This window comes from Globicephala melas, chromosome 6 (genome assembly GCF_963455315.2).
Source record: "Globicephala melas chromosome 6, mGloMel1.2, whole genome shotgun sequence".
Lineage (NCBI taxonomy): Eukaryota > Metazoa > Chordata > Mammalia > Artiodactyla > Delphinidae > Globicephala > Globicephala melas.
Window position 1 is genome coordinate 81,281,613 of NC_083319.1, and position 66,622 is coordinate 81,348,234.

The 66,622-nt window shown below is 56.7% G+C and overlaps 3 protein-coding genes across 7 annotated transcripts in view; all 3 read right to left on the minus strand.

The window, feature by feature from the left end:
• Positions 1–5,056: 5,056 nt before the first annotated feature.
• Positions 5,057–43,149, minus strand: CNTFR (ciliary neurotrophic factor receptor). Of its 2 annotated transcripts, XM_030832737.2 has the most exons (10): positions 42,979–43,149; positions 35,174–35,284; positions 23,148–23,232; positions 18,799–19,032; positions 11,417–11,534; positions 11,077–11,243; positions 9,877–10,040; positions 6,313–6,493; positions 5,797–5,965; positions 5,058–5,705 (listed from the first exon to the last, which is right to left on the minus strand). In XM_030832737.2, coding segments are annotated over exons 3-10 (1,119 nt in total). In that variant the 5' UTR covers positions 35,174–35,284; positions 42,979–43,149; the 3' UTR covers positions 5,058–5,704. The 2 variants fall into 2 exon arrangements, with proteins under 2 accessions (XP_030688600.1, XP_030688597.1); XM_030832740.2 differs by lacking the exons at positions 35,174–35,284; positions 42,979–43,149 and adding an exon at positions 32,187–32,288 and having other exon boundaries at positions 5,057–5,705.
• A 17,857-nt stretch (positions 43,150–61,006) lies between these two features.
• On the minus strand, positions 61,007–63,203 carry RPP25L (ribonuclease P/MRP subunit p25 like). Of its 3 annotated transcripts, none has more exons than XM_030832748.2 (2): positions 63,142–63,203; positions 61,007–62,352 (listed from the first exon to the last, which is right to left on the minus strand). In XM_030832748.2, exon 2 carries the CDS (start codon positions 62,317–62,319, stop codon positions 61,828–61,830), a length of 492 nt encoding a protein of 163 aa, XP_030688608.1. In that variant the 5' UTR covers positions 62,320–62,352; positions 63,142–63,203; the 3' UTR covers positions 61,007–61,827. The 3 variants fall into 3 exon arrangements, with proteins under 3 accessions (XP_030688608.1, XP_060155992.1, XP_030688609.1); XM_060300009.1 differs by having other exon boundaries at positions 63,104–63,182; XM_030832749.2 differs by lacking the exon at positions 63,142–63,203 and adding an exon at positions 62,731–63,097.
• Positions 63,204–63,811: 608 nt separating this feature from the next.
• Positions 63,812–66,622, minus strand: part of DCTN3 (dynactin subunit 3) — a 7,249-nt gene continuing 4,438 nt past the window's right edge. Inside the window, exons 5-7 of one of the 2 annotated variants that reach the window (XM_030832745.2) lie at positions 65,892–65,950; positions 65,220–65,279; positions 63,812–65,028 (exon numbers count right to left, since the gene is read on the minus strand). In XM_030832745.2, the coding sequence (XP_030688605.1) occupies positions 64,939–65,028; positions 65,220–65,279; positions 65,892–65,950 (209 nt within the window). In that variant the 3' untranslated portion in view covers positions 63,812–64,938. Of the gene's footprint in view, positions 65,029–65,075; positions 65,280–65,891; positions 65,951–66,622 lie in introns of those variants that run through there. The other variant, XM_030832744.3, reaches the window with a different exon arrangement.

A 66,622-nucleotide genomic window follows, 5' to 3' on the forward strand; every position in this document is an offset into this window, starting at 1 on the left:
GCAGGCGACACAGGTTCGAATCCTGGTCCGGGAAGATCCCACGTGCCGTGGAGAAACTAAGCCCGTGCGCCACAACTACTGAGCCCGCGTGCCTAGAGCCCGTGTTCCGCAGCAGGAGAAGCCACCGCAGTGAGGGGCAGGCGCACCGCAGCGAAGAGTGGCCCCCGCTCGCTGCAACTAGAGAAGGCCTGCGTGCAGCAACGAAGACCTAACGCAGTCAAAAATAAATAAATGAAATAAATACATTAAAAAAAAAGAAGAATTATTTCCTTGTTTGGTTGGACTTGAGCTGGTAACAGCATTTTTGTTTTGGTTTGTTTTGGCTTTTGTTCAGTTGTTAGTGGGTGGGTAGGATGGAGTGGAGTGATTCTGTGACTGTGGCGTCACTTTGCCGTCCTGTCTCCGAGATTCCCAGACTTGCTCAGTCCATACCTCCGCCCCTCAGAGCCCTCCTCTGGGCAAGATCCTAGCAGCACCGCCCCCATCACTTTCAGGTCCCAGAGGTGAGACAGGGGCCCGCCGGACTAGGCCTCAGCACACAGTGGGTGCCCAGCCCACGGTAAAGCGGAATGAGCAGGGAGTGTCTCATGCGGGCAGCATCAGAGGGACCTCAAATGCTTCACAGGAGCACATCGGGCAGGGAACAGCATGAACCAGGACACGGTGATAGGAGAGGTAGAAACAATGATCGGGGATCGGGGTAGGGTGGGGTGAGGGTGAGGTGTCCAGCTGAAGGAGTGCCAGCTGAAGGGAGCAGAAGGAGAGAAGCTGGAGAGGAGGGCAGGCAGGGCCTAGGCGTGCAGACCGGCCTGGGGGCTGCCCCTGTGTGTGACCAAAGCCCTTAGTGTCTGGACTCTCAGGGATACTCTAGTGGGCAGGGGCGGGCACAGGTAGGGGAAGCCTGGTCCCACCTCTTCTCCCCATCTCAGCCCCTGCCAGGGAAACTTCTCTGACTGAGCCACTCCCATGGCCTCCCTGTCCTGGTGTCCCAAGAGGCTCCTGCTCTCTCCGCCACAGCCACCGGCAAGGCCTCCGCCCAGCCACACTGGGCACACACGGACACATCACAGACATGCCCCCTGCTCACCCAGTCACACAAAAGCGTAACCGCACGGCCGTGCACCATCACACAAACTTGCCCGTGATGGCGCAGTGACACACGCTATTGCCAGCACACTTTGCACACAGCCCCGCACTGTCTGGCTCCCTCTGGGGCCTTTGGCTCTGATTCTCCTGAGAGCTTGCCCTGCCCCCTGGTGGCCACTCCCCAAGCCACTGACCTTCTGGAAGGACCCAAACGGTCCACCCCCTCCAGGGCCTGGTTCCTGTGCAGAGAAGCTTCTAGCCTTAACAACCTCTCCCCTCAGATTGGTGCCGTCTGACAAGCCGTCTCGGACCCACTTGCTCCCAGGTAGGCCTCTCCTATCAGGCCAGCGCTGTTAGGTGAGGCCTTTTCAAACAGGCTGACCAACTCTCTCAGTCTCCTGGGGCTGAGGGGTATTCGGTGCTAAAACTGGGCAAGTCCCAGGCAAACTACGACGAGTTGGTGAGCCTATTCTGGGACCTGTCTGCCTCCAGAGTAGCTTCTCCTGAGACTGGACCCTTCAGATGCTCTCTGGATCAGCCTATCCCCTCAGACTGGCCCTCCCAAACACGATCTCTTCAGCAGTGTGTCCCGCACCAGTCTCCCCTCAAACTAACCCTGTCACGCAGGCCCTCTCAGACCCGCTCAACTTCAGGTTAGCCTTCCCCATCATAGTGGCTCTGTCAGATAAAGCCCCTTCCAGCCTCTCTCCTCAGACTGGCTCCATCCGACTCCTCTCCTCAGACCTCCTTCCCCTCCACGCTCCTCTGAGGAGAGGAGAGGGGTGTGAGGACTACACTCCAGCCCTTCTTGCCCCCAGGTCTTTAGCCTTACATCCACAGGCAGGTGCTACCACCTGAAGGTCCTTTCTCTACCTGTCCACATCCAGTAGCTCTGGCCTGTGGGCACAGTGAACACGTGGGCCCCAAGACATAGAGACACACAGGTGCAGGACACGGGGCTGGGTTTGCAGCCAAGCATTCCGTTCTCACCATGTGACAATGAACTTTCTCAGAGTCCCAGCCTAGGGAGTTGAGTGAGCTCACCGGCTCTGGGGGGTTCTCAAAGCCAGAGGCTGCACGGAGGTATTCCTGCCTGCTGTCTCCCGACCACCTTCCCTCTCCTGGCTGGCTGCTGGGAGGCAGACGTGGGATGCATGTGCTGACAGCTGCCTGCCCGGGAGACTGAAGGGCAGGCAGGCGGCCGAGAGGGGGCAGCAGAAGCCAGGACAGCCCCCGGCTCAGGCCAGAGAGGCACAGCAGTCACAGGCTGGGGTCTGGACCAGGGCAGGAACACACAGAGGGAGGCAGAGAGGGAAGGACTGCCAGACTCAAGGAAGAGGAACAGAGACACAGAGCTGGTGATGGAGATACACACACAGAGAGACAGAAACACAGAGAGAGACAGAGAGACTCCGAGATGGAGATAGACCCGGAGAGACCGAGGGAGGAAGGCAGAAAAAGAGAAGACTGAGAAATAGGAAGGAGGGACAGAGGCAAAGACAGGGATGGCGACAGAGAAAGAGACGGCTAGAGAGACAAAGAGGGCAGCAGAGAGGAGACATAGAGAGAGAGAGATGGGAGAGGGACATGCAGAAACACAAGGACAGGGACCAGGACAAAGACATGTTCAGCGATAGGCATGGGACGGAGACAGAGACAGGAATGGGTTCAGAGAGAAGAGGATGGGGCAGAGACAAGTTAGTGTTATAGGAATGGGGCAGAGAGGAGGGTTCCCATCCCCAGTGCCCCTTGAAGGAGGAAGGAGAACTGTAGTGAGCTGAAAGGCTGGGCTGCTGTGCACCTTGGGCCTGGGATCCAAGTCTCCCCCTGCAGTGCCCCCAACCCCCAACAGCAGTGTTTTCATTCTCCACGTTCTGATCTAGCTCCAAGAACTGATGCCTATAGTTGTCCCCAGCTCCCCAGAACCGCGGTGAGCTACAACGGATGTGGAAAGGACAGCAGGCAGAGGCGGCAACAGACAGACGGCAGCCAAGACCCTCCAAGGCGAGCAGCCCCTGTGAGCTCGAGGGCCAGGACCCCCAAGGAGGGATGACCACCTCCGGGCTGAGGTCCAGTCTGGTCAGAGGCAATGACACTGCCCCTCCGGCCACCTCAGGGCTTAGGATGGGGCTGGGTCTCTCCCTTGGGGTTGGGGGCAGGGAGACAGCCCAGTCCTCCTCTCCATCGGCCTCTGAGGCTCCAGCAGTCCCCCTCCCCTCCATCTCCTCCCCAGGCCCCACGTAATTGCTTTCCCATGTTGCTAATGATGCCCGAGCCCTGGGTGGGCGGCGGGTGGGTCAGGGCTGACCAGGGTTCTCAAGGCAGGAAGGCAGCACAGGCCAGAGACTCCTTAATTCAGCCCTCCTACCACAAGGACGGGGAAGGGGGAGGTTCAGACCCACCCCGGGAATACAATGTCCTTCGTGAGAGTCGGGGACCCACTACTCCCTCCACCCCTGCTGGACCTGGAGTGCAGGTTTCAGGCCCGAGCCACACCTCAGAGACCAGACAGACAGAACTGGGGGTCCAGGACACAGAGACAGGTCCACAGCCACTGCTCAGGACGTCCATCCCGGGAGCCTCTTCCTGTGGATGAGCCGTGTGCTCCCACAGCTGGGGCCAGGCTATTCGGCTCGAAACGCCACAGGCCTCTCTCCCCTGACACCGGCCTTTGCTTTCCATGGCCTCTCCCGCCTGGAACACCCGTCTCGTCCTCTAGTGCCCGGCCTGGAGGAGAGCCAGCCACCTTCGCTCTCAGCCCCTCACCCGCCCGGAGTCCTGTCCAGGCCTGACTCATCAGTACTCCTGGAACTGTGAACCCCTCCTCCCAGGGCATCATCCCAGGCTGGCAGCGCGACCAGCAAAGGAATGCTCATTTCCTGACCCTGGTCTGAGGAGGAGGGTTTGAACCGGGGTGCACGTGTGACTCGGGGGCAGCAGCTCAGTGGCGGTGCGCGGCTCCGTGCCTGCCTGGGCGGTGGGGGCTTGGCTGTGCGTGGACCAGCGTGTTCTGGCTTCGACTCCACTTCTCTTGTTGCTCCAGCCGCCTGGAGCGTGGCCAAGCCCGGCTCCCGGGTTGGGGCTGTGGCCTAACCCTTTGCCCCCACCCCCAGGCCAGAGGTGCCGGCCAACTTGGCCCCAGCCCCGGGTATTCTCAGCCAAGGAGCTGCAGGGAGGCGGCTCTGACAAGGGGGGGTGGACCTGAGGCAGCCGGGGGCCTCTCCTCCGAGGGGAAATCAAAGGGATCCTGGAGTCCTGGTTTGGGGACCGGAAGGGTGTGGGCAGAGGGTGTGGCGCTGGCCCAGAGCCTGAGTACCCTGTAAAGCCGAAGCCCGCTCCCCTCCCACTCACACTGAGTCCTCATTGCAGTCTAACCCTGGGGTAAACCTCGCACTCCGCGCCTCCTGTCCTGAAGCACGAGGCCAATGCCTGGTCACGTGCCAAGTGGCCTCCTTCGGGCAACCTCCCTGCCTGCCCAGGCTACTCTGCACTCTCAGCCCTGGCTGAGCTCCAGGCCTGACCTGCTGGAACCCCGGCCTGTGTCTCCTGAATGGCAGGGATGACAACCCCTCCACCCTGAGGATGAAATCCGGCCTCCTCCCCTTCTTGCACCTCTGCCCCGTGGGTAAAGCCAGGCCTGGGCACCCGTGGAAGGCAGCTCCGGAGATGACCCCTGACAGACCTTGGCCCTGCCAGGATTCAGTAGCCCCCGGCGATGACTGGATGCCCCCGGCGTGGGACCTGCCTCACTGGCACCCCTCGTTCCCCAAAACTCTGCCCGTGGCCTCCAGGGAGCTCTACCCTCCAAAGAGGCGGGAAGCCCCGTCCACGGACACACCTGCCTGAGAGCTGAGCTGCCTCTCCCCACCTGTCTGGAGAGGGCTGTCTCTCTCCAGCTCTAACTGCTTCCCTTCTCCAGGCCTGGAAGGGGAGAGGTCCTTGGACAAGGGCTACCCTCCCAAAGTGGGTCCGGTCCAAGGACTCATGAAATGGTGACGTTTAATGAGAACCCCCCACCCCCGTATATACATCTGTAAAAAATTCAAATACAGCAAGTTACCACTGAGTCAGACTACAGGGGACTGACAGGGCATTAAATACTGCGGGGCAGGAGCAGGAAAAGGGGAGGGTCGTACAAAACAGGGGCGGAGGCGGGGCACTGAAAAGTGTGGGTGCCGGGGGAAGGGGATGGCCGGGCCCCCCCAGCGCCAGGAGCTTATAATCTGATGGTGGCAACAGAGACCCTGGAACAGACAGGAGGCTGGGACAGGAGGCGAGACTGTGATGTGAGGGGCTCCCCTCAGGCCCCCCAAGGGCTCCTGGGAGTCGCTGGCGTTGGAGGGCCCAGCCCCAGGGCTTAGGACGGAGGTGTGGGTGCTCTTTGGTGGGTGGGTTAGCTGCATGGCCCCCTGCCCTGAGCAGGGAGGGGGGCCGGCGTGGTGTGGCGGGGCTGGGGGGCGGCAGGCCCGGGCCTGCCGGGGTCTCTACAAATTGTGTCTCGAGAGAATGCCGAAGGTCCTCCTGCCCGTGTGCAAAATAGAAACCAGGGTCTTCAGGCTCAGCTCCGGCCTCCTGCTCCTCTGCAGGTGCACTGGCATGTCCTCACGGGATGCCGGGCTCTGGGGGGACAGGGCAGGAGGCTGTGAGGGAAGAGGGTGGGGTCGGGGTCCCCTCGGGCTCCCCTCCACCACCCAGCCTCACTCCACTTACCAGATCAGGAGACTGCCGGCAGCGGCGGCAGCGGCAGCCAGGGCCAGGGTGACAAGGACACTGATGAAGAAGGGCGCCGAGGGTCCTCCGCCGCTGCCCAGCTCCCCGGGGTCACAGATCTTCGTGGTAGGCGGGGGTGCCAGGGAGCTGGTGGTGCTGGCCGTGGTCTCTGGGGAACACGGGGGAAACTCAGAGCCGGGCCGGGCCGGGGCTGGAGTCCCACCTCCATCTGGGGTCCACAGGCACACTGCTCCTGCTTCTCCTGTCAGACCAGGGCTGCCTCTCCTGTCAGACAGCCCCTGCCTCACCCATCAGGCAGGTCTTTGCTTCCCCAAGGCACCCAGAGGCCCCCTCCATCAGAGGCCCCTACCGAGAATGTGCAGACAGCAAGGACGAGTGACAGCAGGGGCTGGACAGACCGACGGGAGTGCGCCAGCCCCACAGACTGTGGAGACCCCTGGGGCAGGTGCTCCAAGTCCCGGGAGGAGAAGGAGGGAGGCCAGGGGGCGGGCTCACCGGGGGCCTGGGCCTCGGTGGTGAGGTGTCGTGGCTCCTCGGTCCAGGGTGTGGCGTGGGCGGCCACACTCCAGTCACTCCACGTCCCAATCTCATTGTCCTTGGCGGCCACCTGGATGATGTACTCCTTTCCAGCGTAGGCGTCCGTGATGGTGTGCGCCGTGCCATCCGACAGCTCCACCTGCAGCCAAATCACGGGGTGGGAGTGTATAGGGACGGCGGACCCTGGGGGGAGGACACTGAGAATATCCCTGGGAGAGTGAAGACTTCTCCGGGAGGAGACCGCACCCCCCCCACCCCGCCCACCAACAGGGAGCAAAGACAGTCCTGGGGGAGGAGATCTTTAAGGAGATGAGAAATGCCCCGAGGGGAGAGTGAGGAGGACTTTAATCAGTGTCTTCACTCTGCTGTCACCCCAGCTCTCTCACTAGCCCCAGCCCAGCCCCGACTTCAGTTCCAGCTGGAGGCGACAAGAGGAATGGGGTGAGACAGGCGTGATGTTGTGCTGCCCTCTCCCACTCCATCAAGGAGCTGTTTAAAGGGAAGGTTACAAACGCAGGCATGGAGCTAGGCTGCCCGAGTCCAAATTTTAGCTCCATCCCCTACTAACTAGGTGACTAAGTTACCTAACTTCCACATGCCCTGCGGTCCTCATCTGTAAAATGGCGTTAATGATCGCTCTCACAGGGTTGTAACGAGGACTCAGGCACATGGTGAGCACCAGAGAGACTTCAGCCAGCTCTGTCGTTACCACGGGTTCCAGCTCAGAGCCTGGGCTCCCAGATGCCCGGTGCACCCACCAGCCTGGCCCCGGCGGGGTTTCCCCCTCAGGGTGGCCTCACTTACAGTCATCGCCCTGCCTGAGGTGGAAAAGGGGTGGGGGGGGCAGCTCCTGGCGCGGCAGGACAGCAGGACAGCTGCTCCATTTCCTCCTGGAGGCATGGCCACCCCACCCCTGCCCTGGCCGGCCCCATCCTGAGGGTCTCCCCGCACCCTCCAGGCTGGCCTGCCTGTCCGGCGCCCCTCCCAGGCCCAGGCTGGGCTCTGGTTCATCTCAGCGGCACCCGCCGCCTCATTAAGGCGCCTCGTAAACAGGGGCAGCCGGCAGGGGCGGAGGAGGGCCCCCCCCCGCCCCTGCTCTGGGCCACGTCTGGCTTCAGGGCATTTTTGGTCCCTGTTACACTCTTCCCCCAAGAAAACCAGGGTCTAGGCTACCTGACCTGACAGTCTGTGAGCCCATGTGCGTGTGTGTATGTGGATTCGTGTGTGGGCAGCTGGGTCCAAGTGGGGCAGGAAAGCCTCCCAGTTCCTCCAGGGGTTGTGAGCCTGAGATAGGAGGTACTGGAAAAGGCCAGAGTCGGTATGAGAGCCATTTTGGGCCCAGATCTGGGCTCAGTTAAGTTCTACTCCCAGCCCTGGAAGATCGGTGGGCCCCAGAGACCCCCCTCTCCTGGAGTTGGGACCCAGTTCCACCTCTGGTTCCCCAGGCCCCTTCTGCTCTGCAAAAACCCCCTCTGGCTAAGTAGCCCTAGCTCATTCCGCTCCTTCTCCCTCTTCCCAGGATTTGACCCTCGGGCCCCCTCCTTTGATTCTGTCCCCCGGATCTCCACATCTGTCTTTCCCCAAAGGGAGAGGGCCATGGGGAGCAGATCAAATTACCACCTCATTGGTGGGCTTACGGTGGGCAACCAACCATACCTCTAGGAATGTAGCCTAGAAGCACAGTGCCCTCCTGGAAGCCACATCTCCTAGGCCTGGGCCCTTCTTGTTAGGTTGTCACTGATCCCTTAATCCACCCCCTTAAGAGAATGGCTCCACAACTGTCAGGAATTCCCTAGTTGCTGGCATCCGCCTTTCCTAGGAGTCCTCCATCCAGTCTGTGGCAGCAGACATCAAACATGCCCTCCCAGCCTTCCTGCTGAGTTAGGCCCAGAGCAGAAGATGCAGGGAATCCATGCTGGGTCCCAGTACTCACCTCCCCCTTGTCCATGCTGAGACAGCCCCTGCCAGACCTCACGGTGCCCATTCTTGTGTAATTCCTGACCTGTATCTCTCACATCCTCCTGAAAATCCAAGTGATGTTTTTCTCTGCTCTCCCCTCCACTGCCCCTCCCAATCATACACCTGCCTCTCTCCAAGCTTAAGGACTAGGGAGAGTCCATTCTGTTCAGAGCAAAACTCAAGTTCAAAAGAGCCATAAATCTAGCCAACCACAATACCAATGTGACATGGAGCAGGGATAACTTGTGCCACAGGCCACTCATGTTCTTGCCACAGAGCCCACATATTTTGCTCTGCCCGCCTCAGCGTTGGGGTCAGCTCTGCCCACGGTGCAGGCCAGTGGGTCGCCTTGGCATGTTAGTCACACGCACGTAGGGAGCATGGTTCCTGCTGGGGGCCACGTGTGTGCGTGCATGTTCCCGTGTGTGTGTGGTAGGCAGTGTGCCAGGTCCACTGCAAGGCGTGTGCACTGCGACGCGCAGGGCTGCTGCCTGTAGCTAGTTAGCAGGAGGGGGGGGCTTGTGAAACTAGACCCTGGTTATTAGCGATGCATTAGTCGCGGGCAGCTGGCCAGGCGGGAGGGACTCCGGACTCTGTCAGGGAACATATGAGCATGTAAGCAGCCTTTGTGGGAGCCAGGCCTGCAACCAGGACAGGCGCCCTGGAATCGAATTACGCGCTTTAAAGGCCAGCTGGGAGAGGCGCAGGAGGAGATGAGGTTGGAACCAGGTGGATGCAGTGGGGGCACAGGTTGACCCTGGGTGCCAGCCTGGGTTGCCCCAGGGCGCACCTTCCCAGCCCCAGACCTAGCCCACAGCCCTATGGGCCACATAGAGCCCACAGCCCTATGGGCCACATAGAGCCCACAGCCCTATGGGCCCAGGGCCCTCAAGGAGAGAGAAACTCAAGTCTGCCCCAAGCCCCTGGCTGCTCCCCAGAGCTCACTCTCGTAGCTTGATCAATATCCCAGACCACAGCCCCCTGTCCACTGCTTCGTTCCCGGTCCAGACCACCTTCTGACCCATAACTTTAAGCTGACCTCTAAGGTGGACTTGACTTTGGGGAGCCATGACACTAATCACGGCCTGAGCTCACACCCTGGATTGAGCTTGACTCTATTGCCTGATTCTGACCCCTTGAGCCCATCTGTGAGTCCTTGAGGACAGGGACTATCGTGCCCCTTGGGTCCAGCACAGGCTCAGAGCCTGGCCCAGAGTGTAAGAGGGAGATGTCTGATCAGGGCTGAAGCCAGAGGTAAGAAAAGGGAAACACTGCCTGCCATCTGCCTCCCAGCATTTCTCTCCACTACCATGCGGCGCCACAACGACAGATGCGTTCCTGTTGCCCTAATGGGGGTCACCAGGAACCCCTAAGGACCTTAGATCAGGACACCTCCCTCAGCTCCATCCATCCTTCCAGGCCCACCTGGTCCCTTCTTTCCCCCGGAAAGCCTCTCTGACTGCCCTCAGGCTTCACATGGGAACAGCCGGCAGCAGGGATACAGGGGCCTCCCACACCGTGTGGCTCTGGTTCAGGCTCTCGGGATCTGGGCAGGGTACTCACATGCTGCCACTGGTCCAGGATGAGGGGTCGATAGCGCAGAAAGAACTTGAGAGGAAAGGACTCGGGGTCAGGCCAGGTCGAGGGGGTCTGCCATGTCACCTCTAGCCGGCGAGGGTTGCTGGGCACTGGCCGGGCTACCACGTTTTCTGGAGGGTCAGGCTTCACTGTTGAGGAAACACAGCTTCAGCACCACACTGATCTCTTGGAACAACCCCGTTTCGTCAACCCCAGCCGCCATGTCAACCAATGCACATCAGTAATCATCGCTCTTCTCTGTTGTCCATTTTGGCAACCACCGTTAACAACCATCTCATTACTTCCACCTTTCACATCCCTGTCATCACCAATGACGGTCACTACAGTCACTGTCACCAGCTCATGCTATCAACATCCTAAATTTCATCCCATCATCAACCCCATCCTCATGATGACCAGCACCCCAATTACCAGGCCTATGTCATGCCCTTCCACTACCCTCGTCATCACCTGGATCGCCTCAGCCTGTACCAGCATCATACACTGCCCCAAGCCTGGCTTTTCACCTCAACTTTTCCAGCTCCAAACTGAGACACGGCCTAGCTTGGAAGAGGCTGGGTTTGAAGCTGCTTTGTGGGTCAAAGGTAAAAGACAGTCCACAGGTGTTGCAGATCTGGGTTGGAAGTGGGCTGAGAATCTGATGAGAGCATCTAAGGGCCCAGCTCACATAGCAAGAGACTGGCTGGGGATCCAGCCATGCTGGGGTGGGGGCAGGCGGAGGCACAGGGTCTGGCTGGGATGGGGCAGGGTCTGGCTGGGATGGGGGTGGGGGGAGGGCGGTATCTGTCCCAGTCCTGTCTCCTGTTCTGACACCTCGTTCATCACAGGCCGTAAGGAAGCCATTAACGTGGGGGGGGGGGAGTGGAGGCTGCAGCTGCACAGGGGTCTGGCCCAGCCTGCCCCCCTCCCCCTCCTGCATGCTCTGGGAGCCAGAGAGACGATGGGAAGAGCCGCTGGAGAGGTCTCTTGGCCCCGGCAGGTGAAGGACATCCACTCAGATGTTCACGGGTATATGCATGCCACGCACATGTGTACACATTATACGTTCCACATATACCTGGGCACACAATGTGGACACCCCCACCAATGCTCATATACACGTTGGCAAACATCCACTTACTCCCACTGGAGCATGCAGCGGGGACCCGCCCCCTCCCCACGCACCAATGGTGAACTCATCGAAGGTGATAGCTGTGGTGTTGTGGCCCAGAGCGTTGCTGACACTTATCGAGACCTTGTACTTGACGGTGGAGAACAGGTGCATGTAGCGGATGTGGCAGCGGTTCTTGAGGGCCGGGTCCTTCTCACAGACCATAATCTTGGAGCCATGCCTGGGGAGGGATGAAGCCCAGGCACCGTTACCAACGTCAAGGTCGGGTAGGGCAGAGGCTGGGGGAAGGTCAAGCCCAAGGCTGGGCTAGGGTCTGGACTGAGGGCATGGTGGGGGGCCGGGGGAGAGGTCAGAGGTCAGGGTCGGAACCAGGTCACAGGTGCATCTACTCACAGCACAGTCACATTGAAGGTGTTGGGGATGTAGGTGGGAGAGGGCAGATGCCAGCTGCAGTAGAAGCCCTTGGGATAAGTGTTGGAGCGGCAGCTGAGTACGGGCTCCCGCGGCGGCACTGGGGGTGAGGACAGCACAGTCAGGACATTCTTGGAGCCCCCAGTCCCCTGCGTTAGTGTGGGGACAGGTGGGCCCCAGAACCCCAGCTCTCCCCCTTCAACCCATCAGCAATGCCAGAGATGGCGGGGGGAGAGTGCTGTCAGCGAGGGTCTGAGGCTTCCCAGGCCACAGAGAGCCAGATGTTTAATTAAAGGAAAACAAGGGCTGTATGGAGAGAGCCCCCCCACCTGCTCAATGGAGGCGGGAACGTGGGGAGCAGGGGGCTGCAGGCCTCAGCTCATCGATCACAGGATGGAGGTGATGTCTGGGGGAATCGGCCCCAGCCCCAAATCTCCTGCCACACTGCGTCCATTTCCAGAGGAAGATTGTGCAACAGAGGCCAAGGGGGGTTCTTGACCGGGTCCTCTGGTTGGTGGGGTGATCAGGGTGCACTCCCTGGAGAAGAGACATCCCAGGCTTCCCCTCGGGAGAGAATGAGAAACACGAGGACAGGCCTGGTGGCTCCACATGAACGACAGCACTGGGCGGCTGTTCATATGCATACATGTCACATATGTGTCTGTGTGTGACGTGAATGAGTGACGTGTGATGGAATGTGGGTACGTATGTAGGAATGTCTATGTGTGTGGCTCTCAGAGCACATGTCTATGTGTGACTGCATGTGTGTGCAGAGAGGAAGCTGCTGTTCCCTTGGTGTGTACCTCACCCCAGCCCCAGCCCCCAGCTTCTCCATCACAGACCCCTAAGGAAGCCCTTTAGGAAACTTCCTTGGTGATGCAGTGGTTAAGAATCCACCTGCCAATGCAGGGGACATGGGTTTGAGCCCTGGTCCGGGAAGATCGCACATGCAGCGGAGCAACTAAGCCCGTGCGCCACAACTGAGCCTGCACTCTAGAACCTGCGAGCCACAACTACTGAGCCCGTGTGCCACAAATACTGAAGCCCATGACCCTAGAGCCGGCGCTCCGCAACAAGAGCAGCCACTGCAGTGAGAAGCCCGTGCACTGCAACAAAGAGTAGCCCCCACTCGCCACAACTAGAGAAAGCCCGAGCGCATCAACGAAGACCCAACACAGCCAAATATAAATAAATAAATAAATTTATTTTAAAAAAGAAAAAAGCAGCCCTTTATGTGGTCAGCACCTGCCTTTACTCTGGGGAACGCGGAGGGCCAGAGAGGGATGGGAACCTACCTGTGGTCACACAGCAAGCCAGAGCTGGTACTAAACACCAGGACGGGGATACCCACCAACACGACCACACACACATACTTGGGAAGTTCTCTCTGCTGTCTTACCACTCTTTTTGCTGCTGTGAGCACTTAGACCAGCTGTCCCACCCTCGGGCATTCGGTAAGGCATGAGGACAGCCGGCTCAGGTTCCTGGAAGGAGGCAGCTTCTGTGATCTGACCCAGGCAAGGCATGTCCGTCCACGGCTCCAGGGACACTGACACCTCCCTCCTGTGCCCCCCCACCCCGCCCTCTGCCTGACAGGTGGACAGGAAATGGGAGGGGGGCAGCTCAATAAGCCAGGGACGGTGAGGGGGAGTGCATGTCCACGCTTGCTGAGTGGCCGTGGTGATACTTGGGGAGCCGTGGGCTTCCATCCAGTGTGCACGGGATTGTGAATGGCTGTGTGTGACTGCATGTACACGTCCAGTATATGTGAAGTATGTATGTATTGGGGCCGAACCCCCAGGGCCCAATCTGGCTTTGCAGCAGGAGAGATGAAGGCGTCAGAGAGGCATGAGGGGAGCTTGTATGTGGCAGGTGGCGTGGGCTACGCTGTGGGCAGAGGTGGCTCCAGCCCCTGGCCTGCAAGGGAGAGCTGGAGGCCAGCTGAGCCTGCACGAGGGGCAGCCTGCTTTCTGCCCGCTGCCGCCTGCCTCCCCCGGGAAGCCTTCCTGGCCCCACGTCCATCTTGTGTCTCTTCCATGTTCATTCTGCGCGCCTCACGTACGCCGTGCCTATCTGCCCAGGGACACAGAGGCATGGTGGGGGGGGGGGCAAGGACACAGGAAGCGCCTCGTGGGGGCCTGTGGGCCAGGCCGGAGTTGGCAGCCACCCCAGGAGGAAAGGACATTCCAAGGTTGGCTGAGAAGCCTCCACTGCCCCCTCCTACCACCACCCTCCCTTACCCCCAGCTTCAAAGGAGAAGGGCACTGGGCGGGGGGCGGGGGGGGGGGGGACTGAAGCCTGCAGAGTCAGCTCCCTGCCACCTGGGACTCTTCGGAGGGCAGAGCGGGCCATGGCACTGGACCCGCAGGCCCCCGCCCCCGCCCAGCCTCCCCACTGGCTGGTTTCCTCCATTTCCCTCTGACCGTCCTCTCTCCCCTCGGACCCGTCTCCCCTCAGACATCCCCCCCAAAACCAGTTCCCCTCTCTGACTGGGCAGGTCATGGGGGGCGGGGGGGAGGGCAGGCAGGGCTTTGTCTGTCATCTGGCTACTCTTGCCTGGCCCTGGGCCCTGAGTAGGGAAGGGCTTGGGTTTCCTGACAGGGACCAGGTTTCTCAGAGGGAAAAGGAGGAAAGAAAAACAAAGAAAAGGAAGAAAAGGAGTGACTTGCTGCAGCTGGAGCCCAGCTGAGCGGCCGGGTGGGCGGAGGTGGGGGTGCTGAGAGAGACCAAGTGTGAGGCTGTGGGACAGTATGCAGTGAGGAGGCCTGCTGGGAGCGCGCTGCAAGTCAGGGGAGAAGCTGTTTGTAAGAGACGGCCATTGTGAGGCTGTGTGCGTAACTCCGAGAGGCTTCCTGTGTGTAACTGGGACTCCGCAGCAGCGTCACTGCGATTGGCTGTGCGTGGCCGGGTGACTGCATTTGTGTGGGGCTCGGGGTGAGGCTGTGTGACTTAGGGATTGCCTACACGTGTGAGGCTGTGTGGCTGAGGTCCTCCGTGCAAATGCGTGTAAATGCGCTGTTGTGTGTGAAACAGTGACAGCAGGACTACAAACCTGAGACCCTGAGTATGAGACGGAACTTAGGTCTGAATGCATTTTTCAAATGGTGGGTGTGGGAAGGTGCCCAGAATTCCAAGCGTGTGCACACGTATGAGCTGAACACCGTGTGAGAGCGTGTTAGAGGCTGTGTGTGAGCAAAAGCCCATACGCATACGTGTCATGATATCACATACAGGCATGCTCCTGGATGCCCAGACTTCCTGAGTTGCCCCCATGGGGGCTCCTGAGATGCCCAAGTGACAGCATCAGCCCGTGGCAGGGTGTCCCTGAGTCCCACATGGGGCTGTGTGTGCGTGTGCATGCGTGCGTATACCCCCGCTGGCCCAGGATTTGTTTGTTTTCCTAACTGGCTTGTTTTTCCATGTCCAGCCCACCAAACCGCATGTTTTTCCTCTCATCTCGCCAGCCCGCCTGGGCTGGAGCCCCCGGCATGCACGAGACCTGCCCGCCGGCTCAGAGAGGAGGAGGGGCAGGCTGCCCACACCCCTGGCCAGGCCAGATCAGGCCAGGCGGGGTGGGGTGACCCTTGCAGCTCCAGCCCTCCCCGGGCCGCACCCACACTCCTCCTCCTGCCTGGCATTCAAGGCCCACGGCCTGTGCTAACCTTATCTCGTGACATCCCTCAAGGCACCCCAACTTCTGGACTCCTAAATGCCCGCCTTCTACCCGTCTTTTCTCTCCAATTTCTTCTTCAACCACAGGCTGCTCTCTCCTTCCCCACCAAACAGAGCTGAGGAGGAAGCGATGCTGAACCAGGGGTTCGGGAGTTCCTGTCCTGACCCATCAAATACAAATATTTTAAAACTGGACAAAGAACTGTCTATTTAAAATTAGTCACTTAATCTCTGATTTATTTCAGCTTAAAATCAGAATGACATGGAATTAGCAGTGTCTAAGGAAACAAAAGGATGCTACTAAAAGGAACCTTGCGATCCTGTTTCCTAATGTGGGAGATCCTTTCATCACCCCGGGTAGGGGCCTCCTTGCTGGTTGTGACCATCTGCCTGAGGGCAGGAAGGTGGGTCAGGAGGAAGCAGTTCAGGGATCAGCCTGGTTAAGGGGACTTCCAACGGAATATTTTTATGATCAGGTTCCCTTGGAAATAGAGACATGAAAATCTTACATGTTTAGGATAAATACTGAATAATTTTTAGTTTGAATGGCCCACAAATCAGGGGTAGCTCTGTCCTGTTCTCTGAGCACTGGCGAGAAGGATAATTTGATATTGAGTGTTGCCAAACCCAGTCTCTTGTTACTAATATAAAGTGACTGAAACAATCATGGTTAATGTCCCCTGTTCCTCTGACCAACTCTTTAGAAGGAAACAAGGCAATGAGAGATAAGTATCTGTAACTAATGCTACAGCCAACTCATGGCCAGCTCTCCTCTGACAGGCAGGGCCTGGGGAGTGGTCAGCACTATATATAAAAGGTCTGGGGCTTCCCTGGTGGCGCAGTGGTTGAGAATCTGCCTGCCGATGCAAAGGACATGGGTTCAAGCCCTGGTCTGGGTAGATCCCACATGCCGTGGAGCAGTTAGGCCCGTGAGCCTCAACTACTGAGCCTGTGCGTCTGGAGCCTGTGCTCCGCAACTAAGAGAGGCCGCGATAGTAAGAGGCCCGTGCACCGTGATGAAGAGTGGCCCCTGCTTGCTGCGAAGACCCAACACAGCCAAAAATAAATAAATAAATAAATTAATTAATTAATTTAAAAACTTATTAAAAAAAAGGTCTGGGCTCTGGTCACAAAGGGCAGCTGTGGGTATGGCTGCAGGCATTACATCTAGACCCAATCCCCTTCCAATGACCTCTCAAAGAAAATCGAGTCATCAGGAATGGGGGCCCAGAGCCACCAAGGCCCAGCCATCACATCCAGCCTTGTCCATCCTGAGGACTTCTGGGACTCGAACTGAGAAGACAAGGGTATGGGTGACTTGTACCAAGTTGGCCTCATACTCCTTGCATGCCACTCAATATATGGCCTTTTCCCCATGTAAGGGCCCAGGGCTAGGCTGCGTGGTTCACTTCTAACACACCCTGTGGTGGGCCAGGGAGGACTCTGGTGGGCTGATCCTGCATATCTCAAGCTGGCCGACAGGGGTCACTCCACCCTCGGTTTGCAACTAAGGCGTTTCGTGATGACTGCCATCTCTCCAGTTTAAACACATAAAAAAGCTTTTCTGTGGGGAAAGGAACATCCCTACCAAAACATACGTGTACCTCTCCTCTAGCCCCACTGACGGGTCAGTGTTGTGGCGGACCCCGAGCAACACTTCAGCCTAACATTTCCCACGGTTGTCCACACCAGTCTCCTGATAGTGGGGAAAGGGCCTGCTCCCAGGTCCCTCAAGCATCTCCTCCCCTCAGTATCTCCCAGGAGTAAAGAAACCATCTTCAGACAGTGGGGTGCATCACCCAAGTGGGATGAGGCCGGAGAAGCTTGAATCCTTGGCTCAAGAAGAAAAGAAACTATTTTCAGAGTATTTACTCTGTCAGTTGGTGCCCCTGGCTGAGCTCCAGAGGCCTGCCCAGACGACCGCCAGCAACACTGATAACCTCACCGTCCCGATTCTGCAAATGCCTCCTCGGAATCACACTCACCTGCTCTTCCTTCTACCTTCCTGCTGGCTCCTTGTGATCTTTCATCTCTTTTTGTGGCTCGTTTCTTCCATCAACCCCTTTTACAGTGATGGTCTTCAGGGCTGGGTTCTGGGTCCTCTTCTCTCCTTACCCCACAATCTCACCCTTGGCCATCTCACCCCCTCCCAGAGAGTTAATGCTGACAACCCCCCCCCAAATTCCCATCTCCAGCACAGGCCTCTCTCCCCGAGTCCCAGACCCTTAGATTCACTGGCTACCAGCCATCAACTCCCGGCTGTCCCCCGGGGACCACAACCCAACATGTCTACAGCAGATGGTGGTGCCGCAGATCCCTCACCCGTACCCGCTGACCGCTTCTGCAGTTATTTGCCTCAGAGCTTTCTTTGGCCACCAAAACCTGCATTGCCTGTCAGGGCATCAGGCCAAAAGTGCTGGGGAATTAAAGCAGCCCCACCCCGACCCCTTAGTGTATAAGCATCTGAGGCCCCGCACTCCCCAGGCAGGAGAACTCTGAGGCACACATTCTGCCTCGGCTCCCAGGGCTCCCCCAGCGGGTTAAGCGCCAGTTGCCCAGAAGCAGTGGCTAGATAACTCCCCCTTTAATGGCTAGCTTAACTTCCTTTTCTATCACTTTCCCATTCCCTTGTGATGTTTCTGTCACCTGCCAAATAGACCACCTGTATGCAAACTCTCACCTGATTCTAGGGAAACCAAAACTGAGACACCGTGTAAACGGAACACGCCATCTCCTCCTCCAGCTGACCCTTCCACCTTGTCTCTGTTGCAGCGACTGGTACCACCAGCTGTCTTGACTCCTCCCCCTTTCTATTCTCCTGTCCTCCCTACCTCCAATCCATCACCAACTCCTGGAGGTCCAATCACCCCCTCTCAACTTCCCCAACTCTATGCCCCGGTCCTAGGTCCCCCTCATCTCTCCCGCATCCCAGCAACAGCCTCCTTCCTGGCCCTGCCTTTGCCCATCCACCTGCCTCCCCTCAGCACAGACAGAGGGACCTTTTAACATGACTCTGATCGTGTCACTCCCCAGCTTCTAGGATCATGATCTGCCCCGTCCCCTCCTTCAGCAACCTTCTGCCATTTATACCAACCCAAGTGGCCTTTTCATGCCCTCCCAGCCTCTGAAACCTATGGTCACACTCAGCTCTCTGCCAGAAAGAACTTTTTCAGTGTTTCTTCCAAATCTTCCAAGTCTCCATGTGCTTCACACTCCAGGAAGCCCTCCTTCTTCCCTGGAGCTTCCCAGAGTGCCACACCTCTACCTGCATAACCGTATACCCCATTTTCTTCCCTAAGGTCCTCAGGGCCAGACCCTGTGAGAGGACACAGTGGAGTGAGGCCACTCCAGCTCGGAGCTGTGACTCTAGGATTCTTCCCCACCAGGCCCCAGGTGGGCCATGCCTGCCAGCCCTCCTGTGCCCATCTTGTCATAGGGAACAGGATTTTAGGATCTCAAAGATCTCCAGTGGGGGTGGATACAAGTGCAAAATGCCAGGGGTCCGCACTCGGGGTGAGACTGGGCTCAGAGGTCAGAAGAGCAGGCTCAAATAGGATCAGAGGGCAAGGGTCAGGGCCTCCACCACTACCACCAGGAAGGGGCTTTGAACCGGGCCAAGGGTCTGGGCCTCGTGGACAATGCCCTTGAGTGAAGTGGGAGGTCAAATGAGGGGTGCTGGGAGTAACACTTACAGCCCACATTTAGGAGGACTTGGTGGCGCAGGTGCCAGGAGTCGCGGTGGAAGCAGGCGTAGAGGCCGCTGTGGCCCAGTTCCAGGCCACGGAGCACGAGCTGAGAGCCGTTGAGCAGGTCAGGGGCCAGGTCTGTCCCATTCACCCGCCACGTCACAGCTGCATCCCAGTTCGCCGTCCCACACGGCAGAGTCACGTCTGAGCCCAGGCGTTCGTACTGCACGTGGGGTGTCTCTGTGGGGGCCGGGGAGGGCACAAGGCAAAAGCCACAGGTCACAGCCCCGCCCAGGACCCCCAGGCAAACGTGCACGGATGAGAGCCCGTGAATGTGCGAAAGTGAGGAGTCCAGGCCGAGACGCTATGAGTCTCACGGTGTGAGTGTCCTGGGGAGATGAGGGGTATGCAAAATTCCTGTGCGGCCGTACAAGGGTACAGGCATGTGAGTGCCTCCAAATTCGTACGTGTGTGTGCACGTCTGGGGACTGTGTGTGTGTGTGTATGTGTAGAGAGTTTGTGTAGCATGCTGGGAGAGAAGACCCAGTTCACCTCCAGTCCCCAGGTCCTTTTAAAAGTTTTCCTGACCCCCATGACCCCAACGTCTTGCCACCAACAGGCCCAGCTCCAGTCACTGACATCTGCTACCCAGGCAAGCTGGGGCTGAGGGGCCCCTCTCCTGAACTCCTCCCTCTGTCTCTTCCCATCTCTTCATCTTCCCCATCCTCGTCTTTCTGTCCTGCCTCTCTCCCTCTCCCTGACTCTGAGTCCCTGACAAGTCCCCCGCTCCCAACCACACAGGGCTGGGGCAGCAGCAGGAGAAGGGAGAATGGGCAGGGTCCCGGACAGGAGCCCTAGGGAACTCCTAGCAGCTGTCAACATCATCATGAGGCAGGAACTGCTCAGGGTGTGGGTCGGGGAGTGCTGGGACTGAGGGAGCTCTCTGACCATTCCTCTCTTGCCCCCAGGAGGGGCCTGTCAGAGGCAAAAGCAAACCCCAGCCCCGGCCTCGGCAACCCAGGCGTGATGGACAGAGCCCAGGAGACTGGAGTGGAAGGGCCGGAGGGAGCACCTGTCGAGAGGCAGCGCTAGGTGGGGGGGGCGAGTGGGACAGAGGAAGTCTAAGGCACCGGTTCTACAGACAGCCCCAGAGAAGTGGGCACCAGGAGATGCGAACCTACCCTCGTCATCCTGCCCCCCAAGCCTGGAAGGACAGATGCTTCCCTGGTCCCAGCCAGATCTGTGGAGTGAGGGTGGGAGGGGCAGAGCGAGGGGGAGGGGGGCGGGGTGGTGGTGGCAGCCATATGCCTTGTTAACACTCCTTCACATTTCCCCTCCAGAGAGCCACCCTGCCTAGCTGGGGGATTTTCAGAGGCAATTCCTGTTAACGAGCCAATTAAGTTGGGCCAGTGGCCTCTTAATTAGACTTGTTAACACCACCAGGACTGCAGGGGGTAGGGATACCCCACCCCACCCCGCCCCCGGCCCCATGCCGCCGCCCCCTTCCCTCCTTTATAGACCCCTCCCCAGTTCTGCTTTTCTCTGTGCTGAAACATCTGTCCCTGTTTGCTGCCTCGGTCACCCTCCCTGGGCCGGGGATCTCTCTGTATCTCCAGCTCTCTCCCCCGCTGCCTGTCTCTGTCTCACCCCTCTCTGAGCCTCTCTGTCCCTGTCAAAGGAGAGGGAAGCAGGAAACCCAGCCAGACCTGACCACTCGTCTGTGGGGCCTGGGACCAGCCGAACAGAGGATGAACAGGCGGAAGGGTGGTGGCCAGGGGGCCTTGGAGGCCACAGCTGTGAGGCTGGACCAGAGACTGACTGGGGGCCTCCCTCTGACCAGAGGCCCAGTGTCCACGGCTCAAGCCATAGAGCCCCCCCAGTCCACCAGCCCTAGCCACGGAGCCCCCCTCCAGCCTCCCTCCCAAAAACCTGGAGCTTCCAGGAAACACGCCAAGCCCCTCTCTCTGCACACACACCGCCCGCCCCCCCCCACCCCCGCCCCAGCAGAGAGACTGCATCCAGCGGCCTGAGGAGGAGGCTGAAAACTGACCGCCATGGAGGGGGCGTGGCCAACACGGTCCCAGCAGCAACACATCGACACTGACCAACAGCAGCTCAGAACTAACACGGCCCCAGTATGGGCCTTTAATACTGGGGGGCAGGTACAAGCCGCAAGATGAGGAAACCAACCCAACAGCACAACGAATGCAATGGCAGTGGGGTAACACGTGGGGAACCCTGTCTGCCTCACAAAGGAAACGGAAACACAACCTGACAACAGTGACAAACCAACCATGTAAGGGCAGGGCTGGAATGAAAAAATGACAACACAATGACAGATGACAACTACAGGCCACAACGCAGAGGCAGAGGGGGTAATGTGACATGACAATCACACAGTGCCACAACTGCTACAATACACACAGCCATGCAACAGCTCCAAAGATGGCAGTGATTTAATCCTTTGTCTCTGGACAGCTTTCTTCCCACCCCGTGGGTGCCCCTACTGATGTGCTGTCCATTTCAGAAATTAAATCAAGCAGCAGGGGGAGGATGGGGTTCTTGGCCCTGACGCGGTGACAAATGCTCCAAAGGAATCAGCTGTGAAAAGGTTGTTAGAAGCCAGGATAAGAGACAGAGACAGGATGAGGTCATGGACATCGAAAACACACAGGGATAGAGCTGACAGCTCCCTCACACCTGTGCACATGGGCTCACATGGGGACCACACGCCGGAAACAGTCCCCCCAGGCGTCCTAAGCAACTTCACATCACCACACACAGGATGAAGACAGTCACCACAAAGAAGAAAAAGCACACCCAAGACAACCATCCACAAGGTCACAGCTACGCAGGGACACTGTCCCACTTCAGGGACGGTAACACCTGATAAAAGGTCATGTGCATGCACAGGAAGGGCACTGTCACATGGGGACATGGTCTCACACACAGAGAGACAGTTTAACAGGGACACGAACACACGAAGAGACAGAAACAAAGAGAAACTAACAAACTTTCACACATGGGGTACAGTCTAAACCACAAGGACACAACCCCACAAAGGCCACGGTCACACATCAACTATGTCACACACAGGGCACAGCCCACAAGGATATAACTACACAGAGAAACACACCCAAACAGGGACAGTCTCGCTCACACAAGAACACAGTCTAACGCACAAGGACAGTCTCACACTCTCAGAGATGCTGCCTACGCCCACACACAGGGCAGGGGCGAGGCCAACGCGAAAGACCGCTGGCGGGCCTAGGCTGGTCTGGTCAGCACAGAAGCCCCAGGCAGGCCGACTGCAGGTGGGGGTCGATGGGCTGGCCTGGTGGTCCCTTCAGTCCCTGCCCACTGCGGAGCAGCCCTGGGGCAGGCCAGGCTCTCTCTGGGCCTCGGTGCTGGGCTCATGAGGAAGAGGCCACAGGAGCCTCGACCTACTGCCCTCCTTGAACCCACAGCCTTGAGGGTCATGGAGCTCAGCCATTAGGGTCTGTTCTGCGCCTGGGCCCCAGAGATGCCCCCACCTTCTCTGCCTCTACCTGAGCCAACTGAGGTGGGGGGCAGGACACAACCAAGGGGGAAGCTCCCTACACTTGGAGCCTCCCTCGTTCAAGGAATTTCGAGGTCAGACCTCGTACTGACGTGGCTGTCTGAGGTGCTGCCTCAGACGCAGAAGGGCTAGTGGTAAAGTTTCCCAGCAGGGGTGCAGCTCCTTGCCCCGTGGAGTGTGAGGACTCAGTACTCACTGGACAGGTGGTAGGGGAAGGGCAGGAGGCTGCCAGTGGCGCAGCCTGAGCGATCCCTGCCCCCTCCAGCCAACCCAGCTCACTGACTGGGCCCCTTCCTCGATGTGCCAGCCCTCTCCCACTCGTCACCCTGCCCATCCCCACACCTTGTTCTCAGTCTACCACCTCCGTCCCTGTATTCCTTCTGGGATAAGGAGAAATATTCTTACCCACTGTCTCAGTGCCTCCCACTGCACCCCCATAAATCCGAGGGGACCCCATTTCACCAGATACCGTACAGGGCCCTACCCCTAGCTGCCCCCAACTCCCATCCCACCCACCTGTACCTTGTATCAGTGCTAGTGGGCAGAGGGACAGATCATCTCAAGCCAGAGATACCATCAGCATGAGACCGCCCAGGAGTGACTGGGGGACTGTGTTTACGGGACGACGTCAGTGGGTCACCCCGTATATCAGTGTCACATGACTCATGTTCACGTGTGACGATGCCAGCCTACGGCAGCACGTGGCTCTGGGGTGGGTGAGTACAGCTATGCTGGGGAGGGTTCACGCTCAGTTCCCAGAGGGGGTCAGCAGGGAGCTCCCCCACCCAGCACTCACCCTGTGGACTGTGTCTCTGGGCGTAGACCACGGCAGCAGCAGCAGCAAGGACGGCACAACAGGCCCACGGGACAGGAACAGCCATCTGTTGGGAAAGAGTGGGCGGCGGGGAAAGGGGCAGCATCAGCCGAGGCAGGAGCCTCCTGGGGCCCCACTCCTCTCAGGCAAGACTGGGAAACCCCAGCCCCAGGGCCAGGGCACCGTGACCCCAAATGCCCTTCTTTTTTTTTTTTTTTTTTTTGCTGTATGCGGGCCTCTCACTGCTGTGGCCTCTCCCGTTGCGGAGCACGGGCTCCGGACGCGCAGGCTCAGCGGCCATGGCTCACGGGCCCAGCCGCTCCGCGGCACGTGGGATCTTCCCGGACCGGGGCACGAACCCGCGTCCCCTGCATCGGCAGGCGGACTCTCAACCACTGCGCCACCAGGGAAGCCCCCAAATGCCCTTCTTAATGGGGCTCAGGATCCTCTTCAAGCAACAGAAAACATTATTGGCATCTGTAGGCAGAGGTCTGCGAAGATGGTAGAAGGCAACCTACAATGGTTTGTTGTTCATTACAGCCGCTGGAGGCAGGATGGGTTACAGATCACTGGTAATGCTAGGGCCATTTTTCTAGGAAAAAAATAACTTCACTGGTAAGGTTAGCTAATTAGCTATAAACATCACAAACTGAAAGGGTGATGTTCTAACTTGATTGGAGGTCTACACTTCTCCAAATTGCCTTGAAGAAAAGGCCGCCTGCCACGCTCCTGGGGAGAGAGCCCCTCGGATCTGCCCCTGCCATGTTCCCCCTACCCACCCCCATCCCCGGGTGAGTCTTGCCCCACTGGGCTCTGGGAAGTTCACAGAGCAGCGGGGTACCAGGGCAGTGGTACATTGTGACCAGGTCAGATGTGGCTTTTGCTTTAGTGGACACTAAGGATCATGAGAAGGATGAGGGGTTTTCCCTGTCAGGGACCACAGCCCGTCCTTCAGCCCAGGAGCCTGGGAGCCCCAGCCCAGCAGATACGCATCAGTGTCTACACGCTCCCATGTGGGAACACAAAGCACACTCAGGACATGTTCCCAGAAGCCAGGATGGATCCAGTGGCCCCCCTACCTGCTGTCCTGCTTCCTGGGATGGGTCCAGCTGCCCTCACCCCACTCCACCCCAGCACATGCCCATACCTGAGGGCAGGGAAATAACTATTTCCTGCAGGAAAGGTTCCAAACCTGATTCTCCTGCCCCAGTCTGAGGAGAGAGGGGGACTGTCAGCAAGACAGAAGCAGAGATCCAGAGAGGGACACTGCCAGACACTCAACCACGGCCACTACCAGAGGTACAGCCAGACACACAGCAAAGACACTAGCCAGAGACACTGCCCAAAACAAGAGACAGAGCCCCAGGAAAAGAGCCCACACACAGACTGGAGAGACTGTGTCGGGCACGATCAGACAAAGCCAGAGAAACAGGTAGACAAACCAGATAACCGGCCAGAAACACGGCCAACACACAGCCAAAGGGCCCGCAAGAAACCCTGTGAAAGACTCGGCCAGACGCAGGCAGACATATCAGAGAAAGAGTAAGCAGCACAGGCAGAGAAACCATCAGCAACAGAGCCGGAGAGCCAGAGACACTGTCAGAAACCATGCCAGAGAAACTGCCTGACACACAGGCAGAGAAATACCAGAGGAACTGATAGACACAAACAGGCATACACCCAGGAAAACTGCCACTGAGAGAGCCAGAGACACAGTCAGATGCTCAGTCAGGAAGTAGCCATACCACTCAAAACACTGCCAGGGGCATGCAGGCACACAGTCGGACACACTGCCAGACAAACAGCCAGAGACACTGCAGACAGAGCTACAGCAGGGGAGACGAGTGTGGCCGTCAGCCTGGAGTGGTGGGTGGGGGAGCCGGAGAGAAATCTGACTTCCAGGGCCTCCTTTATGGGAAGGGCTCCTGCCTACCCACTGCTACACTCGCCCCTCACCAGGCGAGCCCTCCCCTCTGCACCTGGTGCTCCTCCAGCTACAGCCGCAGGAGCTCTGGCTGCCCCTCCCTGGCACAGCTCATCTCTCTAGGCCCCAACTGGCCTCGGCTACCCCTCCCACATCTGTGACCCCTGAGGCCTTTGCTACCACCTGGCCTAGCTCCTGACCCTCTGCCACTCCCCCATCTTTAGCTACTCCTCAGGCCTAGGAGGGTAAGACAATGGCCAAAGTCACAGTCAGCAAGTGGTGGGGCGAAGAAAGGAACCCAGAATGAACCAGTGCTAAACTCAGAGCAAATGAACCCAGGATGAACCAGTGCCAAACTCAGAGCAAACGAACCCAGGATGAACCACTGCTAAACTCAGAGCAACCGAACCCAGGATGAACCAGTGCTAAACTCAGAGCAAACGAACCCAGGATGAACCAGTGCCAAACTCAGAGCTGGGGCTGGAGAAAGGGAGATAGGAGGCTGGAGGCCTATGTGGTTCCCCAGCTCAACCCCTGCAGGGCGCCCTCAGACCCTCCCCGACCCTCTCTGCCGTCCACCCATGCCGTCTCCTCAGAGCCAGCCCACTGCCCACCACATGGGAGAGGAACCAGGCAGAGTGGACAGAGGTTAGATCACAGAATGGGAGTAGAGGGACAGGGTGGTCCTCTGCTCCCTGCTCCTTCCTGGTCCCAGTTGGGAGGGCCATGTGGGTGAGGAGATGGCCTGGCATGAGTGTAAGGCATACAAGCAAACACACACACACACACACACACACACACACACACCCGGGTCCTCACAGGGGGAGGGGAGGCTTCTTCATCAAAGTCGCCTCCATCAGCCCGATGAGTTACTGTAAGGGCCGGGCCCTGGGCCAACGGGGCTGCAGCCATGGGAGACGGGCGCTGCTGAGAGCAAGCGCTGCAGAGAGGGGGGATGGGGTACCACGACAGATGCTGCACGGTTGGGGACACCCAGAAAAGGGAGAGACCCAGGGAAGGGGGAACAGAGAGGCAAGGAGAGAGGGAAAGCAGTGAGCAGAGACCCTGAGGGACAAGAAAAGAACAAGACAGGGAGAAATGGAAGAAGAGGCACAGGAAGAGAGACAGGGAGCATAGGAGATGGGCAGAGATTCAAGGACAGAGGGAGAGACAGACCCAGAGAGAGTGACAGAGACCCCAACAGGGTCTCTGTGCCCACCTAGAGCATCTCTCCAAGCCCACCCACCTCCTGCAGTGTGAGGAGAGGATGCCATCAGTGCAGCAGTGCTGGTTGATCTGAGACAAGAGCAGGGCTTCCTGGGGGCGGGAGGGCTTCTGCCCATGAATCCAGGAGCCCAGCCCCCAGGGCATAAGGGCGGACAAAACCCCCATCCCATCCCACCTGCAGGTCCAGGGGGCCCCAGGCCAATTTCACTTCCCTCTTCCCTCCAAGTCCCCGCTGGACCCATTCCCTGGTAGGGAAGCTGAGGCCAGAGGCATCCAAGCTACACCTCTGCCCTACCCTGGCTCACCTCAGGCCACCCATCCCAGGGCAAAGAGCATCTTTCCCAGGAACGTTCCAAGTCCACACCCCATGGCTCTGGGATAGATCTGGAGCCTAAATCCCATAAAGCCCCAGATGAGGGCTATGCAAACTGGCCCAGGCTCCTTGCAGACCCTTCCAGAGGCCCAGCCTGGCCGCCAGCCCCAGACCCAGAAATGAGGAGGGAACAGAGGGCACCCCACTAGCAAGTGCCCAGCAGCCCAAATTCCTTGTAAACAGAAGCCCAGCACCTCTCCTGACACAGAACCCCACAGTGTTGCCACACACATACACACACACACGTGACACATCAAGAGACAACCCTGGGCCCCCAACTTACTGTCACTGTTCCACCATGACACAAAGACATTACACACTGACAACACCACCCAGTGAAAATTACACAGTTGCACAGTTGACAATGACACACAGGGATAATGACAGTCACCACAGTGACAATGATGCAGTGAGTGACAGCCACACACAATGACATCAACAAACAAGGCAATGACACCTGTTGACACTGACACAGTCACAATGACAGTAACCTCAGAATCAAAGATGCACTGAGACTGACAGTCACATAGGCTAACAATGACAGTGACATCCACAGTGACACAGGGATGTTGGCAGACTCAGTAAGACGGACAGTCACGCAGAGTAACACCAGCCCTCAGTAACGCTGACACCACGGAGGCTGACAGTCGCCAGCAGGGACACTGACACAGTGATGTGTTCCAGATCAAGGACCTCAACTACCCAGTTTCTGGCTTAGGATCCAGGGCCCAAGACCCCTTTTGCCAGCCCCAGCAGGAGCTCAGGTGCCCTGCACCTCAACCCTCAGCCCCTGCCCAGCTGAAGGCAAAACCTAAGAAAGGGAAGTGTGAGTCTGGGAAAGCCTCTATTCACCCCCGCATTAAGTTATTCAGCCCAACCCTGGGGAACCCCTGCCACATCCAGGATGGGACTGGGGGTTCTGGGCACCACTGCCTGGGGCCCAGCTCTGACTGTGTGTGTGTCGACGTGCAATAGCGTGTTCTGAGCTTCGGGCTTCAGGGTGCTGGTTGGTGTGGGTGTGTTGAGGGTCAGGTAGGTTCAATCTGGCCTGGACAATGAATGAATGGGGAGGCCCCACGTGGTACCTCCGAGAAACTGAGATCCAATGAAGGTCACTGGCCTGGACCCCACCCCCCTCGGCCTGGGGCTGGGGTGAGGTCAGAAGCATCCCTCTGAGGGAGGGCATCTGGCCCACAGCAGGGGCCAAGGTGACATCTCCATAGCTTCCAGTCTCCCTTGGCAACCCCAGACTCCAGGATCCCCCAGGGTAAGGGAAAAGGCACTCTGTGTTGGGGCCTCATCCCCTTCTTCTCTCCCTACCACAGCCCTAGAAGATGCATCCTGGGAATGAGGCAAGAACCCAGGGCAGGACGACCCGCTGATTCAAAGGCCTAGGAAACTCTAGGGGCCTCAGACCTGCAGAGGAATTAGGATGGGGGAAGACAGACACCTACACTTGGAGACAGAGAAGGAAAATGAAAGACAGGGCAGGGGCAGAGACAGGGACAAGGACATGGTGGACAGGGAGGAACAGTGCTGGCTGAGGGGGCGGCTGGGAGAGACAGTCTGGGCGGGCGGGAAGCTCCAGGATGGGGAGGAGGGGCTGAGGCCAGGAGGCCCCCAGATCCCACCAGGCCTAGGCAGCCTGGACAGCGTGGGCGGTGGGGGGGGCAGAGGCCTGAGCGGTCCAGAGGCTGGGGGTGGGGCGGAGGCCAAGGATGGAGGCCTGGCCCCTGGCAGCTGGCCCAGCAGGCCCCCCATGGGGGAGGGGGCGGGCCTGGGTCAGGGGCCAGCTCCTGGGCTGGGGCCGGCTGGCCATGGGGCAGCCTCCTACTCCCCACGGTGTCTCCCCCTGTCTCTTCCTCCTTTCTCTCTGAATCCAGACCTGGCCCTCCTCTCAGCTCTCAGTGCCCCCACCCTAAGTGGCACAGGACCCAGAAGCCATGCCTGGGTTTAGGACTCAAGCCGTATCTCCTCCTGGGCTACCCATCCCCACCCGCTCCGGGAGCAAGCCCCCATGCTCAGGGGAAAGGACCCCACCCAAACATATGCCCCCCCTCCCCCGCAGAAGGGGGCAGGAGAAGCTGAGCACCAGCGGGAGGGGGGCCAGGAGGGAGGCAGGGGGAGCGGTCCCCCAGCTCCAGCCTCTGGCTGAGGCTGTGGAAAAGGAGGCGGCCCAATGTGAGTGAGTTGGGGGGGGTATCCGCACCTGCTGTTGTGACCTCCACAGCCGGAGATGGGGGCCTGGGGGGGGACAAGATTCCGATGGATTTTGGCAGCAGCCCGGACTCTGAGCGCTCAAACCCCCCACCCCCCAGCCTCTTGCACCGTGGGGACCCTGAGATCAGCATGTGCGTGCCCTGCTGCACGTGTGTGCGGGCGTGTTGCGGGCCTCCCATATGACGGGCCTGGCTGGGCAGCTGGGAGGTGTCCTGGGGAGATGGGTGTCTGAATCCCACCAGCCGTGCGCACATGTGGAGCCCCACTCGGGGCCCTGCATGCTGCCTGATGACCTGGGCACCGGCTTGTATATGCTCACATATGCAGGCCTGGACTTAAGCAGCCCTCTCGGTGCAAAAGGTCTGGGCTTTCTCCCTCAAAAGTCATCTGATCCAGCCCCCTGCCTCTCAAATGGGAAGCAGGAAGGGGCAGATAAGTTCATATCCTCCCTTTGGGCACATGGGCTCTGGATAGCTTCACAGCACCTGAGGTACAAGCTCCAAATCCCTCATCCCCTAACCCCAGTCCAGAATCCCTTGTGGCTTCTAGAAGAATCAGGAGGATCCCTCTATCCAGAAAAGGCCCACACACCAGTCGGGTTAAGTCTAGGGGGAGTGAGGGCTTGGGGGCTGGCCTTCTTGGAGGGACAGATGCTGCAGCAGGAGGTTAGACAGCTGGAAGAACTCCATGAAAGGCAGGGGATGGGCAGAGCAACAGGGTTGACTGAGACCTCCCTCTGCCAACAGGGGAGTGGGCTCGCAGCAGATGAGGCAGGGGCAGGAAGGAGGCTGCTGAGCCCTCCATGGAGACAGAAGGATGGACAGAATAGCTTTCCAGACTTGGGGGCTGGGACAAAGACCTATTTGCCTCAGCATCTCCCACTACACCCCACCCCTGGCCCCATCACTGCTATGGTGCAGACACACCCTCGAATATAGACACAGAGGTTGATGCTTTGCAAGCTTGTGTGTACACGTGCACGCGTGCACACGTGCGCACACGAACACACACACACACAAAGGGGGGGTGGGGGTGGGCAGTGCATGTGAAGCATTGATGTGTAACGAAAAGAACTGAAGATGGTCTTTCCGACAGAGCCAGAGGTGAGCAGGGGAACAGAAATGTCAACTGTCTTCACGTGCGCTGCTCTCCCTGCCCCCCCAACATGCACGCACACTGCACACACTACTTCTGAGGAAGCTTCTGGTCTGCTGGGCAAAAGCAAGCCGTCCTTCCTCCCCCTTCCTCCCCTCCGCACAGTGGGGAAGCCAGAGCAATCTGTTCCTGATGGGTAAACACAGGCATGAGTATGCGCGCACACATGCTCACACACACACCCGCGATTCGGGGTGCGTGACACCCAGTGCTCACTTTACCCCAAGATGGGACGCACACTCGGGCTCTCACTACCACTGGCAGAGCCTCCCAAAGTCCCCCACCTCCACCACACACAACCAGAGCTTCACAGACACACCCAGGCAGCCTCTCGCTGACACAGGCACTTGGAGTCTCCCATCACAGCCACTCATCACGGCCTCCCACGTGGACACCCGCTGCCACAGCCTCGCACATGCTGGTATGCGCGCACACACGAATCACAGTCACAGTCACACACAACAGACTCTCTCACACGCACTCAATCAAAACAGTCCTGCTCTCACATATGGATACCAGCACACACTCAGAACACTCACCCTTCCACACAGATAACAGAGCACCTCCAGAAACGCAGAGCGCCCCCCCCACCCCCCGGCACCCTCAGCCCTCACACCCCTACACTCGGCAGTGGGAAATAGATACACACTCCATGCTGGGACCTCGGGTTGCCTGGCCTGTGCCTGGGGGAAGACAGGATAAAGCTCAGGGTGGCCTAAAGCAGGAAGGGAAAGTTCCTGAAAATCGAGGAAACAGACTATTCCCTACTCGGCTCCTTCCTCTCCTAACCCTGCTTTTGCCAGTATTTGGGAATGAGGGGAGATCCTGGCCAGAGCAGAGGGGTGAGGGAGCCCCCGGGTGAAGAGATGATGGCACTGGTGGCAGCAGGAGCCAGCAAACCCCAGAAACCAGCCTGCCCCCAGGGCCCTCCTGCCTCACCTCCTCACCCCCTCTTCTCCAGGATGAGGAGAAGCAGCAGCTCTCAGCCTAGCCACCTGCTGAGTGACCCCAGGCCTCTTCAAAACCTCTCTGTGCCTACAACTGTCTATAGGGCACCTGAATGTCAGGCCTGGCTGCAGGAAGGGAGGCAAGGGGAAGGAGATGAGGCCTCGACCTCAACCCCCAGCCCCTGCCAAAGCCCTGTCATCACTGTCAGACCCCAAAGAGAGATGGGGACAGCACTGGCCAAGCCAGTGCTCCTCTGACAAACCACTGAGGACAAGAATCCTAAAGTGTCCTTGGACCCTGCAGCCCCACCTCCCATCACAAGAGAGGACGCTGTGTCGCTGTCCAGGCAGAAAGGAATCCAGGCTGTGCTGGCAGGGCCCCAACTGGAGAACAATTGGCAATGCTGTTGACATCCTCACCACTTGCCACTCCAGGTGTAGCTTGAGCCCTGATGCCCCATCCTAAAGTGAGTCTGAGAGGGCTCCATGGAAGCCAGGCGGGGGAGCAAACACCGGGCAGCAGAACCTAAGGGAACCAGGCAGGGCGACCCCATAAAGCCAGGTGATGGGGACTTAGGAAAAGCAGGCCGTGGGCACAAAAGAAATCAGGCAGCAAGGTCTGCGGAAACTAGGCGACAGGGCCCAAAAGAACGTAGGCTGTGGGGGCCAAATGAAGCCAGGCCGCGGGGACTGAAGTTAGCTAGGAGGTGGGGACAAATGAAGCCAGGCGAGAGGCCCACAGGATGGGAGAAAAGAAAGCTATCAGGAGCTCATGCCCTCTGTCTAGATGTCCCCCACACCCTGGGCCTCTCTCTCAGTAGCCCCCTTCCCACCCAGGTGCTGGTCCCCTCCCCCAGGCCAATGCACACAGCCAGAGCCCCCTCCTCGCTCAGAGGCCTGGTCCAGTTGCAGCCACTGGGCCCCGGCCCCATCCCTGGGACCTCAGGAAGTCCCAGCCCCTCCCACCGGCTGCAGAGGAGGGGGGCTGGGGGGGGAGAAAGAGAAGAGAAGAGAGACAGCTTGGCAGAGGGAGGGCCGAGCAGCCGCGGGGGGCGGGGGCCGAGAAAGGAGCGGGAAGCGGCGAGGCGGGCTGGCGGGCGGCGCGGGCGGGGGCGTCTCTGCCGCGGGAGCGGGGGTGACAAGTTCTCCGGCCCTGCGGCTGCGCGGCCACTGACCTGGGTCCCCGTGCAGGCGCCCAGTCGGTGCCTCCGGCGCTCCGCGGGTGCGCCCGGCCGCCCGCGGTCATCGGGCCCCTGGGGTTCGGGGCTGGGGCCCGGGCGGCCCGGGGAGCAGGCGTGTCCCCCCCCCCCGCCTACCCCCACCCCCGAGAGTCCCGGCGGGCGGGCGGGCGGGCGAGGCGGCGAGCGGGCCGGGAGGAGGGGAGGAAGGAGCGCGCGGCGAGCGAGCGAGCCGAGCTAGCGGAGGGAGCGAGTGAGGGACGGCAGGCAGTGAGGTCATCCTTTGAATCTAATTGTCTGAGTCAGGAGGAGATGTGGCACTCGATGCAGGGGGAGGGGAGGGGGAAGGGACCCTCCCGGCTCCGGGCCGGGGCCCCTCCTCACACCCAGGGCCGGCCGCGGCCTCCCTTCCCCCGCCCAGGGCCAAGTTGTCTCGGGCCAACTGGGACAAACCCCTGCCCGTCTCACTCAAGGCTGACCTCTGCTGCCATGGGGGCTCCAACCCACATCACCCCCAGAGAGCGGCCACCTTTCTATTCTCTGGGGCTGATGCGGACCCCCTCCAGGCCCAGGTTGCCCTCCCGCATGTCTGAGGGTAATGGGAAGCCCCCATCCCACCCCCAGGTTCTGCCCTGTGAGGATAAAGGGGGAACCTCCACCAGCCTTGCAAGGGACCTTCGTGCACTCTAGAAACGTGGAGTCCCCAACTCTATTCCCCAGGTGACTTCTTGCACTGGGAATTTGGGGGAATCTGGACATTGAACCGAAGCTCCCCTTCCTGCCTCCTGAGAATGACAGTGCAATGCCTCCCAGTCCTGCACTTTGGGGGGCATGAGGACCCCCAACGGAGCCCAGGGTCTCTACTCTGCATGCCCAACTCTTCAGGAGGGGCAGGAGCCAGGCCAGAACCCCAAGGTCCCCAGAGGCTGCTCAGGGGAGCAGGTCACTCAAGTGGTGGGAGGGCAAGACGACAGTTGGGCCCTGGGCCCGTCAGGTGTGCACGCACAAGCACATGCACACATGTGTACACGCACATGGGGGGAGACCAGGCAGCTGGGGACACTCACGCCGAGGGCCACACACCCCTCCCCTCGCCCCCATGGGGGAGGGGTGATAAATATTTAAGCGGCTTTTAGCTCTGAAGGGGCTGAAGCTGGGGGAGGGAGGGGGATCCACAATGCCTGATTAATGGGGTTACCGGCTTGGATCAATCCATCTGCCCGCCGCTCCCTCTTCCCTCCTCCCTCCTCCTCCCTCCCTCCGCCTAATGCGCTTTATCAGGAGACGCTTTTCTGACTTGGCAGCGTCGGGTGTTTTAAATAGACCCATTTAGAGCAGGGGTTGGGGGAGAAAGAAGGGGGGGAAGGGAGACAGAGATTGAGACAGGCTGGGAGACAGAGATGAATCAGGAGAGAGAGACAAGCCCCGGAAGAGAGAGACTGGGAGCGGAGAGACAGAAGGAGATACTGAGACACGGAAATAAGAGGCTGCGGATGACACTCCCACGGAGGCTGAATGGGGCCGGGGGGTGGGGGGGTGATGGTGAGGCCGAGGGGAAGCTGGGGGGGCTGAAGAGTAGAAACAAACAAACTAACAAAAGAGACAGACAGAGAGAGAGGAAAGGAGTCACCGACAGCAGGAAGAAACCCAGAGACAGGTTCTCTGCAAGGGCTGAGTGCTAGCCTGGGAGACAGCAGATATCTTTTATTTCCAAAAACAGTTTTTCATCCACTTTGTTAAATTAAAAAGCTGTCTTTAAAGTGGTGCTGGAGGTGCTGCTGCGGGAGGGTGGACAGAACTGCCAAGTCCTCCCTCTCAGCCTCCTCGTCTGCCCCCACAGAAGCTGCCTCAGCCCTAGCCCCCAGGGGTATTCTCCAGCTCCCCTGCTCTCTGTGATCCTCTGGGATCCCCAGGGACAGGGTCAGGGCATCTGAGCTACTGTTCATTGGCAGAAAGTCCTTCCTGCTGTCTGGCCTCAGTCCCTCCTGCTGCAGGGAGCCCATTCTCTTGCCTGACCACTAGCCTTCTCTTCTCTGGTCCCAGTTCCAACTCCCTAAGATGTCCCCAATCGGAGGGAGGATGATGGCCCTCACAGCTGAGCAGCTCACTTTCCCAACCGGCCATCACACTCCTTCCAGGTGTGCTCCCTAATACTGGGTAAATCTGAACTTCTGTCAGATACCCCACTCCAAGTCCCTAGGTCTTCTGGGAACAGTGAGACAGAAGCTTAACTCTCTCCAGCCTTCTGGAGCCTCCCTTCCTCCTCTTCAGAACCCCAGCTCCATTTTGTCCCTTTTATGGCCATGTTGTCAGCCTGGATACCCCCCCGCACCCTCAACAACACCCCATTCCTAGTTCTGAAGGGTCAGCAACCCACCCCACCCCCCCAACTCCCAGGCCAGGAAAATGGCCAGTCTGTTTGGGAGCTGAGATGAAAAGCCTGGCCGGCCTTTGTGGGCCTCTGGCGGGTTTCGGACAATAGGCCCTTCCGTTCCGCTCCAGCGCGCCTCGATCCCATGGACACCCCCACCCTGGGGGCTGCCAATCCGGGGGCCTTGCCTGGCCGGAATGAAAGGCGGGGAGAGTCAGGCCCAGCCTCCGAGGCTGGCCTCAGAAGATTCTGGGCTTTCTGACCCTCTATCCTGCCTCCTCCAAGCCCAGCTGCTCCCTGTTGTCAAGCCAGAGAGATGCTTTGGGGGCAGAGAGGGAGCCTGACAATGAGACGAAACATACTCCCACATCCAGATTCAGCTCCCTCAGTGCAGAACCCAATTTTCTGACCTGGCTTTGCCCTTGCCTGTGTGACTGTGGGTAAGTCTCTTCCCCTTTACTGGCCTGTCATGAAAAGCCTCAGGAGGAAGGAGGAGGGGAGAGCAGGAAGAGATCTCAGGCCCTCCTTCACTCACATCCCCAGACCTACAGCCCCAATGCACCTGCCAGATGCCCTGAAACTGACCCGCCTCCCCTGGGTCCCCAGCACATACCTCTTCACCGCTGGCCGCACACGGAGCACATCAACGTCCTCCTCCTCCAGACCAAACTCTTCCTGAGACTTCCAAAACCAAGGGGGCGGGATGATGTGACAAGGCTGGATTCTAGAAGGGCAAAGGGCACAAATCAGAGGCTACAGAGGAGAACTTAGTCCAACTCAGAGCTCACTTCACACTCACAACCCCACTGTGAGAAGGAGAGACTGAGGCAGGCAGCAGGTAAGTGTCTAGAAGAGAAAAAGTTGGGAGTGGTCCAGACTCCCTGCAGCACCCTTTGCAGACCTTAGGTTCTGAACCACAGGGACAAAAGTAGGCCAGAAGCCAGTGGCCTGACACCACACATAGATACACACCCAAAGACAATCCAAAATCCCCACACAACCAGTTCACAGACACAAGCACCTCCATGTCACACACATTCTCCCATGCATACTCATACAGAGACCCATGGCCCCCAGGAGGGCATAAACACCCACCATCATACTGTTTTCTCCTCATCACCACTACGATTTATTGAGCATCTGTTACGTGTCAGGAACTGTTAGGCACTTTATATGCATGACCTCATTTAATCTTCATGACTTCTCCGTGAGGTAGGTTCTACTATTATTCCCATTTGACAGCTGAAAAAACTGAGATTCGGGGAGGTTGACTTGCCCAAGACCACACAGCTGATCCGTTCCAGAGCATAGATATGAGTGCAGATCTAGCTCCAAAGCCCTTCTGCTATACCAGTTTGCCTCTGCAGATCTCTCTCCCACCAGCACAGTGCCTTTCCCAATAATAATAGGAACGGCTAACACTTGCTCGGGGTCCTTGATGAGCCAGATACCATGCTGAGGACTTAACACACAGTTTTGGCAGATGAGAAAACTGAGGCTCGGAGAACAAAAGCGCCTTGCCCAAAGTCACATGACTGGTAGCTGGTAAGAAAGCTGGCTGTTCTGAAAGTCACTGTTGCTTCTAGGACTCCACTTACTTAACAGAGCCCTCGGCTTCTACAAGACCCCGGGAGACTCTCAGGGTTCAACTGCTCCTCTCCCCGCCAAAACAGGTCCCAGATGTGTCTGCCAAAGGCATGATCAAGTGCCTAAACACAGACCCATGAGAAAGGGACTCCATGTCATCCAACCCTGCCCAGAGAGGCAGAGGTACCACCAAACAGGGAGAGATGGCCAGAAACGAAAACAAGGTGTTAGAGACAGGCTGGCTGGTGGTAACAGATACAGACACACCAAGAGATAGGTAGGCCCAAAGAGAGGAAGACAGAGACAGACACACGGGACCAAGGAATGACAGAGACAGTGGGAAAAGGAGACAATAGAGGGAGAGGAGGATACAGGCCGACGTGAAAAAAACACAGAAGGATAGACACAGACATACAGACACGTATGGAACCATCCCACCTTCACAAGAAGAAAACTGTGAAAACAAACAAGACTCAGGCAGTGTGTGGTACGTGTGTAAGTGTGCATTCGAGTGTGCCTGTGTTGGGGGCATGCAGAGTCTGTATCGCTACACACATTACACCAGCTGCTTCCAGCAATTTCATCTGATTAATAATAAATGCCCCGTAATTACAGCCACTCCCCCAGCCCTTCTTCCTGTTTTTTGTCAGCTGCCACCAGGCCAGCCCCCTGTGGACCCCATGGCCCCCTCCATCCTCACCTGCTGTCTTCTACAGGGCTGAGAGGACATGGGCTAGGGAAGGAGACCAGACTCCCAACCTGAGGGAGAATACCCATTTCTCTATCTTGGATTAATGCCCAATGCTCCCAAGCAAAAGGTCATTTCCCTTAGGTCTCACTCAGAACTCTCCCCCCTTCCCTGGGTATAACCTGTAACCCCTAATGTGGCCTAGAGGCCCAGGTCTGGGGACACAGAGAGAAATGAACTCTGGACTCCCCTTGCCCACTCTTCATCACTCACTGGCTGAAAGAAGTCTCCATTCACAAAGCTTCCCCAGCCTTGGAACCCCACAGGCTCAAAGAAGGAAGGGACCAGGACAGCCCCCCTTTTCCCACCCCATCATTCCAACCCAGGCAGCCCCAAAGTCTCTGCCCACTTGTGTACTCTCACGCTTTGGACACGCCATGGCTCCGCCTCCATTCCTGAGCCCCCCCAGGTCTACCTCCTTCCAGGCCTCCCACCCTAGCTCTCCAAGGCAGCTCTATCAGAATCAGCTGCGGGTTTGTGCTGATCTGTTTCTAATCGCTGGGGCCTGGTTCACGCTGGCCCCCACCCCCCAATATTGATTCCATTATTTGGAGAGTCATTGACGTCAAGGACCTGGATGGGTGCCAAAACCGCCTTCTCTCAGGGCCTGGGCCAGGGCCCAGCCCCTCATCTCGCGATTTCACGGAGGGGCCCAGAAAGGTCAGCTCACGGGCCAGGGTCACGTGACATCTGCCCTCAGAGGCTGGGGCTCTTCTTACCTTTTGGGGCCCACTGTGCAGTTCCTTTCTCCTGGGGGAGAGGGGCTACACAGAGGCATGGGGGTCAGAAGTGAGGTGGGGACCTATAGAATAGGGTGTGGAAGAACCTCATTGGGTCTTGGGCTGCAAGGAAGAGCTCTAGGAGGTAGGGATGGAGGCAGTGGCTCAGAAAAGGCTACTTGGGGAAGATTTTGTTCTTTGCCACACACTGTTTTGGAACATCCTGAAGCTGGACTTGAAATGACTATTAGAGTACTATTGACTACTCGATTTTTATGTCTGATATCAGATGTACCTCCAGGCTCTCTGAGAAAGAAATTCTCTGCAGTGCAGGGTAACAGTTTACCCTAAATGTTGCCATCATTTGACTAAGTGGCACCACTATTTTATAAACCTTTGTTCCAGATAAAACAAAGGCTCTGTCTCCTGTGCAACTCTCGCCCATGCTGCCTCAGTTTCCCCACACTCTCCCAGTCTCTCGTGCCTCTGTGCCTATCCCATCAAGATGCAGCCACTGCTACACTGACCCACACCAGCAACTCCCTGGCTCTGGCTGGACAGGGTATTTTTAGGATCCGAACCCTGTGTTCTCAGACAGACATTAATAACCAATACAGACAGTCCGTGGTGCCCACAGCAGCTAAACAAACTCGGAACCCAGCCTCAAAGGCTCAGACATGGGGTCCACTGCCTTAGCTACAGTCCAAGAAACCCAGACCTAGAGAGAGCAAGGGACATGACATGCTCACAACCACGTGGGGAGAAAAGGACTTTCCCATCTTCTGAAAAATCCTGAAGCTGGGGAGAGGACAGAGGTGACCTCTGACCTCTGCCACAGAAGCAGGGTCATTGCCCTGCCCCAGTCTCACCTAGTCCAGACCTTTTCAAGGAAGAAGCTGCCTATCCTTTGCACTCCTTCCCTGAAGGCAGGGAAGTCCTTCCTTTAGTCTAGCTGCAAATCACTCAGGGGTCCTTTGAGCCAAACAGGGTTATACAACAGAGGCTGTTGGGTCTCAAGACACAAACCCCAGAGAGTCCCCTCTCCCCATGGTCTGTCCCACTCAATGTTCATTCCTCAACATTTCCTGAGTACCTAATCCCTGCCAGGTCCTGTGCCAGGAGTTAGGGACATGGTCCTGCCCACCAACAACACTCAGTCTGGCAGGAGAGAAAAAGATGTATTATTTACTCAGCAGTGCCCTCCCACTGTGCCCCTGGTCTGTGACAGGGGCAGGGTGGGTGGGTGGTAAGCAAAGCAGATCCCAGTCCCTAGGTCCCAGAGTTCACAGGCAATTACTATGCAGCCTTGGTGAGTATTGTGAAGAGGAAGTACAGGTAGCGTATGGTGGGGCATGCTGACTTCTTCCAGGACTGAGGATGCTTCAGTCCATTCCTAAACCCCAGGACGGGCCCTTGGACTGCCCAGAAGTCACCACCGTAGTCTAACTTCAGTTCCTTCCACTGTAGCTCCAGCCCCAGCTTCTGGGAGCTGGTTCCCCGCAGCAGCAGGGTCTAACTCTTCCCCACATCTGCCCCAGCTCTTCCTCCCACTCCTTGGCTCTGGTGACCCCAAACCCAGCATGCCCTACGCTTTGGGGGTTCTCTTTGCCCTCTGCAGAGGTAAAGGGGGGTGACGACCTCAGGGCTCTCAGCTCACAGGGACCACTAGGCTCCCCAGCCCCTCCCCACAGGAAGCCAGGAGCCGGGGTGGGTGTGGTCACCCTGGGCCACGGGAGTTTACACAGCTGAGGTCTCCACCACTCCCCCCAACCCCACAGCGGGTCTGGAGGAGGGGTCGGCTCTCTCTTCTTAGCCTCCTTGTTCTCTGGGACGCCCCCCCTCCCAACCAGGCACACAGGGTTCCCCCCCACAACCATCTGCATTTCAAAGAAAATACGCTCCATCTGTTTCCGATTCATTTACACTTCAGCTCGCCATGGAGGGGCAGAGCAGGGTGCTTTGCCTTCGAGCGCACCACCCCCATAGGGGGGCTGGAGAGCACGTGTCCCCCTCTGGGACAAGGAGCAGTTAACAGCCTAGCCATCTGAGCCTGAGGGCCAGGTCCCTACTTCTTGGCTCCCAAGGGGTGCTCCTGTACTTCAGCAGCCCCGCCCACTGGCCTCCACAGCGGGAAGGTATATAAAGCCCCCGGCAGTGTCTCCAAGGCAGGTGGAGGCCTAAGGTTGGTTGCAACCTGACTCAATTGCCCCCCCTCCCCAGGGCTATTGCTCTTTTGGGAAGAAGCAGAGTGGAGAACGCTGGGCATACCCTGGAGACAGGATAAGGACTCAGGCATTCCAGGAGACACTGTGAGATATAACATAACTTGGTCCAACCCCTTTCCAGCCAGGGCAGAGGAGAGAGAGGCGGGTGGGTTCCAGTCCAGTCTCCTCCTCCAGCCACCTTCTCACCACAGATCTGGGGCTACCATCTCCCTTAGAATCAGAGATTCACCAACCTGGAAAGGTCAAAGGAGCCAGAGGTCTACCCCTCACCAAGTCAATCTTCACACCTCTCCCAACCTAAGGATGATTGGGATGGGGGAGATGTCTTGGGAGGACATGAATCTCATTTCCCCATACCTGACCCTCTCTATCACAGGAAGGGTACCCAAAACTATTTAAGGGGGATGTGCATGTACATGGGGAACTCTAAGGGTACATGTCACCCCTGTACCAAAAAAGCCACTCAACCTTCCTGCTGTGAGAGCCTAGTCTCCTCTGGAAGAAAAGGCAGAAAAATTTAACTGGGTCAGTGTTTCCCACCGCCCCCTCCATCAGCCCACAACCCAAGTAAGAGATGTGACCAAACATGTATCTCCTCCCCTCCCCACCTTTGGAGAGGACAGATCTTGTTCCTGTCCCCAACTTCCCTGAGACACACCTTAGCATGGGTGTATTTAACTGTGAGTTCTAAGTTACACTGGGAGTGTGAACACAATCCTAATGTGGGTTTGAATGTGAGCCCCAGATGGAAGGGTAACTGTGTGTGATTCTAAGTGTGAACCCCAGGGCTCTCATGTGAATATGAAAGCCTCAAGGTGCAAGCATGAGTCTGAGTGTGAGCCCTAGGTCCCTAGTGTGGGTCTGAGCACAAGCCCCAAGATGGAAGGAAGTTTAATGTAATTGACAGGGATGTCAATCTGAGTGTGAACTCCAAGAGGCAAGTATACGTTTGACTGTGAATGTAGGTCCCAGTGTGCATGTGACTGTAAGCCCCAGGACGGAAGTAGGAGTCTGTGAACCCCAGGATTCCCAAACAAGTCAGTATAGGCATTAGAGACTTAGTGTTCGTGTGAATGTGAGCCCCTGGTCTTCACGGCTTTCTGAATGTGAGCTACGTTTCCCCATGTGAGTCTGAGTGTGAGCGCTGGGGTCCCTTTATAAGTCTGGGTCCCTAAGTGATCCCAGGATGGAAGTGAGTATCTTGCATGTCCTAGTGTGAATCTGAGGGTGAACTGATGTGAGCATGAGTGAATCATCCCCAGTGTCCTACGTGAGTCCTTGAGTTCAAATGTGGGCCCCAGGTTCTCCATGTGAGTCTGAGTGTGAGCCTCAGAATGCGTGAATCTGAGAAAGCTCCAGGGTCCTAGTGTGAGTCCCACTGTGAGCCCTAGGACTCCAGTGTGTTCTGAGCCTGGGCTCTAGGTCTCAATGTTAGCCTATGAGCCTCAGGACAGAAATGTGAATCTAAAGTGTGAGCCTAGAGTCCCAATGTGAGTCTGAGTGTAAACTACAGGACTGAAGTGTATCACTGGATATGACAAGAACATAAGTGTGAATCTGAGTGCAAGTCCATTGTCCTGGTGTAATTCTTGGTGCGCGTCCATATGAGTTTAAGTGTCCCAGAGGAAAGCTGAGGATGAATTCCAGAGCCCCTAGAAGTCTTGAGTGTTAACTTTAAATTCCTACTTTTCACATAAGGCTCAGGGTCCCAGTTGGAGTATTAACTGTGATGGAGTGTGAACTTTGGCTGCATGTCACTGATCCTGACCAGGAGCCCTAAGAACCAGTCCAGAAGATTTGTGTGGGTTTTGGCAGTGGAGCAGGGATGCGCAGTTTATTGAGACACAGCCCCCTCCACCCGCCAAGCCCCGGCTAGCCCTACAGCCGTAGGAATATCCAATTGTTCAAGTCCCACCACCCCCATACATACATTGGTACACCATCACACCCAGAGTTAGACACACAAAAATGCACTCAGTGTTTCAGACCCCCTGGACAAACAGCAGTTACAGATGCACAAACACACCCAGCATTTCATGCCCCCACCACTTCAGTGATTACAGCCACACGAATACCCTACCGACACAGACACAAATATACCAAGTATTACAGGCAACACAACTAGTGTTGCAGACACACTCCTACAGCGGCATGCAGACACACACCCAGTGTTGCAGACAAGCTGCCAGACACACAGACACACACAGAGGCTTCTCAAAGAGAGAGACTAGACGGAAAGAGAAAGAAAATCCTGAATTTTCAACAAGGCGTGAAATAGTCCTACCCGCCTGAAGCTACTGAAGGGGGGGAGGGGGTCTAGGGAGCGCTAGAGGAGAGGCTCGGGAGAGGAGAGAAGAGGAGGCGAGTAGGAGAGCTGTCCGTCTGGTGACCTCCCCGCGGCCCAGCCCCCACGCACGGGGAGATACACTCCTCCGAGCAATACAGGGATACCCAGGCCGGCTCATGTAGAGCCGCACTGTGGGAGACACACACCGGCGGACTCACAAAGAGACGGGGATACACCACAGGCGGACCCACACGGACACACAACACAGGAACACTTACAAAGAGATACTGGAGGAGACCCACTAAATGGAGATACATCCAGGCGGACTCACGAGAAAACCACAGGCGGGCTCACGCTGACACACACACACACACACAAGCGGATTCACACGGACATACATACACTGGCAGACGCGCAACCGTCCATTCACACCCCTGGGCGCTTTGAAGTCCAGATTTCTGCTGGAGAAAGAAGCCGCCTCTGGGCGCGCGGGGGTCACTGCGACCCCCCAGCTCCGTAATTTTCCCAGACCCTGCGCGCAGTGCTGAGCGGTGAGGGAGAACAGGGAGGCTAGGGCAGTTGGCCCCTGCCACCTCCCGCCAGCCGATCGTCCGCCCCCCACTCCCACCACGCCCAACCCCCGGCGCGCCCGGACGTGGGGGGCAGCTTCTCCTGCGCCCCCGCCCCCGAGTTTACGGGCAAAGTTTCCCGTGAACTTTCCTGTCCCCTCCCCCCCGGTCTCGGGCCCATGCACGTCCCCTCCCTCTTCCCGCGCGCACGAGGGCCGCGGGTCTGTAGGTCAGCCGGAGGGTTTGAGGGTCCGGCCGCGCGCGCTCCGCGCTGGGTACTCACCGCGCCCTCGGGCCGCCGGGGCTCCGCGCCTCGACCTTCGACCGCTCCCGGTAGGGAGCGACGCAGGGAGCGCGGAGCTAGCACCGCTGCCAGATCCTGCCGCCGAGCCCCGCGCCGCGCCGGCTGGAGCCGCCGCGTCCGCTGCCGCCGCCGCCGCCCGCTCTGCACCGGCTCCCCGGCGCTCGGCGGCTTTAACCCCCCCATCCTCCTCCCTCCCTCGCGCGCTCCCTCCCTCCTTCCCTCGCCCATGTGACCGCGGGCGCCCGCTCGGCCGCGCGCGCCCTCGCTCCCCTCCCCCTCCCGCCTGGTCTCCCCGCGCCTCGGCGGCCGCGCGCCACGACCCCCTCCCGGCCACGGCCCCCGCGTGCCCCCGCCTTGGCACGCTCCCGCGCCTGGCACGCGCGGCCCGCTCGAGCGGGCACACTCATCCTGCGTAGGCCTGTGAGCCCCCGCTCCCATTCGCCTCGTGCTGGCACGCACCCTCCCCACCGCGGGCACACTCGCCCGCACTGGCACGCTTGGCCCCCTCGCATTCGCCCTCTCTCGGAAACGCCTTCCAGACTGCTGTAGTCCCCGCGCTTCATGTGCAGCCCCGACCGCGGGTCTCAAAAACGCGCACGCACACACACCCACACCCACTCCGCTGGCTCCCCCAGGGCCGCTGGGCGCACACCCAGTCCCCCCGGGTCGCTCATTCACACTCACTCGCTCACTCAGCCTTGGCCAGGTCTCCGCTGCGCACACTCCCGCACGTTCAGGCCCTGACTGCCTCGCACCGACACCCTGGCACACCCCGGGCCAACTCTCGGGGTCCTCTGGCCGGCATCTCCGTGAGAAGAGCGCGAGCCAGGGCCCCCAGGCCCCACTTTGGTCAGGGTAGGCCATAGGTCTCCGCGCCTCCCCTCTTCCTATCGCCCCCCAACAACGACCCCACCTCACATCCCGCCCAGGCACAGACACTTACACCCCTCGCGCTGAAGGGAGGAGGCTATTTGCTCGCATGACCCAGCATGGACCAGGCTGGGAACCTAGGCCCTTGCCTCCCACCAAGTCTCCGGTGACACGCCACAATTACCCTCTCCTTTTTCACCCCACCCCCCACCCCTGGACACACGGCCTGAGGAGTGACCGCCAATGGGATGCGGGTCTTAGGGGGGGTGCGCCCTTTATGGCTGGACCTGCAGTGCCGGAGCGCGAGTGCCAGAGTTTGGCGCTGGAGGTTCACCCCTCGAGTTTCCCTTCGCAGCCTGGGCCTCTGAGGGGCGGGTGTGCTCACTGCACTGGCCCCCGCGCCTCCGGTCTGGCTATTACATGGGGGATTAAGGTTAGACAACCTGACTCCTTCTGAGGCCACAGGAGAGCGCAACAGAAAGGGAGAATGCCAGCGGCGGAGAACGAGTGACCCGCCCCCATTCCCACCCCACGGATTTTTCACCTGACCTTTGACCCATAATCCCTGCTCCTAGCCCCTCCCAGGAGCTGCGCAAGGCCTGGGGGCGGGGAGCGGGGAAGGAAGTATCTCGCTGCTTCCTCACACCCTTCCCTAGTAGGCTGCCCAGAGCGCCCGGGCCCTTTCCCAACAAATGCCTCAGGGACTCCCATTGCAGAGGAAAAACCTTCTTCCCGCCACTGCCCGGGCTTTTCACTTTCACTTCCGTGGCCGCAGAATCCCCTCAGTGCAACCGGCAGGGGTCAGTCGGGGCTGTGGCTCAGAGAGAGCCGGCTGGGGCTTAGGGACACACAGAGAAATAGTGGCGCCCAGCTGAGATCCAGCTCACCCCCACCCACAGTAGGTGTCCTTTATCTGGTCTCCCCGGGCCCGGAGCTTCCAAGAACCCAGGCCGCGGGCGGGGACGAGGTGGTGGGCACCAGGAAGGAATAGAGACGGTGCGACAGAATCTGTGTTGGGGGGGGGGGCGGAATTACCCCTCCCCCGGCGCCGAAACTAGGCCTGGGAGAGGTTGGGTTCTGGGGCGGGGGGGCCCCTCCCCTCGAGGCGCCGACGGGCGTCGAGATCTGCGGGTGGGGTGACTTGACCTCCGGATACCCCCGTGTCCTGGACTCAGCCTCTTTCTGCCAGGTTGAGAGCAGTGGGGAGTTCCGCCCCGGACCAACGTCACCTCTCCACCTGGGGACGCCTGGGCTGCCGACGGCAGTGCCCAAGTCCGCGGGTGCTGGGGCAGGGTCCATGCGGGGCAACCGGGGTCTGGCAGCCGGATAAATCGGTGTGTCAGAGGATTAGCCAGGACCAGAGGCGTACGTCGGACCGGATCCCGGCGTCGGTCGATCTCTAGCTTCTCCCGGCTCAGTACCCGGCGGCCGCGCCCGCTTCCCCAGGGCCGCAGCGACACCTGGCGGGCGGTGCGAGACGCGCGTTCTCTCTCAAGCTGCGGCTCCAACAGAGAGGCAGCGCCCACCTACTGAGCAACCGGGGTGCGGCCCCCCTCTCCCTCCCTCCGCTACCGCCTGGTCCAAAAGCGATTCTCCTTGCATCTCAGCTGGGGCAACAGATTACTCGTGGGTTTCTGCTCCTGCTGGCTCCAATGCTTTATCTGCACATGAGCTTCTGAGCTTTCTAAGCTTCCGTGTTGAACCCTCCTGGACCCCATTTCCCTGGGGCAAAGCCAAGCCTTGTTGGCGGCTCTTCAAAGCCTTGCAAGAACTGGCCCTGTCTCCTCTCCAGCTTTATTAGGCGCCCCTATCCCCAGTATCCCCAGCTCTGCACCAGCCCCCCTCTGTCTCATGGCACCGCTATCCTTAAGCCAAACCCCAATTCGCTGACACCCTCTCCCAGCCCTACCCCATCTTCACCATCTGCCTCTCCTATGAGGGGCAGTGGGAAATAACGCCCCCAGTTCAGAGCCCTAGTGTCCTGCAAGTGATGGTTATCCCAGATTTGATAATTCTGGAAGGCCTTGGGAAATTGGAGAGGGGAGAGGTTCCCTGGAACCTTGACTTTGTAAAACTTCCTGGAATTTTACACCCACCATGAAAGACTTTTGGCTCCACCCTGGCAAGTGACCTTAACTTGAACCACCTCCCATCCCCCTTCCCCAGAAGATAACTGTGCCATCCCAAGCCTTTGGGTAGCAAGGACCCTTCCCCATTCCTGCTGTCCTCAAGGAAAGAGAGCCCCCACCCCACCTACCTTTTCCAGTACTCCTTCGGGAAATGGTGTTTATTTCTAACCTGCTATGCCATCAAAAAGGTCCACCGTGAGGCACATACCTGGCTACCCAGCATCACAAACACTCACACGAGCCTCTATCTCACCTACAAATGCCAGGCATAGGCTTCCCTCGTGGCGCAGTGGTTAAGAATCCACCTGCGAACGCAGGAGACACAGATTCGAGCCCTGCCTGGTCCGGGAAGATCCCACATGCCGCGGAGCAACTAAGCCAGAGCGCCACAACTACTGAGCCTGCGCTCTAGAGTCCGCGAGCTACAACTACTGCACCTGCGGGCCACAACTACTGAAGCCCGTGCACCTAGAGCCTGTGCTCCGCAACAAGAGAAACCACCGCAGTGAGAAGCCCGTGCACTGCGATGAAGAGTAGCCCCCGCTCGCCGCAACTAGAGCAAAGCCCACGGGCAGCAACAAAGACCCAACGCAACCAAATATAAAATAAATTTAAAAAAAAATGCCGGACACACATTATGTAAAGTCACACACCTGGCCTCAAAGAGTCAAACTTGTATATTGAACCTCACTATGGCACACTGGGAGTCAGGGACCCCAGCTTGGGGCTGGGGGTTAGAGGTCTCAGAAGGGCGGGACTCCCCGAATCACGCACTTATACACCATACCACACATAGACACAGTCACCCACACAATCATGTACTCAGTCACACCACGTGTCACACAGGCACACACGCAGAGTCACACACGCTCTCAATCACACGGAGTCCCACACTGGGGTTTGGCGAGTCCGGGCGGGCTCCAGGAGGCGGTTACGTAAACGCCCTCACAGCCCCCCTCCTCGCTCCCCCTCAACCCCCTCCTGCTTCCTCATGCAGTGCCAGCGCCCCGGGGCTGCTTGGCTGGGGCCCGGGAACAGCTCGGCCTCGCAGAGGCTCCAGGCGCCGAGAAACCTGATCCGACACAGCCCCAGGCTGAGCCAGGGAGGGGGACCCAGAGCACGCCCCCCCAACACACTCAGGGTCCAGCTCAGCCCCCCAGAGACGACTCACACACATCCCGGGACAGCATCTAGGCCCCACTTACAACACTCCCTGCAGACCCCCTTCTGGAATCCTGTCATCTGTATCGCCACCTGAGTGTGCCCCGAACCCTCTAATCTCTGGCACCAGAAAAGGGCAAAGATCCCCTAAAGGTAGAGAATGGGTGAGAGCTGAAGCCATAATGTTGGTGCCTAAGTAGTCAGCCTGGAATTGCTGAATACTCCAGGAGTTCTCTGGAGCCATCTCCTCTTCCTCCCTGGGGTTCTCTAAAGCCACTGAGAGATAGAGATGCTTTCACTCCTGCTCTGGGCCCCCTCAGATTTGCTGCCTACCGATCCCAACATATTCTTTCAGAATTCTAAATTATCTGGATAGTTCCAAGGCCCCCCTCCCTCTCTTTGATATCTTTCCTTCCTCCTTAGTTGGAAGTTCTAACTCCAGTCTAACCCCAGTTCCTCCTGTTTTGCTAAGAAGGAAGTTTGAGGGCAACCTGAGACATTGGGAATGAAATCCCTGAAAGGAGGAAGGATTAAGGCTCAGGAAGCTCCTGAAAGTCAGGAGTCTAAGAGAAGGGGAGAGACTGTCTGTGACCCCCCACCCCCACCCCAGCATAACCCTCACCCCACTCTGCAGCCCAGACTCAATTTTTCACAATAGCTTTTATCTGCCTGGGCTGCCCAGGCCCAGGCAGAAAGGGAATTTCCCCCTATGTTCTCTGTTAATGAACAAAACATTTCATGTTGAAATTCCTCCTCTGCCCCAGCCCAGTGTCTCCAGGGCCCCCCAGCCTGACCAAGCAGGGGTACCACTAAGAGGTGAGTAACAGAGTAGGGGGCAGCTCCCAGGGGAAGTGTAATTTACATTGAGGGGGCATCTTTTTCATAAATAATTAGGGTGGCTTTTTTTCACTTTTGGCTAAAATCAACCACTCCTGTGGCAGCTTCCCAGAAAGGGTGGCGGGAGGGCAGCCGGAGCTGTCCCAAAGCCCAGGACATGGCCCCCCTCCCCTGGGCGAGGAGCCTTCCCCAAGTTGTTTTCCTGGTCTCTTCCTCTTGGATGTTTTTTTTGATTATTAATCACATTTTCCATCTGCAGGCTCAGTCCAGAGCCCCTCCCCCTGGGGTCAGGGCTGGACAGAGAGAGGACGAGCGGTCTCCAGGAGGATGAGCTGGGGATAAGATGGGCAGTGACCCCTGGTCCTGGCTGACTGACTCGAAAGAGGTTGTCCGTGGCACGTCACAGATCACACCTTCACCACCCTGGTATATAAAAGGATGTTCGTCAGTACAAGTGGAGTGAATGAATGAACAGGTGTCCAGCTTTCACAGCACCCAGCTGGTGCTTTGCTGGAAGGCAAAGCCCCCAGGGTCCTTCCCCTTATGCTACAGACAGGCAAACAGCTCAGAGGGGGGAGTCACCTTCCCAGAGTCATACAGCAAGTTAGTGCCAGAGCCAGAACAGGACCCCAGGAATGCTGATGGCTCCTCCATTCATAAGGCAGTCAATAAATATGTATTGAGCACTTAGCATACGCCAGGCATTGATCTAAGAGATGGTATATAGTAATGAACCGAACAGACAAAAATCCCTTCCCTCTCAAGGATGTGGAGCAACTAAAACTCCACACACTGCTGGTGGGTGTATAAGTCGTTACAACCGCTTTGGAACACTGTTCAGCAGGATCTACTAAGCTAAACATATGTATAGCCTATGACCCAGCAATTCCTCTCCTAGATATATACCCAAAAGAAATTATTGTGTATGTTCACCAAGAGTGTTCTTAGTAGCTTTATTCATTATAACCTCAAACCGGAAACAACCAAATGAATGAATAGATTGTGATATAGATACAGCAAGGGAAAAGGACCAGCTATAGCTACACACAACAAAAATGGATAAAGCTCCCAGCTGAATGTTGAGCAAGGAAAAAAAAAAGAGAACCAAACACAAAAGAGTATGCATTGAATGATTTCATTTATATGAAGCTGAAGAACAGGCAAAACTCATTTATGGTGATAGAAGCTGGAATTGCAGTTACCTTTGCTGGGGGAGTGGGAGGTTTCCAAGAGTGTACATACATATGTCAAAATTTAAGTTGTGCCCTTAAGATTTGTGTGTTTTACTGTTTACTTTTTGCCTAAAAAAAAAAAAGTTTAAAAATCTCCTGCCCTCATGAGACTCACATTCTAGTCAGGTAAGATGGATACTAAAAAAAATAGGTAAGTATTTAGTTTGTCCATGTGACAGTGCCGTGTCTGACTCCACAGGCCCATCAGGGAAGAGATGACAGCCTAAATGTCACCTAAGAGAAGCCTAGACTAAGCCCCTCTGCCCTCCCCCAGAGTGCCATACTTTTTCCTTAGAACAGTTTGTGTGATGTTCACCTACCTAGTTACTTGCGTGGCACCTGTGAGCTCCATGAGGGCAGCCCTGTGGCCTCCACCTCCAGGCACCTAGAGCTGGGTCTGGCACAGAACAGGCGCTCCTACCATGTGAAATAGTTCTAAATAAATGTTGAATGAGTGAATGAATGAATGATGCAAGCAGAACCTGGGGGAGTAGAGTCCCAGGATACAGGAGAGGGAGCCTATCTGAATGGGTCACAGCCTCGAGGGATAGGAAACAGGGTTTGGTATCCAGTAAGGGTTTAAGCAGAAACCTAGAAGGCAGAAGGATGAGGCATCCTGAGTGGCTCAGAGACCACATCCTGAAGTGCCTTTGGTGCCAAGGTCACACAGGCCTGGAAAGGCATAAAGTAGGTGAGGAACAGAACGAGATTTGCCTTCTAGCGAGAAAGTTGAGTCTGCTGGTAGAGGGTGGTGAGAAGGGCTAAGGCTAGAGGTGGGACAGCTGGGGAGGAGGTGTTTGCAGTGACCCGTGGGAGAGAGACCTCCAGCCTGATTGGGGCAGGGCCATGGGGCTGAAGAGATGGTGCAGGGCTTTGGGGGACAGAGGGTGGGCACTCAGATTCATCTTCTTCATCTGCTCCCATGGCCCCTGGAGGCACCCCCATGTTGCCCTATACACAGGGAACAGGACCCCTGGACACTCAGTCCTGGGTCGGCTCTCCCAAGGCCCCTCACCCCAGGTGATCCCAGGTTCCGGGCTGTCTGGAAAGAGAAGCAGATGGTCAGGGAGGGGGTAGAGGATCCAGAGGTGTTGGGGAGAGAGGGACAGGGGAGGACAGGGAAACTAGGGGTTAGCAGCTCTGTGTGTCGGAAGCTGGGAGCAAGAACACAAACTTACACAATCACAGATGAAGTTTTTCATCTTGTGTTGCAAAAATTTGCATGAAACTAATTCCCTGCTCAGAAACACAAAGTCCCTCCCTCCCTCCCTCTCTCTCCCTATTCCTGTGAGCCCTGCTCTCCCTCACCTCCCATTCTTCATGGGGGAAGCACATGTCTTTAAAGGATTGTCCCTGTCCAGTGCCAGCACACCTTGATCCCTGCTGCTGTAGAGCTGCCTCCCTGATCAGAAGTCTGGGATTTCCAAACCAGACTGAGGGCCATGTGGCCCCAAGACTTCATCTCCCACAGCTCCATTCCTGGATACCCTGTGCTTCCCTGGGGCAGAGGGAGAATGGAGAAACTTCCCCCCAGAAACTCAACCGTGGTGATTCAGAAGACAAAGATTAGAGATTTGGAGACTGAATGCCAGAGACACCAAGCCCCAGGGAAACAGACAGAGGCAGCGGAGGAATTCAAGAGGGAAAATTGAGTTAAATTCAGCTCAACAGCCATTTATTAGCACCTACTGTGTGCCAGGCCCAGAGGGAACACTGTGTACAAAAGCACAGAGGACTCCCAGGTTTTTGGCATGAGTGGCACAGAGCTGGAGAGGGGATTGGGGCTTGACATGGCCAGCTGAAGCGTCTGTGGGATGACAGCCAGCAGGGGCGAGGATGGAGAGGGCAGAGAAGTTGAGAGAGGGCGGGCGGCTGGAGGCGTGCAGTCTCTCTTCCACAGCTCCCAGGGCCCTCTACTCTGGCTCGTGCTGGTTGCACGGACATTCATCAGCATCTCAGACTGACCTGAGCACTATGAGGGTGCTGGAAGATGACAAGATAGATCAGGCAGCAGGGAAAGGGAGTGACGAGGGGGAGGGGAGGAGAAAATTGAGGCTGAAACCCTGGGAAGCATGATTAAAAGACAGAGAGGGCAGGGAAAGGGTTAGCCCCAGAAGCAGAGGGAGAGCCAGGAGTCAGGGTTGTCACGGGACCAAAAAGGAGTCTGGTGAGGCTGAGAAAGAGCCCTGGGCTTTAGCAGCCAGGAGTGGGATGCGGCCAGCGGGGCCAAGCTGGTGCTCTGGAGCTGGCTGAGGTAGCCCCTCCACAGGGGCCTGCGAGCAGAGGGTGGGCCCCCCTCCCCCAGCCTCCCTGCTGTCCCGGAGCCCTACTTGGTCTGGCACCTCTCAGCCAAGCGCAGGGGAAGAAGAGAACGGAAAAGCTCCCCTGCCTCCACACTTCCATACTGGAGTCCCTGGTTTCTGGTCTTCCCAGAAGGGTCCTGAGCCTTCTTGAGCTCGGAAGCCCACAGAAGTCAGGGAGCCCTGGAGACCCTGGGGGTAATTGAAACCAGGGATAAGACATTAGAAACCATAACGCTGACTCCCCAGCTCCCCCGGGATAGCTCCTGATTTCTTTCTTGCCAGATCCTCCCTGCCGCTGACAGCTCAGCCCTCTAGGTCCCCACGGGCTGGGCCGATGATCCTCTTCCCCATACCAACCAGAAAGGGCATCCAACCAGAAGGCAACCAAGGCCAGCCCTCGGGGACCTCCCCTGTGTGCTCAGGCAACCTCAGTGTATACTAGGCTGACCCCCCATATCAGAGCATCCCCAAATTCTAATCTTGATCTCTTATTGCAAAAGCTATCATAGGGGGCTGAAGTAAGACAATGGGAAGGATTTCTCAATAGTGAAAGAAAAGAGAGAGGTAGAGATGTGGGGCAGAAGTGCCTCTCAACTAGCATGCTCCACGAGGACATGAGAAAGAAAGAAGGAGTCTTCAAGCCTGGGCCCCACCAGAACCAGGTGTTGGCTGGGCTGGATGTGAAGCAGGAGCAGGGCAGGCTGCACCCCAGGGTGGCAGGGAGAAGGAAGGTCCTATAAGTTCTGTGGCCCGGAGTTCCCCTTCCATCTCTCTCCCTGCTCTGATGTCTCTCTCTGCCGCAGTCCTTATCTCCGACAACAAGGACAGGAAGCCGCCCGCATGTTTGCTGGCCTGATGGGAAGGCCCTCGGCCTGCACAGCTGCCTGATGATTCCAGGATTCCCAAATTCCCTGGGAGTGCTGCTGTGGGAATCTGTCTCCACCTGTCACTAGGTCTGCCTCTCTCCTTGGCTCTTCAGAGGGACTGAAGGGATCAAATACTTACTCCACCACTTAATGGCTTTGGGGCCTCAGGCAAGTGACTTAATGTCTCTGTGCCTCAATTACCCCAGGAGTGAAATGGGATCATAATCATTTTTTTTTTTTTCATAATCATGCCTAATGCCTAAGACTGTTGTGAAGATTCAGTGAAATGAGATAATCCAGTCAAGTGATAAGCACCAGCTGGTGGGTACTAGAGCTGCCTCCGGCTCTGACTTCACCCCATCCCTTCTCTGTGTCTCCTCTGTCAGCTAGCTCCATCTAGCTAGCTACCTCATTCTCTGTCTCTCAGTCTTTGTCTCTCCACCTTTCTCCTGACCCCTTGTCCTCTCCCCGTGTCCAGCTCTGCCTGCAGCCCCCCAGACAACTCTGTTTGACCCTGCTCCAAGCCGGGTTGGCACAACTGGCCCAGGTCGAGTGGGGTGGGGTGTCCGGGGAGGTTTTTAATTCACACATGGAATTCCTGGCAGCGGGATCACACCCGGGCCTGAACGTGGGTGAATCACAGTTAGTGGGAAGAGTGTGTCTGTGTCCTTTCTGGAGGGGCAGGATTGCTGGGGGCTCAGCCTGGCAGCCTCTTGGAGGAGGGGGGACTTGCCCTGACTGCTCTGGCCACCCCTGTACTTGGGCCTAAGCCAGATCCGCCATATATAGAGCCTGCTTGGAGGTAAGGCAAGCTGCCCAGAGCCCAGGACCAAAAGGGGAAGCCCTCCACCTCTACATAGGGTGGTCTACCTGCCCTCAAAACACTCTGGCCCTCCCTCACCCCAAGTCCTGTTCTGAGCTTCCCATACCCCATTCCAAACCCTGTATGGAGGCGTGTCTCTGTCTCTCTTAACCTTGATCCATGACTCTTGCACCCCCAAACTGAGGCCACCAGGGATAGGAAACTGGGGGTTGAAGAGTCTAGGCTCCTCACTTGGACCAAAGAGCCCCTTCTTGGGAAGGCAGGGATACAAAAAGTCCAGATGTCACTTCTATATCACTGTTTATCTGTGAAGGCAGAAGGCACCTGTGAAATAGGTATTCTATAAACATAAACCAAATGAAGGAGAGGCAAACAAAAGACCCCAAACAGGGAACTGGATGGCTGAGGCTGCAGCAGGCAGGAGCATGGATAGGCTGTGGCAAGCTGCTGTTTGACTCTGTGGCTCAGCAAGGAGTCTTCTCTGGGGGCCAGGATTGGTCTCAACTAGCCCCAGACGCCCCCATACCTGGGGCCCCACCAGGTCCCTCAAGTCAGCCCTTGGGCAGAGGGCCAGATGAGTGAACCACTAAGACTTGTCTCTCAATTCCCTATTCCCAGCACATCATTGCCTCAAGGTGCCCACCAGCTTCAAGGAGAGAGAGCTGTGGCTACAGATCCAGAGAGGGAGAAACACAAGTAAGGGTCACACAGCAGGCAGAGGCTGGGAGCCCTGGTGTCCTGGCAGTCAGCCTGGGTCTGTCACGGGGATCCTGTGGCAACACTGTGACAGGGCCAGACCAAAAACAGGATTTTATGTGGGGAGAGCGCCTAGGAATCCTTGAACATGTGGGCAGCTGGGCCAGGGGTGGAGCATCCCATCAGGCAAGGGCAGATGTGCAGCTTCCTGTCCTTCCCATCAGATGGAGACAAGCATTGGGATAAGAGGTTCAGAGAGACAGAGCAAAAGAGAAGAGAGAGAGAACCTGGGAGAGAGACCAAGAAATAGACAGAGTCAGACACAAAAATAGAGCTGCAGAGAAATACAGATGTGAGTCAGAGACACAGAGAGAGAGAGATGCAGAAGGAGGGAGAGTCAGAGACACAGAGAGAGGGAGACGCAGAAGGAGGGAGAGTCAGAGACACAGAGAGAGGGAGACGCAGGAGGGAGAGCTATGGAATTAAAGACACAGAGACAAAGATAGGGAGAGACATGGAGTCAGAGAGAAGCAGTGTCTGAGTCACAGAGCAACTGTGACATGGAGTCAACAATATACAGACACAGACACTCAGAGACTAGGAGACAGAAAGGAAAAACAGTTAGGAGGGAGAAGTAGAGGTGGAGAAGACAGAGAGAAATATCGAGAGAGGCAGAGAGATGGAGAGAGAGCAAGGCAAAGGGAGACAGACTGAGACAGAAAATGAGATCAAAACAGCAGGAATGGGGAAAGCAGGCGACAGAGTAGAGTCTCCAGGTCTCCAGTCTCTCCAGCCTGGTCTCCCTAGGGTTTGGACCCCCCACTTGCTATTCTTTGGTTTCCATAGCAACGGGGGGGGGCAGCACCAAATTTGCACATACATTTACATCCTTTCTATCTGCATAATTCAACAGGTCCGTGCATATTCATGAGACTGAATGAAGGTGACTCTCAATCCCTGCTCAAAACCTGGCTGTGGCTCCCCCTTCTGGCAGTATGCAGTCATGGCTCCAGGCCCAACCTCGCAGGCCCTGACCCGTCCCTGCCAGACCCTGCTAACAACATCCCCCCTGCTCCCCAAACACTCCCCCTGTACTTCCTACCTCCAGACCTTTCCTCAGGTGATGCCCCTCTGCTTTCTAGGGATGCCCTTCCCTCGGCATCAGTCCTGCCGACAGTACACATGCATGCACTTGCATACACACTCACATGTGCGCACATGAACTCCGGTGGAGGGGGCATGGCAGCAAGTGACCAGTGCTCACCCTGGCTCCCTGGTGGAGGAGGCCCCTCAGTCACACTCCCATCTGGAGTCAAAGAAGAAGGTGCATGAAGGGATAACACTCAGAGGGACTGGCGTGTATGCTGAGCTGACGGCTACAGATCTACCAACTGAGAGGGACCTAGGACATTGCGGCCTCCACGTGGAAACTGACAGAGACCTGGTTCCAGCCAGAATAACCAGAGGAGCTAGGATAGAGCCCAAAGGAGTCTCAGGAACAGAAGGGCTGAGGTGGCTCAAATGGCAGGGGAGAGGCTGCCTAGGGCCAAGAACCCTTTCAAAGTGCCAAGCCTTGAAAGCTTTTGTGGGCTGGGAGGGGCTTCTCCAGGGCCGTCTCCAGCCATAATTTTGGCTTCACCATCTCCCCCTGGATCCCTGCAGCAGCCTCCTCACTGCTCTCCCTGCCCTTTTTCCCCAATCCACTTTCCACACTGTAGCAGCCAGAGCTCCCTCTGAAACATCAATCTGATATCCCACATCACTCCCTCCTTATCGCCTTCAGAGACCTCCATCACTCTCAAGAAAAAGTGCAAGCTCCTTGGCCGGGCACTCAGGCCTTTCCAGTCCAGCACCCCACCCTCCTCTGAGCCTCATTCCTCATACTCCCCGCTTTGAACTTCATGCTCCAGTGATCATCTCTAAGCTCTTCTCACCTCTGTGCCTTAGCTCATGCCTGCCCTTCACCCCGAATGTCCTTTCCACTTTTCTTCCAGCTTTTTTTTTTTTTGTCCGTGCCGGCATGCAGGATCTCAGTTCCCCCAACAGGGTATGGAACCGGTGCCCCCTGCGTTGGAAGCACGGAGTCTTAACCAATGTACCGCCAGGGAAGTCAAAGCTCTTATTCAAGATTCAACACAGGCATTACCTCCTTCTCTTTGAAGATTTGCCTGTCCCTAAGGACTGGACGAGGGATTCTGAACTCCTGAAATCTAATGAGCTTCCCTAATTTCTATACTTACCGCACCAATAATGAAATCACCTATATACATGGCTTATAGCCCTCATGGGGCTGGAGCTTCCGAGCCCAGTGACTATATTTGTCACATTATGGGTGATAATTAGCTATTTGTTGAATAACTGAGAGGTCACTAAGTCTACTGAAGGCCAAATATCAAGCCACTACTACCCTGTGTCCCGACTCTGCACAGACCCTACAAAGGGAAGGGATGGGCCATTTCTTCACAAATGCTGTCATCTTGTGGACAGACTCAGAAGTGCAGCCAGACATCACCTGGGAGTGGTGATGCCTTATAGCATCAGGCCTGATCCCAGAGTTCCAGGCAAACAAGAGGAGAGTGAGGAGGTAGGCCCTGAAGACGGAGTGCCACTGGCATCCTCTGAACAATCTTGATGAGTTCTAAGCAGACAGAAGGCAGAAAAATCTCATGGCAAGTGGGAAGAGTGAGGAGTTAGTGTGGCCAGAGCCCAGAGTCCAAGGGGACCAAGCTGAAGATGGACTGTGGCATGTAAGTGACCAATAAAGGGGATCCTTTAAGGCCATCCAATGAATGAACTTGGATCTTGTCTTCTAATCTGGGCATGGAGAGACTAAGGGAACAAAAGAATGACAGATGTGGGTATGGCCCAGAGGCTTAGCCTCACACTTGGAGACTCAATATTCATTCACTTATTAAATACTTATGGGGCACCTACTATGTGCTAAGCAATGTTCAACATCCATAGGTTATGTCACTGAACAGAACAAAGATTCCTGCCCATCTGGAATTTACATTCTCATCAGGAGGAGACAGACAGTAAACAAAAACATTAAAGAAGTAAATTATATTTGAAAGAAAGAAAGAGAAAGAAGGAAAGAAAGGAAGAAAGAAAGGAAAGGAAGGAAGGAAGAAAGAAAGAAAGAAAGGAAGAAAGAAAGGAAAGGAAGGAAGAAAGAAAGAAAGAAAGAAAGAAAGAAAGAAAGAAAGAAAGAAAGAAAGAAAGAAAGAAAGAAAAGAAAAGAAAAGAAAAGAAAAAAGAAAAGAAAGCAAGCAGGGTAAGGGATATCAGAAGTACTTGACTGCAGTTTTAAATGGAGTGGTCAAAGTTGGCCTCATTGAGGTGACATTTGAGCAAAGACTTAAAGGAGGGAGGGAGACAGCCATGCAGGTATCTGGCAGAAGGGCATTCTAAACAAAGGCAACAGCCACTGGCTTGGTTTGGACAGCTCAGAGGGGAGTGAAGCAGGGAGACCAACAAGGAGACTGTTTTAAGACAATGATGGGCACAAATCAGCAGAGGCTGTGGGAATGGAGAGAGACCTAGGAAGCAAAATTGTCAGGACTTGGTGCCTGTTTGCATATGGGAGGTATATAACTCCTTGTCATATTGTTCTGAAGGCCCCACTTCAAGGGGACTCGCTGTACGTGCCACCTCCAAGGCAGGTAGTGAGAATGCTCAGCACATTCTATCCTGGCTGCTCCCTGCCTCCTCCACATACTGTCCTCCCCAGCCTCTTAATTCCTCAACCTCATCTTCAGTGACTTTCCCTCCAGGCCACCCAACTATCTACTCTCATGCCCGCTAGCAAGTCCTGTCAGCTCGTAAAACTCTCAAATTCACTGACTCCATTTCATTCTTCAGCTACCGTTGTGTTGAATTGCGTGCCTCCATAAAAGTATATTGAAGTCCTAAGCCCTAGTACCTCAGAATGTAACCTTATCTGAAAATAGGATCTTTATAGAGGTAAGCAAGTTAAAACGAGGTCATTGGGATGGGCCCTAATCCAATATGACCAGCATCCTTATAAAAAGGAGAAATTTGGACACAGAAACAGACACAAAGGGAAGACAGTGTGAAGATGGATGACTGGAGTAATGCAACCAAAAGCCAAAAAGGCCAAAGGCTGCTGGCAAACCAGAAGCTAGGAAGAGTCAAGTAAAGATTCCCCTGCAGGTTTCAGAGGGAAATGGCTCTGACACCTTGATTTTGGACTTCTAGTCTCCAAAACTGACAGTACAGTTCTGTTGTTCTAAGCCACCCAGTTGGTGGTACTTTGTTATGGGAGCCCTAGAAACTGGTACAGCTATGATACCCTATCCCAGTTCTCTCATCTACTCCACCTCACCCCACCCCACCCCACCCATTTTCATGGGGTCTAGGCCACTGACCCCTACCCCTGTCTATCTTCACTTCTTTCCTGACTCAGTTTGGATTCCTTGGGCCTTCACCACATACACTTTCTTGCTAGTCTCCTCACTATTCTTCCATCATTTCTGCCCACCTTAATCTAGTAGAAGAATGCAACAGTGCTTCCTCTGAGTCTTCACTTGTCCCGTGGGTGCTGCTGGAGCGCACACACCCTGACTGATATTACAAGTTCATGATCATCAGCCTCAACTGGGCTTTTAGCCCTGACTGGTCATCCTCCTGTACCTCCCTAGGTATCTTTCCCAATTGCAACAACTATCTCACCAGCCTCCTTGCTCTACTCTCAGCAGCAGAGCTGGACTCCTGCTTCAAGAGATTAAAAGCCTTCTGAACTCCGAATTCTCTTATGTCCCACCTTTACCTCTTCACCCATCTGCAGGCATAGCCATCCTCAACTCCTTCCCTCCTGTTCCAGGGAGTCTGCTCTCCTCTTCCCTTTGTGACGGCCATACCTCCATGCTCCAAGGCCCACTCCCTTTCATCTCCCCCAGGAGCCTCACTCTGAGTTAGCCACAATCTCCTGCACCTTTAATCCCTTTCCCTATTGGCTTCCCCCATCAGCCTACAAACAAGTCTCTGCTAATTCATTAAACAAATAAATAAAACTCTCTCTGTATCCCAGTCACCTCTCCCCTCCCATCACAATAGTTTCTTGAAAAAGCTATCTCCATTTCCTTACTTTTTGTGCCCTTACCTTTTCTAAGAGATTATGGAGGAAGAAGCCATACTACAGTGAATTAAGGAGAAAGTGGGAAGTAAAGAAATTGAATCAGCAATTATATGTAACTCTTATGCTCCCTCCCTCCTAAGCCTGGTCAGGCTTTCTGACTCTAAAGGCCTCACCTCTCTCTGGCTCCCTCCCTTCAATTCCTCCTGTAGGCCCCAACTAGGCCCTGTAGAGGTCAAACAGAGAAAAGGCCCCAGAAACTAGCCATCTCTCCCTCAGCCTGTGTCCTATCTCCTGATTCTCTGAACTGCAGATCCTGTTCTTCCCAAGGGATTCTGACCCCAGCTCAGTTTCCTTCCACACTACCCCTGCCATCACCCTGGAGACCCCAGGTGGTGCCTTAATGATGAGCTGCCCAATTGGGAGCCCATCCTAGGACTCCCAGAGCTTGTGATGCCACCCTACTGAATCATTCCCTCAACACAGGTCACTATGCTTATTCCATTGATCATTCCACCAGGCCACAGCAGGCTAGGTCAGGATGGGATGCTGAGCCACAGATCAATAGTCTGCAAGAAGCCTGGTCCCAAAGCTCTGGAGACCAATGATACTCAGAGAGGTGTTGACGGTAGAAGACACTCAAGTGGAGATGCTCAGCGAAAAGGCACTATGCAGAAGCTGGGTGGGAAGAAAAACCCTGAATTAGCCACAAAGAGAACGGGGAGAAGTCACACAGTTGCTGGCAGCAAGACACCGAAGTCATGACCACAGCCCCAAGGAGTGTGTTAGATGTTTCGTGGCCCTCTGCAGTTGAGAGGCCCAGCTGGGCAGCTGCTGAGAGGGTTTTCTGTCTCTCCTAATATCCCCTGAATCTCCATCACCCACCCCTCCACTCTGGGCAACTGACCTCAGAAAGCAAAAGATGCAGTGTTCAAAGTTTTGACCACCGCCTGCTGGCCCTGTGGTCCCCTCATCCCTGCTCTAAGCCCCTATTGGCCCTATCCCCTCAGCCTATCACTTCAACACTCAAACTGCTGTGCCCACCCTGCCACATGGGCCCAGAAGAGCCCGAACTTTGTGCTTTCCTGGTGACTGGACACCCAGGCTACTGGACACAACGGAGAAGACCTTAAAATCCAGTGGGAGACGCAATTCACTCAACTCTTCACTGAGTCTACTACTGCCCACAATCCTGTTCTGGTTCCTGTACCCCACTGGCTACCACTGCAATCTTCACCGCTCTCCTCAGGCCCCTGACCTGACCATGGTGAACCTGAGAGTCTATGGCCAAGATGAGACAGAAAAGGAACAGCAAGGGGTAAAAAGGAAAGGATGAGACCGGAAGGGAAAACGTGGGACTGAGGTTACGTTTTTAAGGAAAAGGCATATTTGTAAGCTGAGTCATTAATAATGAGAGCAATTAACATTTAGTCATCCCTCGGTATCCTCAGGGAATTGGTTCCAGGAGCCCCCATGGATTTTTTTTTACCAAAATGTTTAAGTTTCTTATATGAAATGATGTAGTACAGTCAGCCCTCTGTATCCATGAGTTCTGCATCCACAGATATGGAGGGCTGAGTGTATACAGGCCCAGGTGGTATCTAAGAATCATATGTATATTCCTACATTTAATCCTCCTAACAAGCCTATGAGGTAAGCACTATATCTTGTTTCATGGATGAGAACACTAAGGCACAGAGCAGTAACTTGCCCAAGGTCACATAGCAGTAACTTGCTAGTGAGTGGCAGAACCAGGATTAAAATCCAGGCAGCCTGGTGCCCAAGACCATGATTTTAACCACTATACTATAATACAGGCATACTTCAGAGATATTTTGGGTTCACTTCCAGACCACCTCAATAAAATGAAGATCTCAATAAAGCGAGTCACATGAATTTTTTGGTTTCCCAGTGCTTACAAAAGTTATGTTTACACTACACTGTAGTCTATTAAGAGTGTGATAGCATTATGTCTAAAAAAACAATGTACATACCTCAATTTAGAAATATTTTATTGCTAGAAAATGCAAACCATCATCTGAGCCTTCAGTGCGTTACAGTAGTAACATCAACGATCACTGATCATAGGTCACCATAACAAATATAATAATGAAAAAGTTTGAAATATTGTGAGAATTACTGAAATGTGACAGAGATAGGAAATGAGCAAACGCTGCTGGAAAAATGGCACTGACAGACTTGTTCAATGCAGGCTTGCCACAAACATTCACTTTGTAAAAAATGCATTATCTGCAATGTGCAATAAAATGAGGTATATGCTGCAGATGGAGAAAAATGACCTGGCAGAGTCCTTAAACCAGCCCAAAACAGGAAGCAGCCAGCCACCCAGGGGTCTAGACACAGTCAGGTTACTGCTTGAGGCTTCTTATCGACTCTTGATCCTCCCAGCACCAACCTGAGCCTACCCTTCCTGTCTCTAGCCTGTGAGCTCCTGGGGGTCAAGAGCAGGGGACTCCCACTCCCTTAATCCCACCTCCACACAGCAGGCCAAGCACAGGCTCATCAGACGAATGGGCAGAACCTTTATTTCCTAACCCACTCCTTGGACCTCTGTCAGAAGGTAGATCAGAGGCACTGTAGGTAGAAGGCAATCCAGAACCCGGCAGAGACACCACACCTGTCACTCTTCATAGCAGTCCCTTTCCACAAGCCAGAGGGAAGTGGAAGCAGGATAGGGAGGCCCACTTCTGTAGGCTCAAGTCTTGTTGGGGGTGTTGAGCAGTTACACAGGCTTCTCAAAGAAGGCCCAGCCATCCTAGACATTCAGGCCTGGAGAACAGCTTGCCAGCAGGTCTTCAAAACCGGGTGTCTCGAGCCCTTCTTCGGGGTCGGGGGCCAGAGCTGGAGGTAGGTGTGGGGCCCAAGCCAGGGGGTGCCCCCGGGGGCTGGTAGCCACACTCATTGGGGTCCAGTGGATCTCGGCTGAGCAGTACCCATACCGCAGGCACATGGCGGCGTACCGTGAGGGGATCTAGGCCTGCGTCGGGTGAGGTTGGCACCCAGCTGTCCTCGGTCTGCAGGAAGCGCAGCTTGGTAAGCTGGTGCAGGCCTGGTACCCGCCGTTTGACAATCTCAGCACAGCTGACAGCCTTGCCTGCAGCCCGGCCAGAACCTGAGAACACCACATGCCGAGCACTGCCGCCCTCCAACCGCCCCAGCGCCAGGCCCAGCAGGTTGCGGATTTTGCTGCCATCTCGGACCCGCATCTCCAGGGTATCAGGCGGTAGCTGGGGCATCGGGGAAGGTGCTGGGAGTTCCACAGAGCCAGCCTTCCGGTAGTGCTCCATCCGGCTGCTGTCGTGTCTGAATCTTGCTGCCCACTGCAGGGAAGTGTCAGAGGAATGCTAGGCAGGGTGCCCTGGGCCACCCCCCACCCCCCACCCCGGCTCTCTAGGACGTGGGCCCACTCCTCATCCCAGATTTCCCAGACACAGGACCATATGCCCTCATCCCCAGGACAAGGGGCCACGCCTGCCTCACCCTGGGAGGGGGCTGTACCCCATTCCTCTGGACAGGGCCATAACCCTCCCCCGACCCCGGAGTCCCTGCGACAGGACCAAATTCCCCAAACGCTGGCCAAGCCCCCTCATCCCAAGCTCCTTAGCACTGGGAATGAACTTCCCTCATCTGGGGCTCCTGGGGACAGGGCCCGGGCCCTCACCCGAGACTCCCTGAGAACAAGGCTGAGTGCTCCTCACCCTGGGCTCTCCAAGCGGTGACAGGACCCTCACTTCGTGCCCCCAGAGGAGAGGACCAAGCCCCTACGCCACAAGCTCGCCGACACAGAGCCAAGAGCCCTCATCCAAAAGCTCCTCAAAAACAGAAGTGACCCCCTCCCCCACTCCGGGACCCTTAGGACAGGGCCGAGCACCCCTCACCCGGAGATTCCCAGGGTCGATCCCCCCAACCCAGGTCACTCAGACACCCAGGAACAGGGGCTTGACGCCGAGGGCTGCTCGAGCTAACCCTGGCGTCGAGTTCGCCGGCGGCCGGGCTCGGCGGTCCCCACCGCCACGGGCCGCCCTCAGTGCCCGGCAGGCCGTAGCGGCCCAGCAGCCGACCTCCCCGTACCTCCAGGAGCCCCCACCCCACTGGGCTCCTGCTCTCACCACCGCATCCGAACACTCCTCAACCTCGATCCGAAGCCAAGATGGCGTCTCCCGGGAGCGCGCCGAGGCCGCGAGGCCGCGCTCGCCGGACGGGGCGGGGCCTGAGGGGCGGGGACCCCGGCGCCTCCGCCCGTAAACCGAGAGGTGGGGGGACGCCGGAGAGTGAGCTGGGCCAGGACGCGGAGACTCGGAGCGCTCGGGCTGTCTCAGCTGTTCAGCCCCGGGCAAGGAGCACTCCTATTGGGGCGGAGAGAGCCCTGCGGAGGAGAGGAGCGGCCGTCGGAGGAGTCCCGCGTCCGAAGGATGCGGAGGATTTGGCCCTTAGAAGATGACAGGGAGGGCGTTACCCGTTGAGCACACCGAAGCAGTAAAGGCGGAGCAGCGGCTTTCACTTTGGACAAGAGCAAGAGGTGCCGTTTGAAGTGGCCGCTGCTGCGCGGGCGAGAGCCTTGGCCAGCGAGTTCTGAGCTTGGACCTCACCCCGTGGGCACTGGCGAACCACGGGGCTTTTTCATCAGGCGCAAGTCAAACCAGTTCGTGTGCACAGCGCACTGTGGCTGCAGCACAGGCGGGGGCGGGCCGCAACCGCTGGTGACTCCAGCCCGCAAAATCCCGGGGGCATGTCCATGGAGATTCGTACGTTGCTCCGCGTATAATAAGCGCTCAAATATTTGTTATAAATCATTTATTGAAAGAATGAACCAGAGAAACAGCAGTGGGAATGGGGAAAAGTAGATTAAGTTGGAAGATACCAGGAGGTAGATTTGACGACTGTTCGGACGAAGAAGGAGGGAAGAGTCTAGGATGACTCCCAGTTTCAGACGTGCTGAATTTGAGATGCCAGTGAGACCCTGCTGGTGGGCTGGTGGGCTGGTGGGCAGGCCAGATGGAAAGGGGCCTGGAGCTACAGCAGTCCCTGAGACCACAAGGGGGCAGCAAACACTCGGTGGAGTGAGGGACCATCAGTTTCTCTGCTCTTTAACATGCTCTCCTTTCCAACCGTACCACCGCTCCCCACGGCCCACCCCCTAAAAGCCCCCTGCATCCAAACCTCTTTTAGTCTCCCCTTCTCGGCTAATAGCACCAAGTAGGCTCCCAAGAGAGAAACTTAAAGGCTCCCCTCTGCATTGCACATGCTGCTCCCTTGGCTCTCAAAACCCTGCATGTCACCCTCCAGGGCTGCGTCCCACATTCCTTTTTCTTCTGTGCCCCCAAAGAACCCTGGTGCCACCTGTCCCTCCCCTTTTCCTTGACTGTCTCCTCAGCTAACCTGTACAGGGTAGGAATCAGGTGGACCCTACCTGTGTCCTCCCCACCTGGTATGGCATCTGACATTTAGAGTGTACTTGGTAAATGCGGGATAAATGGATACATAAAGGAATGTTCCACTCACATCAAGCAAATGAGAGCATTCATCCTGAGAGCTTTACCTCTCCCGGAAAGCCAGACTAGGACGAGTATAGCTCTCAGTCCAACTAGGAGGAAGGCCAACAACTCTGGCCTATCAACCTCATCCCCACCACCATACCCATACAACATCGGGAAGCTAACACACACCTCCAGTGATCTGTACAGTTTATTGTCTTTGGAACAGGACACTGATGAGGGGGGAGGGGGTGCAAATAGCAAATCTCAAGTAGCCAGACCTCTGACCCCAGAGCCCCACCTGAGTGCAGACTGGTAGGCTGTGAATCCAATAAATACAGAGCTGCCTCTGCTCTGTCCTGTTACAAGGGCAGGTTGGCATAGGGCCTGGAGCCAGGCTGCCCTGGCCCACCCTAGGATGGGAAGCAGCCATCACTCCTCTGCTGGCTTCACTTGCTTGGCAGCCTCTAACTGGCAAAGTAGCTCATCCCACTGCACGAACTGCTTGGAGAGAAGCATTGTCTGGTCGCAGGTCAAGGTGAGAACGGGCATCTGAGAGAGGGAGTGGAGAGGTTTGCATCTGCCTAAAGTGTCGGGGAGCAGGGGGATAGGCAGGCTGGTTGGGATGGGATGAGAAACAGAGCGAGAAATGGAATAAAAGGACAGGGCTCCGGACAGCACTCCTCAGGGGCCTGGCTGAGCAGAAAGGATACAGTCTTGTTGTATTCCTCTAGGAGAGCCTTGGACTCCTCAGTGATCTCCACACACTGGTCCTGTGGAGCCAAGGTGTGGCAGAGAAAGGAGTTGGACAAAGCCCCGCTTCCCACTGCCCATCTCATCAGGGACCCTAGCTCCCCATAGAGCCTAGAAAAGATAATGTTTAACCCCAGTGCCAAAAGGAGCAAATTTCTAAAGAGGCACTTTCAGGCTCCAGTGTGGGTAGCCTAACTGCAGTCCTAAGGCTGACAGAAGCGGGGGGGGGCGGTGAACCACACATATAAGCAAATACTCCTGCTAGAATATGCCTCCTTCTCCCTGTCCCCTATTTCTGAACCCTCCTTGACCTTTACATTAGGGCCTGGGAATAGTGAAAAAACAGCTCTTCTACCACAGTTAAGGACACATCATCCCCAGGAATTCATGGGTACCTCCCAACATCAATCTGATACCTCCGGGTAGCCCTACTCTGGGAGGCAGGAGACCTGGATGTGACCGTAGGCAAATCCCTTCCCTTCTGGAAGGCAGATGGAAGACAAAGGATAAACCCTAAATTCCCCCTGAAGCTGACATCAGGGAGGCCTGAGGCTGCTTCCCCAGGAGGCAGGGGTGGAGACTAGGAGCCTCACCACCTCTACTTTCCCCTCCAGGCCTCTCCCCTCCCATACCTGCTGCTGGATGTGGATCTGGGCCAAGCGCTGCAGGTGGGCGGCATGCTCAGGAACGGCTGTAAAACACAAGGCACACTGCCTAGTGATGCTTGTGCCTTCCCCCGGGACTGCTCAATAGTCTATTAGGTCTTCGGTAGGATTAGAGTATTGAGTGGAGAGGCTAAACAAACGCCAGCTTCATCGACCACTGCTTCTGGACGTGGTGGTGGGACTCCCTGCCCACCTCAGTCTTACTCTAGGACCCAAAGGGGAGGGGAAGATGCAGGCCCCTAGAAGAAGACAAAACCCTGGGGTTCCCAGAGTTGCCCCATACACCCACCCCAGGGCTGTGAGCAGGGCCAAGTAAAGGAAGCTTTGATTATCATGGGATCTGTTCCTTTGCTCTCAGCCCAGCGGGACCAGGTCTGCCGGGCCTAGGGAACAGGGAGCCTGCAGGTGGACTGAGGATGAGTGCCAGGTCCCTAAGCTGGCCACCTGGAATCCAACACCCAGAGCCTCAGCCACCATGCTGGGCCCACAGCTTAAGGGTGTCAGATGCTCAGCAGAAAGCTGATCAGGGGTAGGGAGGGGGAGCTGGGAAAAATACCTCTAGAGACAGACAAGATGGCTATCTGGATTCAATTAAAGTCACTGTCTGCTTGTCAAAACCCAGGCCTAGGGACTGCACTAGGCAGTGCGGCAGGAAGAACTCACACACATTGACACACCTGGCAGGAACTCTTACAGTA

Excerpts from the sequence above, each read along its gene's own strand:
- CNTFR (XM_030832740.2), bottom strand. The coding sequence starts at position 23,232 with ATGGCTGTTCCTGTCCCGTGGGCCTGTTGTGCCGTCCTTGCTGCTGCT. Across the intron at positions 11,535-18,798 it reads AGTCCTCCTAAATGTGGGCT|TGCCGCCGCGGGAGCCCGTA; the intron begins GTAAGTGTTACT and ends CCTCACCCCCAG. Across the intron at positions 10,041-11,076 it reads CTTCGATGAGTTCACCATTG|TGAAGCCTGACCCTCCAGAA; the intron begins GTGCGTGGGGAG and ends TTTCCTCAACAG.
- RPP25L (XM_030832748.2), bottom strand. The coding sequence starts at position 62,319 with ATGGAGCACTACCGGAAGGCTGGCTCTGTGGAACTCCCAGCACCTTCC.